This window comes from Phacochoerus africanus, chromosome 1 (assembly GCF_016906955.1).
Source record: "Phacochoerus africanus isolate WHEZ1 chromosome 1, ROS_Pafr_v1, whole genome shotgun sequence".
NCBI classification, from domain to species: domain Eukaryota; kingdom Metazoa; phylum Chordata; class Mammalia; order Artiodactyla; family Suidae; genus Phacochoerus; species Phacochoerus africanus.
In genome coordinates, this window is record NC_062544.1 from 286056160 (window position 1) to 286125460 (window position 69301).

Below are 69301 nucleotides of genomic sequence, written 5' to 3' on the forward strand. Positions count from 1 at the left end.
CTCACGGCATACGGACGTTCCCAGGCTAGGGATCCAATAGGAGCTGCAGCTGCCAGCCTACACCACAGCCGCAGCACCACCAGACCCGAGCCACATCTGTGGCCTACACCACAGCTTGCTGCAACGCCGGATCCTTAATCCACGGAGCGAGGCCAGGGATGGAACCCACATCCTCATGGATACTAGTTGGGTCCTTAATCCGCTGAGCCACAACGGGAGCTCCCACGTCCGCTTATTTTTAACGTCCTGTGGTTCCCACTGAGCCATGTACAGTGAAGGGCTTTTCAGCCACCACCCACTGGAGAAAAGTCTGCTCCCACCGGCGCTGGTGGCTTTGGGGTTTTGTTAATGTACACGGCATATGCCTCACACCACGGCTCAATAGCAGTGGGGCGCTGACCACAGGGCGCTGGGAAACCAGACCTGACCAGGCCGGGTCCCCTGGGCCCAGGGCCAGCATGGGGGGCCCCGCTACGTCGGCTCTTGGGCTCAGATGAAGCAACCTGGCAAGTTGTGGTAAATTCATCACGTGATCCTAAGTCACGGGATCCTAAGTCGGTCCCGTTTGCCGTGCGGCACAAGCCACGTGTGCCAACAAGGAGGCAGCACGGCTGTGATGGCCCCAGAACCGCGTCGCTGGGACGGTCACTGTCGTCGGAATGGTTCACACAAGGGGCAGGTGTCCTGAGAGGGGGGCCGGGACCGTCGCCTCACAGCCTGTTGGTCTCTCTGGCTGATGGTCCGTCTGAACCGGCGACTTCAGAGAAGGCTGATCCAGGAGAGGCTTGGCCAGAACCGCAGGCTTCCCACCTCGCTGGGCCCCTCACCTGCTCCCCCACCCCCCCCCGACGCCTCCCCGCCCCCGAGGGGCCGGCGAGAGGAAAGCGAAACACCCAGAGGAGGCGAGGACACAGCTTCGCCGTTTCAGTTCTTTCATTTCTTTGCTGTGGAACCGGAACCAGCAAAACAGAACATCAAAGCTCAGGCTGGTGATTTTGCGCCTCGAAATCTGGCAGATCCCTCTGCCGGCAAGGCTCTGCTTCCATTTCACGGGTGAGAAGCCAGGCTCGGGGGGAAACCTCAGCGGATTCTGATCCAGGACTTGGCCTCTGCGCACGTTCCCCCCTCGGCTCCCGTCGCTGCCCGACATCAGGTGGGCTCGTCCGGGCCTCAGTCCCACGTGTCTGCCGCCCCTTCCTAAACCAGCTCTTTCGGGGGAGGGGGTACAGAGAAAACCTTTCCAAACACAGCACGAGAGCCCAAATCATAAAAAGATGGATAAACGTGACTGCAAAAAAGCTTGTATTAAACACAGAGAATAGGAGCTCCTGCTGAGGCGGCAGGGGTAACAAGCCCGACTAGCATCCAGGACGACGCAGGTTCGATACCTGGCCTTACTCAGTGGGTTAAGGATCCAGTGTTACTGTGAGCTGTGGTGTAGGTCACAGACGTGGCTCTGATCCCGTGTGGCTGTGGCTGTGGTGCAGGCTGGCAGCTGCAGCTCTGGTTTAACCCCTAGCCTGGGAGCCTCCTTCATATGCCACAGGTACAGCCACAAAAAAAAAAGAAAAAAAGAAAAGAAAACAGAAAAAGAAAGCATCTAGAAAACCAAAAGCCAACCTGGAAAACATGCGCAGTTCACACCACGGAGGAAAGGTCACCCTCAGGCGGCCCCACAGCCCCAGGACACACCACAAGCAACGGGCCAAGGCCATCTACCCCCAGGCGGTTGTGACGGGAGGCCGCCTCCCTGGCTCAGGACAAAGGTGACTCACTGCGGGGCACAGGGAGCACGGGGCCCAGAAGCTCAACAGCACAGGTCTGAGGCTGGCACCCGCAGGGATGCTCTGGCCGCAGCGCAGGGAGGGAAGGTCGGACTCAGCCTGAGTCCCTCTCAGGATGGAAAGGAATTCGGAGGCCTGGCAGCTCGAAGCGGGGTCAGGGCCCCCTGCCCAGGGCCCCCGCCTGGACACCAACCTGTGGGTGAAACCCTGCAAGGGGAACTTTTGAAAAAGAACAAGTCCCAGCCCCGGGGCCAGCCCAGCACGGCGGGAGGGCCCTTCCTGACCACGCGGGAGGCCGGCTCGGACCCGGCCTGGCGAGCTCAGAAACGGACCCGAGAGGGTGGGGGCTTCACTGCCTGCTGGAGGGGGCGAGACCCTCTTCACAGGAAGATGCTAAAACTTCAGCGCTCAACCATGAGAACGCCACAGGATCAGGCGCCCGATAAACAACTTTCTAGACACACTCAGTAGCAGGAAAATAGGCACCACAAAGCAGAAGATGAATCGGCAGAGACCCGAAATGACAGAGGAGAGAGAATGAGCACGAAGGAAAGCAATTATGTGAAGTGGGTGCCGTGTGCTCAAGGGCATTTTGTTCAAGCTTCGTCTGATTCCTTGAATTTATCTTTACTGAAGCTGATCCGCAATGTTGTATTAATTTCTGCTGTACAGCAACGGACCTCAGTCACACGTGTGCACACACACATGTACCTGCTCTTCCGTAGGGTCTCACAGGACACTGAACAGAGTCCCCTGCGCTGTACGTACGACCTTGGTTAAGAATTGTTTAAACGGGAGTTCCCGTCGTGGCGCAGTGGTTAATGAAACCGACGAGGAACCATGAGGGTGCGGGTTCGATCCCTGCCCTTGCTCAGTGGGTTAAGGATCCGGTGTTGCTGTGAGCTGTGGTGGAGGTCGCAGACGCAGCTTGGATCCCGCGTTGCTGTGGCTCTGGTGTAGGCCGGTGGCTGCAGCTCCAATTCAACCCCTAGCCTGGGAACCTCCATATACCGCGGGAGCAGCCCTAGAAATGGCAAAAAGACATTAAAAAAAAAAAAAAAAAGAATTGTTTAAATAAGTACAACAGGAGAAATGGAAGACCTTTTTACAAAGAACAAAACTGAAATTATAAAGACAAAAAAGACAGTGTCTGATTCGGGAACTACGCAGCCTTGGAGTAAGAGCAGCTTAGATCCCACAGAAAAATGGAACAGGAAACACGAAGACATAGACATAGAATTTACCCAAGATAAAGTACAAAGAAAAAAGCCTGAGGAGGAATTCCGGAGCTTCACCGACTGCGTGTCCACATCAAACAGCCCGAGAGACAAGAACTGGGATCGCAGGAGGCAAGAAGAGCAGAGCGAAGAAAAAAACCTTTTTTGTAGAAATAACAGCTGGAAAAGTCCAAATTTGACAAAAACTATACATCCACAGGTTGTAAATCAACAAACCCTAAACAGTATATAAACACACATCACAACCAAACTACAGAGAAGCAGTGATAAGGAGGAAAAGCTTAGCAGCAGCCAGGGGAAAAACATGCATTATGCGCAGTGGGGAAAGGATGGTATCAGTCAGAGGACAGGAACCACTCCGATAATTTAAGAAGGAAAAACCTATACCGCGGGTGCAGCCCTAAAGACAAAAGTCAAAAAAAAAAAAAAAAAATCTAATATAAAGTACTATTAGGAGTTCCCGTTGCAGCTCCGTGGGTTAAGAACCCAACATAGTGTCTGTCCATGGGGACCCAGGCTCGATCGCTGGCCTCGCTCGGTGGGTTAAGGACCCAGCGTTGCCACAAGCTGTGGTGCAGGTTGCAGATGTGGCTCCAATTCGACCCCTAGCCCAGGAACTTCCACATGCATCAGATGTGGCCCTAAAAAGAAAAGAAAAACTTAAATAGCGACAGAGTCGCCCACTAAAGTGGAAAGAACGCCAAGTGTCAGAAATCTGAGGTCTGTGAGGAGCCAGCGGCTCCAGGACTGAGGCCGAGGGTCCAGGGAGGACGAGGCAGGAGAAGCGAGGCAGCTGCGGGCCTTGGAGAGGTCACAGCATCCCATCAGGCTGGGGTCGGGACCTGGACTGAAAGGTGCGGCTGGGCTGGGCTGGCTGGCGGCACTGCGGGGGTGTTTGGGGGGGGGGGGGGGCGTCCCGCAGGCCAGGGCAGCGAGCAGGAAGCCTCCTGCCAGGGTTCCAGGCAGACCCACCGGGAAGCCGCCCCCAGGGGCCCCAGGAGACCGTGTCACTGAGCACCCCGTGCTGCTGGCCGGCAGACCCCAGCCAGGAGGAGAGCAGCTGGGCCCGGAGCAGCGGCCGGTCCTCCTGCAGTGCCCCCACCCCCCAGCTTCCCGTCCCAACCACGCTTGATGTTGCGCCCACCCACAAAGCAGAGAGGCAGAGGGTCCCACTGCAAGGCCACAGACGCTGAGAAGCCCCCAGCCAGAGGGAGACAGACGCTGGGGACAGTAGGCAGGCCCGGAGACAGCAAAGGAACTTCCACAAAGAAAGAAAAATCAAAGCCTGTCAACCTGGACACTGACATCCAGTGGAAACATCGCCCACAGTGAAGGCCCCAGAAGCAAACGGACAGAGGACAGGCGGCCTTTCCTACAAAGGCTGCTGGGGCCCGCGGACCCCCAGCCAAAAGCAGAACCACCCCATGACGGACCTCGGGCCTGAATGTAAAACGCGAGATGACAAAAGCTTTAGAAATAGGACAGGAGAAAAGCGGCAGGGGCTTGGGCAGGAAGAGGGTTCCTGACACCAAAAACGCCACCATCAGAGGAAAACCCGATACCGGGGACTTGTCAATACTAAAGGTGTTTGCTTCTGCAAAAGACCCCACTGTGTGCAAAGGAGGAGAGCACGCACACACTGGGAGGGGCCGTCCACAAACCACATCTGGCAAAGAACCTGCACAAAGACCCAGAGCTCGGCGGGGAGAAGTCAAGCAGCCCAGTCGGAATCAGTGAAACATGGGCACGAGGCGCACCCGGCGCGGTGGCTTGAGAACCCGACTAGGAGCCACAAGAGTTATTTGAGCACTGCTTCCAGTGAGTGACAGACGCACACAGAAATCAGGAAGAGGATGGAGTTCCCCTCGTGGCGCCGTGGTTAACGCATCCGATGAGGAACCGTGAGGTTGCGGGTTCGGTACCTGGCCTCGCTCCGTGGGTTAAGGATCCGGCGTTGCCATGCGCTGTGGTGTAGGTTGCAGACGTGACTCGGATCCCGCGTTGCTGTGGCTCTGGCGAAGGCCAGCGGCTACAGCTCTTATTGGACCCCTAGCCTGGGAACCTCCATATGCCGCAAGGGCGGCCCAAGCAACAGGAAAAAGACAAAAAAAAAAAAAGAAATCAGGAAGAGGGTTGTGTTCCTTAAACTGGTAACACCCAGGAGCATCACCAGGCAGACCCGACTGCCATCTAGACACCAGCCAACTACAATGCGCGAAAAATCACATCGAGGAGCCTAAAACGAGGCTCAATGAACCTACAAAGAAAACATATTGAGACCACAGTGGAACTAAAGCCAGAAATCAAATTTAAAAATCTGAAGGAAAAGAAAATCAAATGTTTGGAAATGAAACCACATGTTCCAAGAGTCCATGGATCAAAAAAAAAAAAAAAAAAATCACAAGGAAAATTGGAAAGAGAAATGCACACAGGATTCAGGCAACAGGCCGCTGCAGGAAAAAGCCACAGCCTCCGACCTGCGTCTCTATTAGAAGTGCCTCCGAGGAGTTCCTGTCGTGGCGCAGTGGTTAACAAATCCGACTAGGAACCATGAGGTTGCGGGTTCAGTCCCTGCCCTTGCTCAGTGGGTTAACGATCCGGCGTGGCCGTGAGCTATGGTGTAGGATGCAGACGCGGCTCGGATCCCGTGTTGCTGTGGCCCTGGCATAGGCCGGTGGCTGCAGCTCCGATTCGACCCCTAGCCTGGGAACCTCCATATGCCGCGGGAGCGGCCCAAGAAACAGCAAAAAGACAAAAAAAAAAAAAAAAGAAGTGCCTCCAAAACAGTCGCGCCCGGCCGGTCACCCCTCCCCTCCCTGATACCTGCACCCAGGCTTCCTGCGGCCAAACTTGCCAGAGCAAAGACAGCTGATGGAGCAGGGCTCGCCCAGGCTCGGGGGGGAGGGGGGACACAGCAGCTGAGGTCACTGGCAGCAGGTCAATACAGCTTAGTCTGAGCTGCGCAGGGAGCACCGAGAAGTACCTAAGTAACTTCAGAGCTGTCCCCAGAACCCGGGGTGCGCAGGCCTCTCGCCTGGGCCCCACCCGAGCTCCTGCCAGCCGCTTGGCATCACCTGGCGGGGGGGTGTGTGTGTCAGAAGCCAGCTCACACCCCCTCGGCTCCACCCCTGCCGCCGGGCTCAGGCACCCGCCCTCGGGGTCACCACGAACAACACGAGGCGGAAGGGCACAAAAACGGGGTTTTTCCAAATACATGAAGCAGCTCAGTGAACACACTGCACAGACGGGAGAGATCCTCCTCAGGGTGACAAGCTTCTCTGGGAAGGGCCAGATGGTAAAGCTCGCGGCAGACGCAGGCCACCAGGCCACCACGCCTCCGCAGCCACCTCCCGCGCTCCGCTGCGGCAGCCCCAGGCACACGGGGACCCCCCGCCAGCAGGCGGGGCTGTGTCCACCAAAACTTTATTTACAGACACTCACATATCTTGAAATATAAGACTTTTCCCGACCATTTAAAAATGCAGAACCTATGCTTAGCTCACAGACCACGGAAAATCAGGCCACGAGGATGGCCCCGTGGCAGGATGTGGCCCTTGGGCCAGTGTGCTGACCCCTATCTGAGACCAAGACGCCAATAAGAACAAACCTAAATTTCTCCCAAAACCGAGCACTCAGGGCAGCTTATTACTGAAAACACTTCCTGTGCCCAGCGCAGCGCTAACGAGGTCAGGAGCCTCCTAGAGGAAGACCACGGCCAGGGCACCCCTCTGCCCAAGCACCCCCCTGTCCCCGGGCGCACCCCCCCTGTCCCCGGGCACCTCACTCTGCCCAGGCACCCCCCGTCCCCAGGCACACCCCCTCTGCCTGGGCACCCCCGCCCCCGGGCACCCTCTTCTGTCCCCAGGTACCCCCTCTGCTCGTGAACTACCTTTGTCTGAGGCGGCCCCTATCTGGGAGGGTCCCACAGTCCCCTTGTGGGAAGTGACTCTGAGCAACTCGCAGGCAGCACTGCCTTGAGATCAGGGCTCTCAAAGTGAAACAAGGCCCTTGGGGAAGCAGGAAGCATCCAGCTCCTGATACACAAAATCATTTGCCCCCAAGCACCGTGCCACACCCCACACCGAACCTATTCCTTCAGGTCAAAAGCTGAACATTTCAACCACAAACAATCCCCTCATCAGAAACGGGTTTTTTGCTGCATGTATTTTGCCATCAGCTCCACGTGTTGTGCTGCATTTCCAGAAGCTGCCGGCGAGCCGTCTTGCTGAGCGACGAGGCGGGTGGAGCGGGTGTTCCTGGGCCGCGGTGCGGCCAGCGCCACCCCAGAGGCTGTCCTCCCCGCGGTCCCGTCACCACCCGTGGAGGAGTGTCCGGGCCGCCTCTGTCCACGGACCCGACTCACTGGCCTCTGCAGGCGCCTCCCCGGGTTGCCCCAGCCCGAGGCGCCCCCATCCAGAAGGCGAGGGGACAGGAGCAAAGCCCAGGGTCCAGGGCCCCGGCCTGAGTCAGGGGACGCCCTTCCCTGTCGAGGGGGGGGCGCTGCGGGCCCTGCTTCCCGGGGCTGCCCACACCCCTGTGTCAGGACGAGCAGCCCCGAGGCTCTTCCCCGGCCTTCACCCTCTTGGCCGGCCCGTTGGGCCCGGGCAGCGGGTCCCGGCGCCGCTTCCTCTCCAGCTGCTGTTGCAGCCGCTCCTCCTTCCTCTTCAGGTAGGTGGTCATGTTGTCACAGGTAGCCTTGTAGAGGCTGCTAAAGCCACCGTCTGTGCCAGCAGAGCCTGCGCGGGAGGAACGAGAGGGCTGCCAGGAGGGCCTGGGAGGCCCCAGGACTCTGCCTCTAGCGGGACCTGGTGGCCGGAAGGACCTCCTGTGACAAGGAATGGACTCGGTGGCCCCCAGCCCCCAGGGGACTCGTGGCACCTTCTCCAGCACGGTGCCCACCTCCAGGCGCCACACCCAGCTGGACCAAGGACTCGACCCGACAGCACACACGAGGGCCGGGTGGTCCCTGGAGACCAGGTGCAGAGGCCAAGGCTGCGTCTCGTCAGCACCTGTGCCCCGTCCCTGGTGCTGGGGACCTCTGTGTCCTCCAGCCAGCGGGGAAGCGGGGCCCTTGTCCAGCGGCGAGCGGCAGGGACCTGTATCCCACCGACCAGCAGGAGGCCTGGATGCAGATCCTGCTGCAGGGGGACCTGAGACGAGCCCAGCAGGGAAGCTGGGCCGTGGGGCGCACAGGAACAGCGAGGTGAGCAGCCTGCAGTCTGAACCCGCTGAGCCGGGCGCCGTGCTACGCAGCCAAGGAGACGGATTCAGGCGGGGTAGAGGTCAAGGCTCCAGGGGCAGGAGGGGTCCCTGACCGCACCCCAGCTCAGCAACTGCGTGGCACCCGTCAGCAGCCCACAGGCCGTGCGCTGCACTCGTGACTTGCGCCTGCTGCACGCGTGTCCCCGTCACCTCCACCCCACCCTCTCTCCGCAAACCCTGCCCTTCCGTGATGTTCAAGGTCAGGTTCTCTTCCTGCCGGGCCCCCAGCCCCCCTCACATCTGCACTGCCAACAGGCTCCACCTGCAGAACCTCGCAGGAAGCATCAGCGAGGCCCAAGGCTGTCCCGCTCCCGCTGCAGCTCCAGCCTCACCCTGGGGAGCACGCGGCCCCACCCCCGCCCCAGGAGGAGGGAGGAAGCTGGCTGGGGACACAGAGCCCGCCGGCCACGGGAGGGACCCGTCCCGCAACCACAGAAACCAAAGCTCCATGGTCTCCGCGGAGCCCCAAAGACCCCGACGTCCACTGGGACAGTGGTTTGTCTCCATCCTGGGCAACAACCCTCAGGCGACAGCACCTGAACACTGGGCTGGGTTAGAAACATCCTCCAGACACAGCCAGAGACCCGCCTGTTGCCAGAGGCGTCTGGGCGCTTCACCTCCCACGGGACAGCGGCGCGGCTCGCCCTGGGCCCTGCAGGATCAACGTCCTCGGCTCGGCCGGCCCAGCCCCACGTGACCACCCCCACGATACCAGAGCGGCTTCCGACCGCGTGGCCACGGCCGGCGCCCTCACCTTCCAGCATGGCCCAGTTCCCACGAAGGAGAGCGGAGAGCCTCTCCACCTCGGCGCTGTCGCCGTCGGACTGCGAGACGAACAGAAACCCTTCATCAGCAGGAGGCCCCGGCGCCCCGCAGGGCGACGTCCGCTCATCACGGCGACTCTGAGGAGCCTGGACGCCACAGGCCCCCGCACGCGCCCCCGCTCACCGCTCTTTTCAGATTAAAACACCCGAAGGAGCTGTCGGGTGGCCCGAGGCCTCAGCGCTCGGCAAGGACGTGCAAGCGGCCAGGGTCCTTCGAGCTCCGTCTGCGGGCCCAGGGCGGCTCGCGGGACGCAGACGGGGGAGGTGAGGCCCAGCTGCACACACGGGCTCACCCAGACCCCCTCGGCGATCGGAGGGACCCTCCCCAGGCAGAGGCCAGGCTAGGCCTGCAGTCGTCAAGGACACGTGCCCAGCAACTGTGCGCTTTTCTCCCAGAGAGACTCATAAACGCGCCAGTCACGGGAAAAGACGCCAACGATGGCAACGTCCCTCAGGCACCATGACACCGAGGAACCCGGCCAGGGTCCCCAGCTGCCTGCACCCACGTCCCGGGCCCTGCGGCTGCCCCTCCCCGCCCCCGTGACACAGCCTCTGGCACCGACGGGATGGGGCTGAAAGGGGTCAGTGCGGTCCCCCCCCGCCCAGCAGGGGCCCAGCACGTCTCACCTGCCAGTGGCCGTCCACCGGCCTGCAGAGCACGAGGGGGGCCTCCTGGCAGTCCTGCAGGACCCAGAGCCCCCGGCTCTCCTCGAAGGCAGCGTCCCACACTCTGTGCTGGAAAGACAGTTGCTGTCTGTAGACCAACTGCCGCCGGGCGGTGTCCAGCTGGAAGAGGAAGACCACCGGGAGCCTTCCCAGAGAGGGCACAGTCACCACGGCGCCAGGGCCCCGGGCTCGCGCAGCCCCAGCCGGCCCTGCCAGCGGCTCCCCGAGCCAGAGCACCAGCTGCTGCCGCTTCCCCAAGCAAAGGACCGTCCTGGTCCCGGGGCTCCGGAGAGGCGCGCCACGCAGAAGGGACAAGAGAAAACCGCGCAGAGAGGACGGCCGTTCCGGCTGCGGGGCTGCGGACGGGACACGGGGGCCGAGGTCGGGACACTGGGGCCGAGGTCAGGACACGGCGCCCTCGGGACGCCTGCGCCCGCGTCTCTAACGTCAACCCCAGGCCTGAGGACACTGAGAACCTCGGGCGGAAGCCTGACCCCTCCCCACACCACCTGCCCGGCACCACGGCCTCAGGCCCCCGGGCCCAACCGGGCCGACGAGGCTGCGACCCCATCGCACAGAGGCGCCGCAGGAGGTCAAGGACACCATCACGCCGGCGGGTCCAGACCGGGCGTGAGAGGCGGGCAGGAAGAAAGGCACCCCCTCCCTCCCGCTCCAGTGGGGGCACACCCCGCAGGGCGAGGCTGTGCCCAGAACACTGTCCAAAGTTCCTGATTCAGGGGTCGCGACCCGTGGGGCCACAGTGACGACTCACTTGTCCCCCCCGCCCCGCCGTCCGCGCGATCCAGGAGCTCACCTGTCACACAGCAGCGCCACGCACTGCTCCCGGGGCCAGTAGGCAATCCTGGACGCAGCAAACCTCTGCAAGGAAAGGCGGCGGCTTCAGCGATGCCAGCCTCGCGAGGACCTGACACCAGGCTGCCCCGTCCAAACCGAGAGCAGCATCACAGGACAGGGGGGCCCCACGCATGGCCCATGATGGGCAAAGACGACGCCACAGAACCCTCTGGAAACCGGTGAGGGCACAGGTCACGGCGATTCCCACACGTGGGGCAGACGGCAGAGGCCGCTCCGTGGCTCTGCCCGCCCCTCCAGCCTGTGGAATGTCACCAAAGCCAACAGAACGGGTCAGAAAGCCAGGGGACCGAGGGCACACAGAAAGAAAGGGCCTGTGACCACAGCAGCCTGAGAGCCAGCGTCCACATGTCCCCCCAGAGGAAGCGCCCCTGGGCCACAAGCAGCGGAGAGGCTGCGGTGGGGGGCTGCCCCTGTGCCCCCCCCACTCCTCGCCATCTGGCAGGCACGGGTGTGAGGACAGCAGCCCGCAGCCATGGCTCTGTCTGTCGGGGCGCAGCAGGGGCAGCCAGAGCAGCAGAGTCCACGGACCTGGAAGCCCTGCAGCCACTGAGTGTGGGGCTCCGGTCCCCGCCAGGCCTGAGTCCACAGACCTGGAGGCCCTGCAGCCCCTGGGCCGGGTTGCTGTGGCCCTGGGGGGTGGGGCTCCGGTCCCCGCCAGGCCTGCCCGTGAACAACAGAAGCAAGGAGCCAGGCCAAGGGCGAGCAGGGGAGCCCTTCGGTTCACATCCAGGCCTCATCGGACACGTGGAAGCCAAACGCCACGGGCTGCCGTCCTGGTCACGGTGATGACGTCAGCCCCCGGCCGACTCTGCCACAAAGACACACAGGCCAATCCTCCCTCTGCACAGGCCCCAGTGGTCCCGGAGTCACGGGCAGGGCCGTCCATCCCCGTGTGACCCTGAACCCCAGCCACACAGGCCCCTCCCGGGAGCATCAGGGCAGGGGGCCCAGAGCCCGAAGGCCCCCTGACAGCTGGAGACCCAGGCGACCAGACCTGGGGACGCACCTGGCCAGTGCACCACCCTGGGGATGAGACCAACCCACAACGGACAGAGGGGGGCCACAGGGGGTGTGCTCAGCCCACCCAGGAGCCTGTCTCCCTTCTCCAAGCGGGACCAGAGGCCCTTCCGTAAACGCGGTTCAGAGCCGAGAGAGATCAACCATCTCCCGCTCACATGGCTGGGGGGCTCGGGCCGCTCCCAAGCTGGAGGAAATCAGCACTGACCAAGGCAACCTTTCCAACGAAAAGGACTTTTTCACAGGACCCCAGTGCCTGGAGAGGCCCCCCAGCCCCCAGCAAAGCCAAGACAAAGCGTGAGGTTACCTGGTCACTCCAGGGCTCCGCCGGCTCCTGCAGGCTGCTCAGGTGACAACAATGCAACTCCCTGCCGCTTCTGTACTCCCAGAGCCTCAGGGTGCGGTCCTGCACACACCGAGATGGTCAGCGCCGCTGGGACAGCCCCCCACCCCCCGCCCCCGGCCCCGCCATCCAGGCTTCACCGGGTCACGGGAACTTAACTCGGCGACAGCCAGGGCGCCTCTCCTACCCAAAGGCTCTTTGCGCTTAGTAACGACCGTGCAGAGAGCCACACGACTCAGCAAGAAAACACAGCGACCCCACACGGCAACTGGGCAACAAGACAACCTGTCACATGCAGGTCGAAGTCAACGCGGGCTGTGCTTGGGCCCAGAGTGCGCACGCGTGCACGCACACACGCACACACGTGGATCCATCCATGAGCACGCATCCGCACAGGGAGAAACGCGTGGGGCCGGTGAGTGTGACAACTGTCCACGTCACTGTTTCAGAACAGGGGAAAAGAGGACGCCCACTTGTCACCGTGAGAGTGTCAGCCTTACTAGGCGCCCCAGAAATAACAGCAGACACAAAGACGGGGAGTTTGTCAGGAACAAGACAAGGACGCCCACTCTCGCCACCGTCACTCAACGTGGTCCTGGTCCCGCCACCAACAAGGACAGCCCCGGACAGCGGTCTCAGCGAGGCCTTTCTGAATATGCCTCCTCACGCGGAGGGAATAAAAGCAAAACTAGACAAGTGGAACCGATACAGAAAGTGTCAACTCGAAGCTCCTGAGGAGGAAGCGGCAGATCAACAAGACAAGCGGCTGCCTGGGAGCAGAGGCCTGCAAGTCACGCATCCGACAGGCGGTTAAAACCCAAACAGACAAGGAGCTTGTGCCCCGCGGCAAGACCCCGTAAAAATGGGTGGAGGACAGGGACACTTTCCGGAAGACGACACACAGGTGCGGCCAACAGACCCACGAAACACGCTCGACAGCCCGACCGTCAGGCAAACGCGACCGAGGCCACAGCGAGGCATCACCTCACGGGCTGGGACGGCCGTCGTCCCAAGACCACAAACAGCAGCTCCCGTCGTGGCTCAGTGCAAACGAACCCGACAGGGAACCAGGAGGTTGCGGGTTCGATCCCTGGCCTCGCTCCGTGGGTCAAGGATCCGGCGTTGCCGTGAGCCGTGGTGTAGGTCGCAGATGCAGCTCGGATCCTGCATTGCTGTGGCTGTGGTGGAGGCTGGCGGCTGCAGCTCCGATTCGACCCCTAGCCTGGGAACCTCCTTATGCTGTGGGTGTGGCCCTCAAAAGACAAGAGACAAGAGACAAAAACAAACACCACAAATAACAGGTGCTGGGCAGGCTGTGGAGAAAAGGGAACCCCAGCACTGCTGGTGGGACTGTGCACCAGTGCAGCCACGACGGAGAAAAGTTTAGAGGTTCCTCAAAAAGTGAGAAATAGAACCACCCTGGGATCCAGCAATTCCACTCCTGAGAAAGGCTCAGAAGGGAAAGAGCTGCCTGTGCAGCTGGTTTTCAGGCCCCCATCCGTCCCGCGGAGCAGGGGGTGAGGCCCCCAGAGACGTGCTGAGGGCGACCAGACCCCAGAAGGACCAAGGGCCTCGGACTCTCCAGAGTGAAAGAGGGGAGACCCAAGGAGACCAGGGACGGAGAGACACACCTGCCTCCCCGCGCTCAGTCTGCAGGGAAGCCCGACCACGACTCACGTGCCCCCTGAGCGCCCGCGCCTCCCGGCACCCAGCCCCGCACCCTCAGAAAGCTGCCCCACGGGTGCGGCCCAGGCCAGGTGGGCGCCTGCTGCTCAGGAGGCGTCAGGCCCCAGCCCAGGCCAGGCCCCCGAGCCGCACGGGACCGTGGGAAGATGAGGGCAGGTGGCAGAGCGTCTGGCAGAGGGCAGGATCAGACGCTGTTAGTCGCTCAGACGCTGCACCGCAGCAAGAGGGCCGCCGGACGCCCCTCTAAAGACGACGCTTCAGAGAAAGGCGCTTCTAGCTGCAGAGCTCCTGGTGCACGGCAGCTGCACTTACGCTTAAAGCCCCACCAAGGCCGAGGCCCTGGGCCCTGCGCCCCCTTCTCCCAGGCGGGCGGGACGGGGAGAGGAGCCACGGGTGGCAGCACCAGGTCCTCCGTGACGCAGAAGGGGTGTCCACCAGCTGCTAAACACGGTCACAGTGCTGTCAGCTGCGCGCCCAGTCCAGCTGGGCACTCGCACACATGCACACACACTCGCACTGGCACAGCCCTGAGCAGGGAGCAAGCACGGGCAGCTCCATGCTGGGCCACGAGCACCACCTAGTGGGCAGCCAGGGGCAAGGACACGCTGACCTCCAACCACAACTGGCAGTCGGCAGGCCCTCCCCCAGGGTGGCTCCGGCCTGGCCGTGTCCCACCGAGGACCCGAGAGGACCCGTGTGCCCATACGGGAGGAGCACTTACCCCGGAGGAAGACAGCAGCAGCTCTGGGTGATCGGGCACCACGAAGATACGGCTGACAAACCTACAGATGGAGGGAGAGGGGGTGGCTGGCCTGCACCCCGACACCCACGGAAGCCCAGAGGAGCAGGCTGCTGGGGGAGGGGGGCTGCACCCCGACACCCCCGGAGGAGCAGGGCTCAGCGGGGAGCCCTGCTCAGGGGCTGCCCCGCACACGCACTTCGAGGGCATCCGCCACACCGGGGTGCCCTGAGAGCAGAGCAGGGGTAGGGGAGAGGGGGGAGCACCACTGCCCTCACCCTCAGGAGCCCTGCTGCCCCAGAAACCAGTCTCAGGCTACTGTTCCCCCCCCCCCCCTCCCCCCCCCACCCCCCACCCCCCGTCTCCTGCGCACCTCAGAAGGCCCCCGTGGCGCCCTGGCCTCAGGCAGTGCCAGCCCCGCCCCAACAGCCTTGAACAAAAGTGCTCGGAAAGGAACAGGGACACCGAGCAGGATAAAGAGCCTGTGTCCACCACGAGGACGCAGCGCAGGCAGGAGCCATCTCAATGTCCCAACAAGGAAGGGGCGGAGACCAGTGTCCACGGCCTTCACCAAGACCCTTGCAGAAAGCAATTACTGGTCGTTTATTCCCTCAGCGAAGTATCTCCTGAGCACCTACTGTGTGCCAGGCGCTGTGCGGCGCAGAGGGCTGCAGATAGCAATGCAGACACCCGACAAAGAGCCTCTGTTTGGGGTGGGGGAGGATAAGGAGACCCTGGGTGTCAGCGGAGGCTCCAACAGCCTGGCTGCAGAAACACAACTGGAGCCACAACGTGAGCCGCCCAGGTCACTCTATCCTCACGAGTAACCGCGTTACACAGGGAACCGGACCCGGGAGAGAGCAACTTTAACACTACGTTCCGACTTAACTCCGTCACCCAAAGCGTCATGTCATTTCCACCTGCAATCAACGTGACAGAGTAACGAAGAGCTGTTTTACTGCTACTTTCACACTGGCTCCGGGGCTGGGCGTTTACACCAAAAGCACCTCTCACTGAAGATTTGGTGGCTCACGGCTCTAACCACACGACCCAGGCTAAGACGAAAGCATCGCGGGAAGCGGTGGGGAGCAGAGGGGAGGAAGGGGGTGGCGGGGGCACAGGTCCCAAGAGGGCGGCTGCGCAGAGCAAAGAGCTGAGGACGAGCACGGTGAAAACAGCACGTGCAAAGGCCCCGAGGCAGAGGGGGAGCAGCCAAGACCCCACAGGAGACGGTGAGTTGGTGATGGGACAGGGGCCAGAGGGTCTGCCGGTCACGAGAACTCCAGACACTAGAGGGCCAGACAACCAAGTAAAAGCCAAAATACAGGCGTTCCCACTAGGGCACAGCAGGGTCCGTGCACCTCTGCAGCAAGAGGACACAGGTTCGATCCCAGGCCCACCGGCACAGTGGGTTAAAGGGCCCGATGCTGTTGCAGCTGAAGCATCGGTCACAGCTGTGACTCGGATCTGACCCCTGGCCTGGGAACTCCGCATGCCATGGGGCAGCCGGAAGGAAAGAAAGGAAGGAAAACAGCAAAGCACGCGGTCACGAGATGCAAAGAGCAGCCACCCGCCCCGAAGGCCCATGTTTACTCACACTGAAAATCAAGGAACCAGGAGCTACCTGAGAACTGAGTAAAATCCATCTAATTCTTCCACTGCCTCAAATAACACAGTTAAAACATTTCAGTCAGTTAAACCAAGTGCGCTTCCTCCGTGCAAACTCTAACTAGCCTTCTGCCTGAGGAGCGCGAGTCTCCAGAAATCCTCGGGTAACGTTAAAATCCACTCACTGAGCAACCTCACCTTCCCGCGGACAGACGACTCGGCAACGACCCCCGCCTGGGCCCCTGAGAGCCTTGGAACTCCTGGCTGCTCCCCGGCCCCCGACACACACCCCTGCGCACCCCTGCCTGCTGACCACTGCTGGGCGCCGAGCGTCTACACGGGGAAAGCAGGCACTTTCTTCCCTGAAACAAGGCCTCGGCCGCGTGGAACCACCGGTGACAGTCACGACCAGAGTGACCGTCGGGGGGTAGGGGCCGCCCGCTGTGCATCCCTCGGGCTCCCGCCGGCAGCAGGGCCAGCCCGCCTGCAGTGACCACAACCTGGGGACCAAGACCTCAGCGCCACCAAGAAAACCCTGGAAAGGGGTTCTGAAGGTTCCAAAGGCCCAGGGACCAGGAGGAGAGCTGGCAGGGGCCTCCGAGCTGTGGGCGCTCACCGGGCTGCCCAGGCCAATCCTTCTCCCAGGAGACGCCTCCCGCCTCACCACCTGCTTCCAGCCAGAGGCTCCCCCTGCGTTTCGAACCTGGGCCTCCCTCTGTGTGGGGGGTGGGGGCAGGGGGACACTCACTCGGTGTGGCCCAGGCAGAAGGACTCGATGCTGTGCGGAGCCGCGGCCCAGCTGACCCGGATCTTCTCGTCCCGGTCGGCGGTGAGGACAAAGCGGTCGTCAGGACTCACGGCCTGTGCCCGAGGGTCAGAAGGGGCAGACCTGCTGTCAGGACAGCCGGCTCCCCTGCTCCCACCCCGCATCTCCACCCCGGCCTCGGCCCCGGCCAGGTGCTCCGAAGGCCACCGCTGCCTCCGGTCGCCGGACACAGCTGCCACTCCACCCCTCCGCCCCACCGGGCACACACCCAGGTCACCTTCCACTCCTTCTTACCCATGTCCCCAGGTCCTGGTGACCTGCCCTTCACCACCCCTAACTCCTGCATGTCCCCGCAGGGTCCCACCTCCTGGCTGCAGCCCGGGCCTCTAGGCAGGGCTGGCACCCAGGGAGGGGGCCGGGAGGATGGCCCGCCAGCTCCCCTCCCCAGCCTGGGCGTCCCTCCCGTGTTGACCAGCCAGCCCCCCAAGTGACCCGTCTTCTTCCACCCTGTTGGCAGCTTCGCCTCCAGAGTCCCGCCCTCCGGCCCGTGCCCACAGCTCTGCCGGGCTGTCCTGCCACAGCAGAACCCAAACCCGCCCGCCTGGCACACAGGCCCGCCTCGCCCTCCTCGTCCCACCTGAGCCGCATCACAGCAGAACCAGGGCAGCACGTCACCCACGTACCACGTCCAGCAGCATCGACAGGTGTCCGAGTTCAAGCTTGCCGCCCCCGTGCGGCTCCGGCACCGAGAAGGAATAAACATCCCCGGACTTGTCCGCCACCAAAACCTTCTCCTCGGAGGCCGTGAAGCTCAGGGCCGTGCACCTCCTCACCACGGTCCTGGAAGGCCAGAGACGCCACGGTCGGCAGACGGGGCTCAGGGCCGGGCCGCCCGCTGACCTGCAAGCCACCTGTCGGCTGCCCGCCCTGTGGCGGTCACCGAAGATGGTGCCCCCAAAAAGGCAATTGTGAGCATGGAAACAGCCAATGCCCCGGACAGAGGTTACTTTATAATTTTCTCCTTCTAAAAACGTGCTCATGGCAGGATCTGGGTGGTGGGGAGCTAAGCCTCCAACACAGAAGCCTCTGGACTGCGCTGTGCTTGCAGCCTGCCATAGCAGGATGCCTGGGGCACTTCTGGAAGGAGACCACGGCCAGCTCCCTAAACACCAAACTGTGGCTTCCGGGGCACCTGGCCGGGCACCTCCCGGATGCAATCAAAACTGCGCCGGACCCGCCTGCCCTGCGCTTCCCACCCAGGCCCACACTCCAACCCCAAGGCCTGCGCCCACCCACTGCTGGCATGGCCACCTGGAGCAGGAGCCCACCCATGCCACTCATGCGAGACACATGAAAACGAAAGCCCATGATGCCCGATGCCAGGCGGACATGCCACGGGCAGCGAGACGGCACCACACCCTCCGCTGGGCAGCCCCGAGGGCACGGCACCAACTCAGACCCCTGATCTAGAGCCACAGCATCTGTCACAGCTGAGAGCTGGTTCAATGATGAGCTGGTCAGGGACAAAATGACACACAGGGACACGGGCCCCACAGCCCGCCTGCGCACCCCAGGGTCCGGGGCTAGGCTAGTTCCCCCTGACTCCGTCTCTCACTATTCCTACCACGCCTCTCCACGAGCAGGTGTCTGTAGGTCTATTTTACATTGGACACGAGCCCTGACACTGCTTTACAGACGAGGCCTTACGTTCATCCGCACATGGCCTCGTCACAATGCCAGTCCCAGCTTGCTCGTCACCCGAGGGCTGGACGGGGACCCACTGTCCCCGTAGAGAGCTAACACCCTGCAGAAGGTGCCTGGCTCATGGCAGCCGGACTCCAGATGTTGGCCTGATGAAGCTTCAAGGAATCGCCTCCCCAGCACAAGGGCCAAGGGACCCTGCCCTCCCCGCAGGAGGGACAGGAGGACAGAGAAGCAAGCAAGTGGGGCCACACCGGGCTCCAGGCGCTGGGCTCCCAGGCGCAGCCGGAGCACCCCCAGGGCACGGGCAGCCTCAGCGAGGAGGAGAAAGGTGATAAATAGGGGGAAACAATGACACGCTCCAGGACGTGATTAATCCAAATTCTCCCAGTGCCGGTAATTTAAACAAAGTCCACAAAGTCCGGGCTGCACCAGCAAAGCAGCAGCCTGTCCTAAAGGGCAAATCAGGCAGCTGCCCGGAGCACAGCCACAGCCTTAGCCTTCTGGGGGCGGGGCCAGGGCCTCTGGGGGCGGGGCCACAACCTTGTGGCACAGGTCTCGGGCCTTCCTGAGGGACTAAGGGGCTTGGATTCCAGTGAACTAGGCCCACCTCCCACTGCATCCCCTCCCACCAGCCGGGCACAGACATGGCACTCTGGATCCTGCCCCTCAGTGCTCTGCCGGCTGAGGGCTTTCAGCTGCTCAGGCTGAATCCATCCTGGCAACAACTGAAGCACATGGCTCTGCTGCAAGGAGTAGGTCTGGGTCGGAGGGCACCGGGTGGCAGGTGGGGGGCAGGTCATCAGCGGTAGGCGGGCCATATGGTGACCGCGAAAGGAGGCCAGGCACCCGCCTTCAGCCTCCGCAGGGCCTGAGGTCTCAGCACCTTCCCTGCCTCCACGGCATCCTGATCCCTGGCCCAGGTCCCCCAGGGTGGTGTGGCCCATCCCCTCTGCCAGAGACAGAGGAAGTGCCCGCTGGGGCAAGCTCGGAGCTGGAAGCGAGGCCGGGCGAGTATGAACGCACTGGACGTCAGCGGCACCAAGGGTCAGGGCCTATCGACCCGAAGGGGGGCCTGTGTCCCCAAAGCAGACGGCTGCCAGGTCCGACGAGTGCTGTGCCGGCCAGAGTGACGTCTGCCAGCCCAGCGGGGTGGGGCGAGGGGAGCACAAGCCGCACCCACCTCCCTCTGTGCTCCCCCAGAAGCTCAATCAGAGAAGGGAGGCGAGCTCGGGGAACCTACAGGACAAGGCGGGGGAGGGGGGTGGAGGAGCGGCCGCCTGAGGCTGGCCCTGGCCCCGCCATCGCCATCACCTTCGGGAGGCTGCCCTGCACCAGGGCGGGCGGGGCCCTGGCGCCTCAAGGTCAGCAGTCACCTCTCCCACTCCGGTACCACCTAAGGCAGGCATCTACACAACGTTACTGCGTTGATGCCAACTTAAACACCCGCGTATACAGCAGAAAAGACCCCATCAACCACATGCAGGTTTCAACTGACCTCGAAGCCTCACTACCTTTATGCTCTATCCGTGACAACCTGGAGAAGCAACTACTCGTTCCTGCAACACAGTTGGAGACCAAATAAGAAAGACTTAAGAGGACGCTGTTACATCACAAGACACAGAACATGTATAAACGAAAACTTAGGAGTTCCCGTCGTGGCGCAGCGGAAACAAACCCAATTAGGAACCATGAGGTTTCGAGTTCGATCCCTGGCCTTGCTCAGTGGGTTAGGGATCTGGTGTTGCCGTGAGCTGTGGTGTAGGTCGCAGATGCAGCTTACATCCCTTGTTGCTGTGGCTCTGGCGGAGGCCGGCGGCTACAGCTCTGATTCTACCCCTAGCCTGGGAACCTCCATATGCTGCAAGTGTAGCTCTAAAAAACAAAAACAAAAAAAAAAAGGCCGATGGTTCATTTTTGTTCCCGCTCTGTACTTCCCTGAGGCTTCTAAATTTTACGTGAACCACAAACTTAAAGGGAGAGAATTTTCATTCTCGTTTTTTCAAATGACCGTCCCGGGACACCACACTGTGCTCCAGGGACCAGGGAGGGCCCCGAAGAAGCTGCCCTCACTCATCCTCCCTCCCGCAGTCAGGCTCCTGCCCGCAGCAGGGCCAGCCGACGGAGACGAGGCCACCAGGACGGCTCAACCACAGCCTGGTGCTCCTGCAGCGATGCCACCGAACGGGCAGGGGAACGTGTGGACGCTCCGGATGGACACACATGGAAAAAACCCAAGTTCCCCAACAGGATCGGCCCAGGGGGAAAGCAGAGGCCATGAGAAACAGCTCAAAGATGCAAGTCTCTGGATAAAAAGCCGCTCTCCTCACTGCCACAAGGAGAGCACCCAGGGCCCCCTCCTTCTACCGCACGGCCCCAAGGCCAAGGCTGGATGTTCCTCAGTGCTGCCCGGGGGCGAGGGCAGAGGGAAAACCTCGTGGGAAGGGAATCTGTGGCCGTCGTCTCCCCAGCCGACGGTACACGGCCTCGGAATGGGCCGTTCATTCCTGGCAACAGATAAAAAATTACACTCGCACGTAATAAATCACTGAAACATGTTCTGAAAGAGCAAAACAAGTGAAATGCAACTGAGAAACGTCCATCTAGGAGTTCCCAGCCTGGCTTGGTGGTAATGAGCCCGACGAGTACCCATGAGGTTGGGGGTTCGATCCCTGGACTCGCTCAGTGGGTTAAGGATCCGGCATTGCCATGAGCTGTGGTGTAGGTCACAGACACGGCTCAGATCTGGCGTGGCTGTGGTGTAGGCCAGCGGCTACAGCTCTGATTTGACCCTCAGCCTGGGAACCTCCATATGCCGAAAGTGCAGCCCTAGGAAGACTAAAATAAAAGAAAGAAACATCCTTCAAGAGAGGTCAAGAAAAGGCCTGTGATCCCCATGAGGGGCCTGCCCGGGGTCCCTCCGCTTCACGCCACACGGAGCAGCGGGGTCATCTCTCCCACGGGCTCCGGGCCGCCTCCCACACCCCCTTCAGCCCCGGGAGACCCCAGGTCTCCTCTGACCAGGCCTGACCCCCAGTCCCCTCGCCAACCTCGAGGGTCAGATGCAGATTAACGACGTCCCCGGAGAGCCACCAGAGCTGTGACTTGACGCCACAGAGAACCAGTCTGCGTGCCCTCAAAGTACCCTGGTAGTTCTACAAGGTTGCAGAAGCAAAGCCAGACAGACAGCCCGCTTTGGCAAAAGAATTCCCACCCGGTTGCTTTAGAGGGTTCGATTCCCACCTTTGAGGGCAAAGCCCCCTTGGAGAATGCGAGGTCAGGTACAGAAACACCCCAGAAAAACTCGGCCCGGGTCAGGAGCGGGGATTCATGGCTGTCCTAGGCTGAAACAGGTCCCCTAAATTCACAAGCTGGAGCCCGGCACCGCGCCCAGGCCACTCGGCCCAGAACGTGACGGTGCAGGAGACAGCGGCCAGCAGGTGCCACCGCCGCCGCCCCGCAGTCAAGCAGCTCCACAGCTCCAAGGCCAAGTTCCCACTCCCCAGACCAGGTCCTCCATCCCAACACGTTCTTTCAGATGCAGCCCCCCCCGTCCCCCATCTGCCCCAAATAAAGCTCTTTGGGGGGGGGAAATCTCACCTGTTGCGATCTGAACACCACCCCCCCCCGACCCCAGGACCTCAGAATGCGGTTCTATTTGGAAAAAGAGCCTTTACAGGTGACTAAGGTGCAGTGTGGCAGTTTGGGTGGGTCCTGACCCACTATGATGGGTGCCCTTCCAAGAGGAGACCTGGGCACACAAAGAGACAACGAGGAGGTGACACCCTGAGGGACAACCGTGTGAAGGGGTAGCAAGGTGGCAGCCCCTAAAGCCACATCCAGGAGAAAACCAGTCCCGCTGCCTCCTCGCTCCTGGACTTCCCGCCTCCAGACCAGCGAGGAACAAATACCTACGGTTTAAGCCACAGGGTTACAGCAGCCCTGCTGACCAGTCAGCTGCCACCTGCTGTCACCCCTGTCACGGTTCACCCTCCCCCGTCCCTACAGGCTGTGGAGGCCAAACCAAGGCCAAGGGCAAGGGCCACGGGCAGGGGCTCAGGGTCAGAGACCTCCAGGCTCCTTGGAGGCCTTTACCTTGAATCTGGTAAAAACGAAGCGATGCCATCGAATGCGATGTTTAACTGGAGTGGAATCGAGGCCGGAGTGGGTATTCTTTGCTTCTGGTGCCACCTGGAACGTGGCTTTCTAGTCCTCTCTTAGACGGTAAGACGAAATAAAGTTCCAGCAGTGTGGCTTCCCCAGCACAGGCCTGCATCGGCTGCAAGGGGAAACCTCTCGACCGAGGCCCTTCGGTCGTTCAGACACTGGAACTACGCAGGTTCAGTTCTGATCACCAAGGGAGAGCTAAACTACGCAGCCCCCCCGCCGGAGGGGGGGCCTCTGCTCCACATGGCTGCTTCCATCAGCTTCACAGAACAACCGGAACAAAGCCCGCCTGCCCCTCTAAAGGGAACAGGGAGCCGTGTACCAGGAGGCGGTCACAGCCAAAGCAACGCGTATAGCCTCGCACCTCCTGTGAGCTAAGACGGGGAAGCTCTCAGGAAGTCAGGGCTCAGGACTGCAGCACCAGCCCTGGGGGGCGGCGGAGAGCTTCAGAGAGGACTAAAGGGCACGTGCTCTTGGCTGGGTGAGCGCACACGCCGAGGCCTGGGGACATCCCTGTTGGAGCTGAGTTACTGGCATCCTGTCCCATCAGCACTCAGCTCCCAATTGTTCTTCAGATAAATAACGCACCAGCTTCAAACTCGCCAGGTTGCAACTGTGGCCCAGGTACCTGAACTTACACAAAACCCCGCCACTCTCGGGGACACGCTGCTGCGCTCTATGTCTGCCACCACAAGGCTGGCGGACACCATGTGGAAAGCAGGATGGCAGTGCGGCCAGGGGCACAGCCGGTCGCCAGAGGAAGCAGGGCAGGACCCAGCTCTGAGCTGAGGGACTCCGACTGCCGTCCAGGCTCCTGGCCAGGGGGTGCGGCTGAGCACAGCGCCCCCCACCCCACTCAGCCCCGACCTAAGAATGCAACCAGGTAACACACGTCAAGCACCGGGAGCCGCCCGGCTACGTGTTAGTCGCCTGCGTCGCAGGTCCTGTCGCTACGGTTACTGGCATGCAAGGCTAAGGTGTGCGTTCAACCGCGAAAGCGTTCAACGTTAGCATCTCATACCTGACACTCAGACATTGCCATGGTTTTGTACGGAAAAGAATCAGACGCTTACTGTCATCGGTCAAGGCAAAATAGCTGCCAGACTTGGAGAAGGTGGACGCCAGGATCGTGTCACTCCCTTTATCCCCGGGCTGTCCGTCCTCCCTGAAAAACAGCATCGGAGAGTCAGGCCCTCCGGAGAGGGAGGCGCACCCCGGGGCTAGCCGTGCGCGTGTGTAAAGACAGCACGGGTACAACGGGTGAGGAGGTTCGCGTGGCCAGAAGGTGAAACATGTCCAGGGGACACGGAGAGGTTAAAGACCACGCGACTCTTTAAGAGCCAAAGCTGGAGTTCCCGTCGTGGCGCAGTGGTTAACGAATCCGACTAGGAACCATGAGGTTGCGGGTTCGGTCCCTGCCCTTGCTCAGTGGGTTAACGATCCGGCGTGGCCGTGAGCTGTGGTGTAGGTTGCAGACGCGGCTCGGATCCCGCGTTGCTGTGGCTCTGGTGTAGGCCGGTGGCTACAGCTCCGATTCGACCCCTAGCCTGGGAACCTCCATATGCCGTGGGAGCGGCCCAAGAAATAGCAACAACAACAACAACAACAAAAAAAAAAAAAGAGCCAAAGCTAATTTTTTGGCCCACAGCATATGGAAGTTCCCCAGGCCAGGGTTCAAACCCACGCCACAGCAACAACCCAGGCCGCGGCAGTAATGACACTAGACCCTTAACCTGCAGAGCCACCAGGGCTCCATAAAGTATTTTAAAAAATGCTAACATTCTTGGGAGTTCCTGTTGTGGCTCAGTGGGTTAAGAGCCCAACACCATGTCCATAAGGATGCAGGTTCAAGGCCTGGCCTTGCTCAGCGGGTTAAGGATCTGGCATTGCTGTGAGCTGCAGCTTAGGTCACAGACGTGGCTCCGATCCAGCGGTGCCGTAGCTGTGGCGTAGTCCCACGTCTGCAGTGCCAATTTGACCCCTGGCCCAGGAACTTTCATATGCTGCAGGGGCAGCCCTAAAAAGACACAAACAAATGAGAAGAGCTAACGAAGTTGAAAGTTAGTTCCACATCTCGCTCCTGAGTTGGTACCTAGTTTAGGCACAACCAGAAAACAGAAGTGAAGAAGAATTCAGCCAACGAGACAACGATTTAACTTCTTAGACTGTACAGTCCCATCATGCAAACCATGAACTGGCCCCGAAGAGGCTGCCCCATCATCTCACCCTTTTTGCTCCTGTTCTTGTGTCTTCTTTTGTGCAGTACTGCAGTCATACGTGAAAAGGCTGTCACCATCACTAAGGAAAAATAACAGACATATTTTAAAAGAAGCACTTGGTTAACAAAAGTGCTCATTCCTGGAGATCCCATCATGGCGCAGATAAAATGAATCCAACTAGGAACCATGAGGTTGCAGGTTTGATCCCTGGCCTTGCTCAGTGGGTTAAGGATCCAGTGTTGCCATGAGCTGTGGTGTAGGTTGCAGACGTGGCTCAGATCTGGCATTGCTGTGGCTGTGGTGTAGGCCGGCAGCTACAGCTCCAATTAGACCCCTAGCCTGGGACCCTCCATATGCCGAGGGTGAAGCCCTAAAGAGACGACAAAAAAAAAAAAAATGCTCATTCCTTTTTTTTTTGGCGGGGGGGGGGGGGGGGGGGGGCGGATCAAAACAATATCTGCACATTCACTCAGGGCCTTATCCTCAAGAAATTGTCTCTGCATGTTTCAGGAAACAGTTAAGGAGTTTTATTTGCTTAACCTGCTATGTTTCTATTTGCCACACAGAACTAGCATGCTCCATCCATACAAATCAGTTAAGTATCATCAATGAGGACAAAAACCCAACAGGAAATAGTATCATGTACTAGAAAAATCAGTACAAGGTGGAATGTGAAGAGAAATAATGTTCTGATGTCACTGAATTTTCAGTAGATCTTCTGCACCCAAGTTTAAAACTGCCATTATTTGTATGGGAAAAAAATACCTCGGAAAAGCTTCCATGGTTGCCAAGCAACCACTCATAAACGCTACCCGTGTTCCCTAATGGACCCTGAGCTCCCCCTCCAGGGCCTGGCACGGAGAAGACGTCCTGCACCAATGTATAGCCATTAAAGTGGTTGCGGCCAAACTGTTTTCACGTGGAACACTGTGGTGCAGGAAGAGAAGCAGGAACTCTGCCAGCCGCCTGCCACCACATCTCCTCAAGAGGTATGGACGGAAACAAGCAGACTGAGTCTACTTGATCCACACCTCTGTGTGGCAGGTGTTAGATACCACGAGGCTCTGAAACAAAAAAACCTGAGACAAACAACAGGTTTGCGAATAAATTTGTGAAATGTGAACTTAACATCGAATTGCTCTAAAACCAAACGTTGAGCAACGAACACAGAGGGTACATTTACATTTGACAGACACCTCGTCTGTTTCAAGTTTGAGAGACTCGAAACTACAGGGGAAAGAAAGAAAGGAACCGAAAGGGACCACTATTAATAAAAATGAGGCTCCTAAGTCAGGACTCTTCGATCAACAAACGTACTGACTAAAAAATTCCGAGGACAATAAAAAAGCTCCGTGAAATGAGAAAAGCAGAAGGAGGACTTTGTGCAGAGCCACTCAAGGGTGGCGTAGGGCGGGGTCCATGGATGTGGGCCGGGATGAGGGAACAGGGAGGACCGCAAGGAGATGGAGGCTAGAAAGGAGTGCGCCCAACACGTTGCCGGAAAGCAAACCCTTCTCCCTAAGGGCGGCCAAGGGCTGCCTTCCTCCCCACCAGCCAGAGATGATCTGACCAGCGTCCTCCGGGTCCCTCACTGGCCCAGCCCCGGCCGCGTCGCCCCCACGTGATCCGTGCCCGCGGAGCCCGGAAGTGTCCGGCGCTGACCGGGCAAAGAGCTGCGCAGAACCACCACTGAGACGGCAAGGGGCGCCCTGCGCGGGTCGTGCGAGAAGGGTGCGGAGAGCTCGCAGGCAGCGGCGGGGCTCCGCCGAGTCACCCCAAGGCGGCGCGGGAGAGCCGGGACCTCAAGGCCCCAACGCGCGACCGCAGCCTGGGCTTCTGCTCCAGGCCTCGACCCCCTCACCTGCTCGAAGTGGAGGTGGCCAGCAACCGGCTGCCGCCTCTCACCACCAGCGCTTCCCCGCACAGCGCCAGCCCTACGGAACTCGCCATTTCTCTGGCCTCTCCGCCACCCACGTGCGCGCCCGGAGCCTCTTTCCGGCCGGCGCTTGGGAGTGACGTCACGCGCAGCCGCCGCGCGGTGACGCGGTGGGACGCACCGCCTCCGGGCATGCGCAGACAGGCTCTCTTGCCCTTCGAATTCTAAGGGGGCGTCCCTCGCGTCTTTGGGGGGGTTTTTGTTCGAATTTGTCCGGGTGAAGTGCACCTGCTTGTTTAGTTTCCGCTCTTCCTCCGGCTTGGGTGGGGCCAGGTCTGGATCTTTCTTGAGCTGGTTGACTTGACCGGCCTCGTACCTACTTGGTTCTTAATAAATACTCCTCCAAGAAACGGGAGGGTCTGAGCTCGTGTCCAGGTCCAGCATGGAGGGGTCTGAGAAGGACTCTGTCCACGAAGAAAGTCCACAACCTCAAAGTTGAGAAAGAAGTTTTTTGGGTTTGGGGTTTTGTTTTGTTTTTTCTGTTAGGGCCACACCCACGGCATATGGAGGTTCCCAGGCCAGGGGTTGAAGCGGAGTTGAAGCTGCTGGCCTCCACCACAGCCGCAGGATCTGAGCTGCCTGCTGGATCCTTAACCCACAGAGTGAGGACCCAAGTCCTTATGGATGCTAGTCCAGTTCATTAACCACTGAGCCGCAACGGAAACTCCTGAGAATTAAGTTTTTAATTGGGGGAAAATTAGGACTTAAGCATGAGAGACAGCATCTCGGGTAGCCCTGAGAACCAGCTCAGGGGAGGTTTAAGCAAAGAGCTGGAAGTCGGAACAAAAGAGGCCTGGGCTCACTGAAATCCTTCCTTTGATATGCACCTCCGCTTGGAATCCTCCACCTCCGCTCTTGGAATCCTGTGGATTCCTGGCTCTCACACTTGGAGGTGACTGCATTCACAGAGGACCTTGAATACTTGGGTGGTATTCAGACTGGGCTGAGAGACCACCCAAGGAGGAAGGGGGGGGGGGGACAGCAGGAGGTGATAAAGTGAGGGAGAGGTGCATGCAGCACACACATCTTAAATGGCTGATCTCCTGAAGGTCACTACCAGTCACCAGGAACAGACATCACCATGAAAGATTTTCTTGTTTTTCTGATGGGGGAGATGCAAGAATTGGGCACGTAAAATCGTCTCCTAAAGATACCTGACTATTTGAAAGCCTGTCCTTCCAGTTTTCCCAGAGAACAGGGGGCCTCACTCCTCTGTCGACCCTGAGCTCTGCTCGGGGTGTTGTGGGCCGACAGCTGCAGTGGTTCATTTAACCCAAGTAGAGTCTGATGGCAAGTGCCAGACTCCACTTCATAGCTCAAAGCAGAGGTCCCTGGAAGGCGATAAGCCAAACATGCCTTAAACACAAAGGTGGAGTTAGGAGTTCCTGTTGTGGCATGGCGGCAACGAATCTGACTAGGAATCATGAGGCTGGGGGTTCGATCCCAGGCCTTGCTCAGTGGGTTAAGGATCCGGCAATCGTGAGCTGTGGTGTAGGTCGCAGAGGCAGCTCGGATCTGGTGTTGCTACGGCTGTGGTGTATGCTGGCAGCAACAGCTCCGATTGACCCAGAGCCTGGGAACCTCCGTATGCCACAGATGCGGCCCTAAAAAGATAAAAGACCAAAAAAAAAAAAAAAAACCCACAAAGGCTATGAACTGCCATTTTTCAACCCAAGATGGGGCTCTTTCCCAGTGTTCTTGTGCTCAGGGAGTGCATCACCCGGTCCCAGTTGGGGGGAATCTCTCAGGATTCACAGCCCCCTCATCCCACATTGTTCTTCTAACCACTTAAATCCTTCTGGAAGCCCCTTCATCTCCATGGCTTCTGTGGCCACAGCAATCCTGCCACTTGCTGGTCTCACATCTGCCCCTGTGTCCCCCTCAGATCCGTTTTGCACACTAAAGCCCAAGAGGTATTTTCAGGACATGGTTCTAGTCATTTCATTCCCCTGCTTAGCATGAACAAAAGCTTCTCATTGTTGTCCGTCCAGAGACCAAATCCTGGTCTTCCACTCTGAGACTACATGTGGTCTGACTCCTATCGATTCCACAGCCTCATTCCCTCCCAGGCGAGGTCCATTCTCATGACCACCCTTCCAAGTCACTGCACCGTGTTCCTACTAACCACAGGACCTTACCACATGCTGTTCTTTCTGCTTGAAATGTTCTCCCCACACCTTATCTCTTTACTGTCCCTGGTTTATTCCAGTCACCCAGCGTCCTCCCAGCAGAGTCACTGAGGAAGCCTCCACTGACTCTCCGTTGTTTGCATCCACAGCACCGTGATAATTTGTTTAATGTCTGTCTCCGGGCTGCAAATGCCACGAAGGCAGGAACTGATGCCTAAGTTGGCCGGTCACCAACAGCCCAGATTGCAGCACAAAACCTGGCATGAAGTCAGTGTTCGATCAATATTTGCCAAGTAAATAAATGGAGCAACTAATGGACTGTTGTGAAGAATTAGTTATTTTTGCTTAAGAGTAAAGGAATTGCGATGGGTTTGAGGCTTGGGAAACCAGAAGGCTGCGGACCCAGACTCCACCTCTGCTTTGATTCACGGATGAATTTACACGCAAACTTGAAAGGTGGCTGCTGCTGACAAAGCAGAATGCTTGGGGAAAGCTAGGCCACGAGGTAAAAGGGGCTTTCATAGAGGCAGAAGATGGATGAGAGTCCGTGATTCACAGAACAGAGAACACAGAGGTGGGGTGGGGGGGGGGGGCAGGGCAGGAAGCAAAGCAGGAGAGTCACACGGAGGTCCCTGCCCAGCAGCTTCAAGGAGGGCTTGATGCTGGGCAGCAACCAGAGGCAGCAGGAAATAAGTCTGCTCCAAACATCATTTCTTATTCAGCTAAGCTGGCGGGCACAGTGAAAGGCCACTCTCATGCTCTAGGGCACTTTTCAGGCATGCGGGTGAATTGGCATTTTCTGTGCTGGGTGGGATAACAATACCAAGACCCCAGAGCTCCTACAAAGGGGCAGCCAGGCACTGCCAGGCTTGAAAGCAAATTAAGCTTCCCTTCTAATCAGGGCTTACATCTCATAAAATGTTCTGTGACGCATTTTCATGCTGTAGAATTCCCAGAGAGCACCTCGGAGGATCCTTGAGGAAGAGGGACGTCAGCCTTATGCCGCCGGCGGGTCCCCGGGGAACCACTTCCCAAGCATGGACCCCAAACAGAAAGGGGGAGGTGCATTCCCAGTGCTTGCTTACGCGTCCAACATGCTACATTAACCTTTGGGTACATGCAGGATACAGAAGGAGGTCTAGCTGTGCGGGATGTCTTATGTTGTTACTTTCGTGACTCACCTTTCATGAATAGCCAGTACAATCGCGCTATTTTTTTAATATCTCCAGAACAATGGGGGCCCGGAGTTTCTCAAGTCCTAATGACTTTGTTTTTCTCAGAGCCTCACATGGGTCACCTTAAGTTCACCAAGATGGCTTCGCTCCTGTCAAGCTCCCTGTTCCCTCGTCCACACCCCTGCACTTCGAGAAACCATCACCGGTGATATGCGTGTGTAAACGGAGTGCGAAGCCTCACTACCTTTATGTTGTACACATGACAACCTTGAGAAGTAACTACTTGTTCTGGCAACATAGTTGGAGACCAAGTAATAAAAACTTAAGAGGAATCCCGTTATATCACAAGACACAGAACATGTACAGATGAAAACTTAAAGATTGGTTTGACCATCGGATGCAAACACAATGTACCATTTTGAGCTTTTGCCAGTGAGAAATCACTTGCCTCACACTCTGAAGTCTGACGGTAGCTGTGCCAACAAGATGTATCTTTCCCAAGATCTTTTTCCATCACATTTCATGATAACCTTTACCTTGTCTTCTAAATTTTAATCAGGTCTAAGTTGAAATGGTTTTCAGCTCATTTTCAGTTTCACAGTCTTCCCTTTGTGTCTCTTGTGGTGCCAATTAGATGGATTTTGTTGCAAGCTCTCCGATGGTGGTGTATTTCTGTCACATGACTGAGCGGCTTTTGTTGTCCTTACGGTTATATATCAGTAAACCATAATTTTCAGCACTAATGTAATACCTTGACTTTCTTTCTCTTTTTATGCCCACACCTGCAGCGTATGGAAGTCCCTGGGCCAGGGGTTGAATCTGAGTCACATCTGTGACTTACTTTGGCTGCAGCAGTGGGTCCTTAACCTGCTGAGCCACAACGGGAACTCCAGTGCCTTTTTCCTGTCTAATTTGTTTAGCATACTCCCCAAGATTCAGTACTCGAGTTTCAGTTCTATATAAATTGGATGTTTTTTTTAAATTTCTCAATGTAAATAGCTAAATCATAACCAAATTTTCATCTCTCTGAAACTTACAAAACTGTAAGGGCACATTCATCATTTACAGCTTGGATAAAAAGGGAGAGCCATTGGGTTTTCGACCACCTCTTGGGGTAATTCTCTCCAAGGGTGAGCAGTGTAATTGGTAACAGTAGCCCTATCTCTTGGCATCCTAATGGGTAACAGCAACAGGAAGTGGGGGCCTAAAACAAGAAGCACTTACTTAGCTCATGACTCTGGGTTGGCTGCTTGGGCTGGTCTTAGTTGAGTGGTCCTTCTGGTGCTGAGACCTTTGCTCTCATGACTGGGGCCCGCTGCCTGGGTGGAAGAGAATTAGCTGGCCTAGGATGGCCTGGGTGGCTCAGCTCTACTCCATTGGGCCCTTCGTCCCCCAGAAGGGTACAAAGGTATGGCCACATGGCAGGCACAACCAAGAAAAACCCTACACGGAGTTCCTGTCGTGGCGCAGTGGTTAACGAATCCGACTAGGAACCATGAGGTTGTGGGTTCGATCCCTGGCCTTGCTCAGTGAGTTAAAGGATCTGGCGTTGCCATGAGCTGTGGTGTAGGTCACAGATGGCTCAGATCCCGCGTTGCTATGGCTGTGGTGTAGGCCGGCGGCTACAGCTCCGATTGGACCCCTAGCCTAGGAACCTCCATATGCCACGGGAGCGGCCCTAGAAAAGGCAAAAAGACAAAAAAGAAAAAAGAAAAACCCTACAGGGTTCCCGTTGTGGCTCAGTCAGTAAACTGGGTAAACATAGTGCCCATGAGGATGTGGGTTCAATCCCTGGCCTTGATCAGTGGGTTGAGGATCCAGCGTTGCCACAAGCTGTGGTGGAGGTCACAGATGCGGCTTGGATCCTGTGTGGCCGTGGCTGTGGCTGCGGCTTCCGCTGCAGCTCCAAATCGACCCCTGGCCTGGGAACTTCTGTGTGGCACAGGTGTGGCCCTAAAACAAAAAAAGCCCACAAAACCCCATGAGGTCCAAGGAGGAGCCGGGCAGTTTTACTTCCGATGTCCCATTGGCCAAGGCAAATCACCAGGGCAACAAGATCCCAGGGATGGGAACACAGGTGTCCCCCCCTATGAGAGAGGCTACAGAGTTGCATCCCAGAGGGCCTGGGTAAAGGCAGAACTGAGGCCAGTTTTGAGTCAAACCTACCACAGTCCATCTTTGGCCTCCTCACCCGCATCTCCCCATCCACACTCCTCCCAGCTCCCCGAAGCCCATCCGAGCCCAGCCTCTGGCTCAAAGCCCAGGGCCGCGTGATCTGAACGGGGTTGGATGTTGGTCCTGGGGTGCAGCTCCCCTTGGCCCAGAGACCCACAAACCCAAACCCTAGCTGTCTGCCCCCCACGGCCAACATGCTGTGGCGAGAGCAGGGAGGATAAACAGGAGAAAAGCTTCCCTTTGAGGGGGAAGAGCGGAAGGCAGGAGAGCGCCTGCCGACCCAGCGCCATCCTGGAGCCCCCGGGAGAAGGCGACAGGCCCGCAGCCATAGGACGTGTTCCTTGATTGGGCGAGTTCCAGTTGCTGGGCCGAACCCCAACCTGACTCTCGCAGCTGGCCTGTGGGCATCCCTCCTTTTCTGGCATCTTCTTGGTCACTTGGGAACATGTGCCCTTTTGAGCATCTTTCTTAAACTCCGCCTGCTGTCAGAGAGGTGGGGGTCCAGAGGCCTTTCTTCTCTTTAAACTGCCCAGTGCCCTGAGGCCAGTAGGTGCTACCCTCTTCCACACAACACCCAGAAAAACTTCCTGGGGATGTCAGCATCGTGCCTGAGCAAAGTAGTCCTTTGCTGCATCGTTCGGCCCCCTCACACACACGCAACAGCAAACGTGGCATCCGTCCAGACAAAAAAAAAATGGGATGCAGCAGTCGTAGAAACGGGGATTGAGCATCATGTACCAAGGAACCCACACAAGTCTTGTCCACACCTGTCTCAGGTAACAGGCATAGAGACCTCGGTCCCGGCTGTGGAGCCTGCCACTATGGCCTGGGAGCCCCATGAACAAGTGCTTTTGTGGGAGTCCAGGTGTGCAGTGGAAGAGTTCCAGCATCTACTTAGAGCGCGCGTGCGTGCACGCGCGCGCGCGCACACACACACACACACACACGGATCTGGGCGCAAGGCATGCGGAGCAGGCAGAGCCCTGGAAGGTCTGAGAAAGCCTCAGAATCCCAGCAGGGTCGACGAAAGGTCTCTCTCTCCCAAAGGCAGTTAGTAAAGGCTGGAGAAGGTGGCCGCTTCCTCAAATGCAAAGACAGCTCAAAACTTGAGGGAACATGAAAAAATCAAGGAGACAGGACCATCAGAGCATCACAACAACCTTCCATCCCAGACACGGGCATCTGTGATTCACTTGATAAAGAATTCAAAATAGCTGTTTTAAGGAAAGTCAACGTGGAGCTCCCGCTGTGGCTCAGTGATAAGGAACCCAACTCGTATCCATGAGGATGTGGGTTCAATGCCTGGCCTCGCTCAGTGGGTTAAGGATCCAGCACTGCCGTGAGCTGTGACATAGGTCACAGACACTGCTCAGATCCCAAGTTGTTGTGGCTGTGGCAGACCAACAGCTGTAGCTCCAAATTGACTCCTGGCCTGGGAACTTCCATATGCTGTGGATGCAGCCCTAAAAAAAAGCAAAAGAAACAAACAGCTGAGACCTTCCCAAATCAGGTGAGAGATTTGGGCATCTAGGTTCCTGAAGCTCGCAGGTCACCAAACAAACTCAACTTAAAGACACCTTCTCCAAGACACCTTATAATAAAACTGTCAAAAGTCAAAGACAAAGAGGGAATCTTAAAAGCATGAAGAGAAAGGAAACTTGTAACTTATAAGATATCCCCATAAAGCAATCAGTAGATTTGTCAGCAGGAACCTTACAGATCAGGAGAGAGTAGGGAAAAATCATTCAAGGTGCTGAAAGAGGAGTTCTCTTGTGGTTCAGCAGGTTAAGGATCCGGCATTGGAGTTCCGTCGTGGCGCAGTGGTTAACGAATCTGACTAGGAACCATGAGGTTTCGGGTTCAGTCCCTGCCCTTGCTCAGTGGGTTGATGATCTGGCGTTGCCGTGAGCTGTGGTGTAGATCACAGACCCGGCTGGGATCCGCGTTGCTGTGGCTCTGGCGTAGGCTGGTGGCTACGGCTCCGATGAGACCCCTAGCCTGGGAACCTCCATATGCCGCGGGAGCGGCCCAAAAAAATGGCAAAAAGACAAAAAAAAAAAAAAGGATCCGGCATTGTCACTGCTGTGGCTCAGGTCACTGCTGTGGCATGGGTTCAATCCTTGGCTCAGGATTTTTCACATGACACAACTGTGGCAAACAAACAAACAGCAGAAAAAACACAAGGTGCTGAAAGAAAAATCCACCAACCGAGAATACTCTGAGAATTTTACCATATGACCCAGCAATCCCACTCCTGGGAATATGTCCAGACAAAGCTGTAATTCAAAAGGTCCATGCAGCCCATGCATAGCAGCACTAGTCACAATAGCCAAGACACGGAAACAACCTAAAGTCCATCGACAGCTGAATGGAGTAAGAATGTGTGGTATATACACACAGTGGAATACTACTCAGCCATAAAAAAGAATAAAGTCATGCCATTTGCAGCAACATGGATGGACCTAAAGATTCTCATACTAAATGAAGTAAGTCAGAAGGAGAAAGACAAATACCATACTGTATCACTTATATGTGGAATCTAAAATATGGCTCAAATCAATCAAAACAGAAACAGACTCAGAGACACAGAGAACAGACTTGCGGTTGCCAAGGGGGAGGAGGGAGGGAGTGGGATGGACGGGGAGTTTGGGGTTCGTAGATGCAAACTATTCCATTTAGAATGGATAAGCAATGAGGTCCTATGGTACAGCACAGGGAATCACATCCAATCTCCTGGGATAGACCATGATGGAAAAGTATAAAAAAGAATATATATATATATATATATATATATATATATATATATATATATATATGTATGACTGATCCATTTTGCTGTACACCTGAAACTAATACAACATTGTAAGTCCCCTATACTCCAATAATTTTTTTTGTCTTTTTAGAGCTGTACCCACGGCATATGGAATTTCCCAGGCTAGGAGTCCAGTTGGAGCTGCAGCTGCTGATCTACACCACAGCCACAGCCATGCTATATCCGAGCCACATCTGTGACCTATATCACAGCCCATGGCAACACTGGATCCTTAACCCGCTGAGCAGGACCAGAGATCAAACCCACATCCTCATGGATTCTCGTTGGATTTGTTACCAGAGAGTCACAGAGGGAACTCCTACTCCACTAAAATTTTTTTAAAAAGAAATTCCATGCAAGCAGAAACCAAAAGAGAGCAAGGATAGCCATACTTATATCAGCCGAGATAGACTTTAAGACAAGAACTGTAACAAGATACAAAGAAGAGCACTGGTAATGATGAAGAGGTCACTTCATCAGGAAGACATAACACGTGGATTTTGCAAATGAGAGAGACAGCCGTCCAGCCTGGAGCATGTAAGTACATGAAGCAAATACTAACAGATCTGACGGGAGAAATGGACAATCGTGCAAAAGATATAATAACAGGGGACATCGGTACTCCACTTTCAGCAACAGACAAGAAAATGAGTAAGAGAATGTCCGTCTTGAACTGTCCTTTAGGCAAACGGACCTAATACACGCACACAGAACATTCTATCCAAGAGCAGCCGCATACACATTCTTCTCAAGTACACATGAAACATTCTCCAGAATAATCACGTGGCAGGTCACAAAAAAATCTTAGCAAATTGGAGAAGACCAAAATCATACCAAGTGTCTTTTCCAACCACACTGGTGTGAAACTAGAAATGAAATAAAACAGGAAAAAAGCAGTAAACGTCACAGACATGTGGCAATTAAACGACAGCCTCCTGACACATCAATCGGTCCAGTAAGAGATCAAAAGGGAGGAGTTCCCCGGTGGCCTAGTGATTCAGGATCCAGCATTGGAGGTACTGTCGTGGCGCAGTGGCTAACGAATCCGCTAGGAACCATGAGGTTGCGGGTTCGATCCCTGGCCTTGCTCAGTGGGTTAAGGATCCGGTGTTGCCGTGAGCCATGGTGTGGGTTGCAGACGTGGCTCAGATCCCGCCTTGCTGTGGCTCTGGTGTAGGCCGGTGGCTACAGCTCCGATTAGACCCCTAGCCGGGGAACCTCCATATGCCGCAGGCAGGGCCGTAGAAAAGCCAAAAAAAAAAAAAAAAATCCGGTATTGTCACTGCTGTGGCTCTTGGGTCACAGCCACAGTGGTGTAGCCACTGTGGGAAAAAATACGGCGGTTCCTCAAAAAATAAAAAAAAAAAAAGAACTGTCGTATAACTCAGCAATCCCGCTTCTGCATATGAATCTGAAGGAAAAGAAATCACGATTCAGAAAAGCTCTCTGCGCCTCACGCTGACTGCAGCACATGCCTTACAAGGTCCAGGACACGGAGTGGCTCTTCTCCATCGACAGGTGAAGGAAGAGCGTGTGGCACAGGCAGGAATGGGGATGGACCCTGAGGATGTCACGCCAAGGGAAAGATCCGAGAAACACAAACACTGTGTGGTCTCACGCGCACACGGAGACTTCAAACCCAAACAAAGAGAACAAACTCACGGATGCAGAGAAGAGACTGGTGGTTGCCAGAGCGGGGAGTTGGGGGGCGGGTGAGTCAAGTGGGTGAAGCGGGTCAAAACGGAAGCTCCCATCGGGGTGCAGTGGAAACGAATCCGACTAGGAACCATGAGGTTGTGGGTTTGATCCCTGGTCTCGGGGGGAGTCGGGAGGAAATGGGAGAAGGCGCTGAAGACTACACACCTCGGGTAACAAGATAAGTTCTGGGTGTGTGGTGCTGGGCACGGTGACCAGAGTTGGCAATATTGGGGTGCATACTGGCCAGTTCATCATGTTAGAAGTTCTCACCATAATTTCTTTAAACATTGTCCTTAAGGGAGGTGAGAGAAGTTACCTTAACACGTTCGCCGTGTATACACCTGATCCTTGAACAACTCAGGGATCAGGGGTGCCATCCCCCAGTGCCATCCAACTGCACGTACTGGAGGTCCTGCCGTGCATGGCTCAGCAGTCACGAATGCAGCTAGTATCCATGAGGACGAGGGTTCGATCCCTGGCCTTGCCCAGTGGGTTAAGGATCTGGTGTTGCCATGAGCTGTGGTGTAGGTCGCAGATGCCGCTTGGATCCTGTGTTGCTGTGGCTGTGGTGTAGGCCGGCAGCTGTAGCTCTGATTCGACCCCTAGCCTGGGAACCTCCATATGGCTACAGGTGTAGCCCAAAAAAGACAAAAAATAAAATAAAAAATAAAACGCTTGTATTGCTGTCTTGGTACCTCCCCCAAGAGCAGGAAGCCAGCACGGTTTGCACAGAATCAGGACGAAAACCCTGGTTCTTTGGCTCCGTATCGTGAATGTTATTCAGACACAAACTTTTCCCTACACTTCGCGAATAAAAAGGTGTGTAACTGGAAAACACAGATGTGATAGTTATTGCAAAACAAGGACGCGTGCATGGGCTCAGGCACATCAAACCCCGTTGCTCGAGGGTCAGCCGTACACGTCAAACCCTCACACTATGTGCCTTAGACTTACACAGTGTTTTGTCAAGTATATCTCAATAAAGCTCAACCTTTTTTTTTGTTTGTTTGTTTGTTTGTCTTTTCAGGGCCAAACCCACGGCATATGGAGGTTCCCAGGCCGGGGGTAGAATCAGAGCTACAGCTGCTGTGTCTGCGACCTACACCACAGCTCACGGCCATGCCGGATCCTTAGCCCACTGAGCAAGGCCAGGGATCAAACCCGCAACCTCAGGGTTCCTAGTCGGATTCATTTCCACTGCGCCACGACGGGAACTCTCCAAAAAGGAGAATTTAAATGGACATTAACAATGTTTCCTCAGGAGTTAACGGATTTCCCAGTTTGTGGCTTGTCATTTCACCTTTTACAGTGCCTGTGGCTAGAGAGAAATTTTCATTTTTACACAGTTAAATAGCTTGGAACGTCCTGGGGCCAGGGAAAGGGGGCATGGTTTGGTTTGGTTTTATTTTGGTTTTTTTGTTTTTGTTTGTTTGGTTTGGTTTTTTTTTAGGGCCACACCTGTGGGATGTGGAGGTTCCCAGGCTAGGGGTTGAATCGGAGCTGCAGCTGCCAGCCCACACCATGGCCAAGCAATGCAGGATCCTTAACCCACAGAGCCAGGCCAGGGATCGAACCTTTGTCCTCAAAATACTGGCGGGGTTGACCATGCAAACTCCTGGGTGTGTTTTAACTCCAGGCTCCAGAGAAAAGAGGCCTTGAGACATTTTCCCCTGTGTGGGACCCCCTCCCTGTGGCTTTCCTTGCTAGGTGCCTTTGCTGGCGGGTGGCCTTGCCCAGGTTCCCCGTCATCAGTTCGGGGCAGCTCCTCCGCAGGCCTGCCTCCCGTGCTCTCCAGCCTCACCTGAGGGTTCACGGGGCCCAAGTCCCGTCTCCTCCCCCGCTGGTGTCAGCAACACCCAGGCTTTGCTTACTGAGATCAGCAAATGCTCCCAGCGCTCTCGTGGTTTCTTGCTCCTCCGGTTTTTGGCCCCTGGGGACACAGACTTCCTGTGGTCCAGGACATTCCAAACTGTGAGAAAAATGGTCATGCCAGACCAAGATAAGCAGCACTCAGCAGAGTCCGGCAGACAAAGCCCAGAGCCACTCTGCAGAAATGCACTCTCAATCCAGGACTTGGGAATTCCCACAAAGAAGAGCCCAGAAACACGAGCTTCTAGGACTTCACCTCGCAGCAATCACGAACAGGAGCCAGCAGCGGCACGGGGAACAGAACCAGTGATTTGAAATTATGCCTGTAACATTACACCCACCATGGCTAACCACACCCAGCATTGCTAATCGGAGGTTTCTAACCTGAGGGTTTTTCATCACATCTAAGGCCAAATACTGCCAGAAATAGAAGTCATTACATACATTTTAAAACACAGTTTTAGGGGAGTTCCCATGGTGGCTCAGCAGTAACAAATGCGACTGGTATCCATGAGGATGGGGGTTCAATCCTTGGCCCTGTTCAATGGGTTAAGGATCCAGCGTTGCTGTGAGCTGCGGTGTAGGTCGCAGATGTGGCTCAGATCGCAAGTTGCTCTGGCTGTGGTGTAGGCTGGCAGCTACTGCTCCGATTGAACCCCTAGCCTGGGAACTTCCCTATGCTGAAGGTAAGGCCCTAAAAATATAAACAAATAAAACACAGTGTTGGGAGTTCCTGTAGTGGCACAACAGGATTGCTGGTGTCTCTGCAGCACCGGGATGCAGGTTCCTTCCCCAGCCTGGCACAGTGGATTAAAGGATCTGGCGTTGCTGCAGCCGTGGCTTGGATCTGATCGGATCCCTGGCCCAGAAACTCCTTAGGCAGGGTGGCCAAAAAGAAAAAAAAAAAACACAGTTTATGTACATCCAACATAACTTCAACTTTCCTTAGGTCCTTATTTTCCTTTATATAAGCACTTTAAATTTACTTTTCCTGTTTGCTGAGCAACCTCTTGTTTCTATCCTTTTGTAAAAAAAACTTGTCTTACTAACCTAGTAAAGTATACTATACATGGTCATTCTAAACAATATTTGAAAACGACACCATTACTGAAAGCTTTGAAAAAATTGTCAAGACCCATAATTCAACTGTATTCATTTACATAGGCTACTACCATAATGCATTTCCTTTGAGGCTTACAAAGAATGCGCGTGTTAGCTCAGCATGCACAGTGAGGGCGTGTGTATGGAAGGTGCGATAGCGGAGTATTTTTTTTTTCCTCTTGTGCCTGAACACGCTGAGTTCAGGACCCATCACTGCGTCCACATGATGCTCCAGGAATCTAGTTACCTTTTTGGTAACAGCAGCGCCACAGCAGTGACAACACCAGCTCCTGAACTGGTAGGGAACGCCTGGTTATCTTTAAAAGAAGCTTAATTCATGCTTGGCGGGAGACGGGGGATTTCTAGCAATTTAAATGTTGTGTGATGAATTAAGGAACTTAGACAAACGTTTTGGAAGGCGAGGGGCTTGAGATATCTATGTGATAAGGAGGCAGGTGGCCTTAGGTGTGGGGAAGGGAGAGTGGAGGTGGGGACAGGTGAGGCACAGGTGTCACTTGTAACCTGAGTTACAAGACTTCACGGGAGCCACGTTAAAAAATGCAGGCACTACGGGAACCGAGGCTGCAAATGCAGTATTCCTAGAGCTGCAGGCAGAGGGGACGGGAGCCTGCCTGCAGAAAGCCTCTGGGCAGAGAACTAACAGCCAGGGAAGGACCCCCACTGTTAGCAAAATCTAGAGTTTTCTGACGACGAGGATAATGACATAACCCCTCTGTACAATTACTTGTGAAACCACCGGCCCTGCCTCTGGCCGCTGTTTGATTTTTCTCTTTTCTATTTGCCTCTTGGTCCTGTCACTTCTGTTCCCTTTGGCCAAAGGCAGCATAAACCTGCACCAGCTTCCCCACCTGCCTCAGCAGCTGCCAAGCGGGACCTGCTCCCGCCAGGCCTACGCCAACTAAAAGCTGGCATCTGCCACCTGCCTCTACAAAGACAAAGTCACGAGCCACTGTGGCCACTGACCTTCCAGCCCCTGAGACGAGTTCAGGGCAGAGATCAGGCGTGAGGCGCTCTGGGAAAAACTGGCAGAACAGGTCTTCAGAGAGTTAGATGTTTTCAGGAGACCTGATGAGCTCAATTTCTTGCATCTTCTCGTATCTAGAAAAGACGTCTGCTCCTCGTGACCAGCAGGAACCTTCAGGAGACGAGCAGAGACCTTCTGCCAAAATGTGTGCCTGACCGCACGTTACCCCTTCTCCGCCACTAAAATCATAAATACACTGACCTTCCCCACCTCTTCAGAGCAGGTCCTCAGAGCTGAGACGCCGTCTCCAGGGCTATAGTCCTCATTTTGTCCCAAATAGAACTTAACCCACAGCACCTACCTTGTGCCCCCCCCCATACTGTTGCCATGGTTACCCTCACACCCACAATCACGTTGCTTTTTTTGGAAGCCATCAAGATGCCCTCCACCCACCCCACAGGGAGCTTCCCCCCAGGGCTGCCTCAACCATGTGCCCCTCCCCAGGTCACGCTGGCTGCTGACCCTGCCTCGTGGACTGGTGGTCTTTTCACTTTGTCCCTGAGCCTTAGGTCGACCCTTAGGTGATACCAAGGCTGGTAGAGGCAACTGGGGTCTCTGGATCCCGTGAAGGGGGAGGAGGTGGACTTCCCAATTCCAGATCAGCATCCCCAAGTGGCAGCTGTGGCGGGCCGCACCCGAGGCACATGGAGGCTCCCAGGCTAGGGGTCTAACCAGAGGAGCAGCTGCCAGCCTACAACACAGCTACAGCAACGCCAGATCCAAGCCGCATCTGTGACTTACACTACAGCTCACGGCAATGCCAGATCCTTAACCCACTGAGTGAGGCCAGGGATCAAACCCACAACCTCATAGATGCTAGTCAGGTTCTTTAACTGCTGAGCCATGAAGGGAACTCCCAACCTTCAATATTATTATTATTTTTTTTTTGGTCTTTTTGCCTTTTTCTAGGGCTGCTCCCATGGCATATGGAGGTTCCCAGGCTAGGGGTCTGATTGCAGCTGTAGCCGCTGGCCTACGTCGGAGCCACAGCAGCGTGGGATCTGAGCTGCGTTTGCAATCTACACCACAGCTCAGGGCAACACCAGATCCTTAACCCACTGAGTGAGGCCAGGGATCAAACCCGCGACCTCACGGTTCCCAGTTGGATTCGTTAACTGCTGATCCTGGACGGGAACTCTAACCTTCAATGTTCTTAATCACCTGTAACGTAAGCACAGTTCACGAAGACACGTGTCAACTTTCCCCTGGAGGCGACTGAGTTAATTCGGTTTGAGCAAAGGAAGATGCTTCTATCAGCATGTTTTCTTCCTTCACTCTACAGGGACAGACTCCTTTCTCAATACCACTCTAGGGCTTGAGTTGTTGTCCTTGCTTCCCAGGATGGATGGTGGCAGGTCCCATTGCCTCTGCTTGACTCCAGAAGCCCCCTCGACAAGGGTCTGGGTGTTACTGAACTAGGCTCACCTGCCCAACGTGCAGCAAACCAAACGCTGAGACGTTGAGGTGTGCATCAGAGGGAGGGTTTATTCGCAAGGCAGTCCATTGAGGAGATGGGAGAACAAATCCGAAATCCACCTCCCCAAAGGCGACGGGCTTGCGATGACGATGGGACGAGGAAGCAGGTGGTCTTAGGTGCAGGGAAAGGAGATTGCAGGCAGGGAAAGGCTGAGTCACACGACTCCTCGTGGGAGCCACATCACAAATGGAAGCCCTTAGCATGATCTGAGTTTGGAGTCTTCAGCCCTCTTAGCTCCAAGGACAAATGGCACAGGCCCGGTTGCGGTCTTGGTGATTCCAACCAGTCTGAGCTGGCTTGAACCTGACAGAAGCCCACTCCCAACTCTGGGAAAACCACTAAAGCCTCTGTCACTATAGGTCACAGGGTTATCTATGGGGGGAGGTGTGTTAAGGGGTCCAAAGTAATTAAGTTGAGTTTGGTCAGTGAAGGCAGGTTAAAAGCCGGTTAGTTTCTGGCCAGCTGTTCCCTCAGCTGCTGTTTTATTAGGCAAGCTCAATAATTTCTGTTAGTCACCTAACAGAAGCTTCTGTTAATCTTATATGACTTTTTTTTTTTTTTAAATCCTTTGGGGCACAATTTCATGGGGGAATCTGTTTTGCCCATTTATCTTGTGACCAGAATGAATCTCCAGCCTTAGCCAAGGTGGAGGGACTCTCCTGGATGGAGTTGAGGTGTGGACAGGCTCCTCCGAACCCAGCAGCGGCCATGGTGAGAAGGCAGGATCAATAGAGTTAGAGGGGGAGTTACCGCTGGGGCACAGTGGGTTAAGGGTCCCCTGTAGCGGCTGGGGTCGCTGCATGGTGCAGGGTGGATCCTCTGCCAGGAGCAGTGGGTTAAAGATCCGGCATTGCTACCGCTGCGGCTGGGATTCAATCCCCGGCCTGGGGAACTTCCATATGCCGAAGGGGTGGCCATAAATATATATATATAAATATGGAGAAGAAAGGCTAACCACACCTACGCCATGTTTATATCTAACTTGGGGGGAGTCATTGCACTGCAAGCAATAAACCTTCAGGTAAAATAAAGCTTGCATTTCTGAACTGCCCAGATAAGGGACTAGCGTGGTCCACGGCGCCACCTGCCCTGCTGGATGGCCACAGGGAACCATGCGGTCGGAGAGCGACAATGGCACCCGCCACATCCACCTCGGCGTCCCCGCGCCCAGGCCCAAGGGTCTCCCGGGTCAGAAAGAACAACCCGCCTGCGCCTGGCGGCTCTTCCCGGGGGCGTGGCTTCGAGGCGCGGCGCGGGGAGGCGGCCCGGTTGCGCGCGCAGGACCTCGGATGTGTGCGCGCGCAGCGGCCGCTGCCCCGCCCCTCCCCGTCCCTGCTTGTGATTGGCCTCCTCCTTCAAGGGGGCGGGCCTCCACGCGTCAGTCCGAGGCGACCTCCGCCCTCCCGGCGCAGCTCCCGGCGGGCGCGTAGGAGTCACAGCCATGGCGGCCTCGCTTCTGCTGCGGCAAGGACGGGCCAGGGCGCTGAAGGTAAAGAGGTGCCGAGCCGGCGGCCGGGAGCCCGTGGAGCGCCGGGGCGAGCCTGCGGCCCTGACGGTCACTCCAGCCGTCCCGGGACGCCCTGACCTTGCTTCCCTGGCCGAGGAGAGGGCGCTGGGTGCGGGGAATGGGGGGCCGGGCCCGGGGCGTGGCCTGGGTCATTGGAGCCTCCGGTGTGCTGTCCAGGCCACGGACAGGTGTGGGGCTGCAGAGGTCCCGCCCCGATCAGCGTTAGAACCGTTGAGGACAGTGTCTTTATTGCTTATTTAACTCGAGAGGAAATGAGGGAATTTTCAGGCGCTTGGTTGACCGGGTAGCTTACTTGGCAGCCACAAGAGGGACTAGGCTGGTCCTTTTTTTTTGGTATTTTTAGGGCCAATCCCGCGGCATATGGAGGTTCCCAGGCTAGGGGTCCAGTCGGAGCTGTAGCCGCCGGCCTACGCCAGAGCCACAGCAACGCGGGATCTGAGCCGCGTCTGCGACCTACACCTCAGCTCAGGGCCACGCCGGATCCTTAGCCCACTGAGCGAGGCCAGGGATGGAACCTGCATCCTCATGGATACCAGTGAGATTCGTTTCCACTGCGGCAGGACAGGAACTCTAGGCTGGTCTTTGGAAAAAGAAAGGCTTCCTTTCTCCATGTAGAAAAAGCCAAGTCCCCTTCACTCTGTTTAAAATTAGAAGGGGCTCTTGTTACAAAAGCAAAAGCTAATGGTTGCAAAATCAAGTGCAAAAGGTGGACGACATCTCTTGTCCGAGAGTCCACTACTTACCCTACTCACTTAGTTTTTTTAGCTGTCATGTAAACATATACACACATGCTTCTGTCATAAGCATAAGAAGCAAATGTTTCACCTTCACCTGTGTGCTGTAAGCGCCTCTGCTCTGTGTCCAGCAGTGGAACAGGACCCAGCACACAGAAGGCCTTGGTAAATATGTGCTGAGTGAGTTAATGTGCTATGCAATGTTTTCCACTTACCATAGATGGTAGACAGTGTTGAAACCACTGCTATTCATCTACCTTGTTTTTAATGGGTAGATAGTGCTTCTATTTAAGCACAGGAAAACATTTTACAAAATGAATCGGTATTTTGTAGGTCGGTAGTTATTTGGAGATTACAAAAAAGTGTGCTCAGGTAAAAGTCTGGTTGGAAAAATACCCAGCTGTTAGCAGCGACAGTCCTTGAACTCCGGTGTTTTTTTTCTTGCAGCCTTTTTTTGTGTTTTCCGAAATTTCCATAATGCACATAGATTATGAAAATTGTAATAACCATTAGAAATACGCCCTATGAATGCAAGGCACGTATATGTTGTCGTAATATAGTGTTCGTGTTGTAATAACGGTTGGCATATTTCTCAAGTGTCTGTGTGCGTTCCATCGTTTTGACAGACGGTGCTCCTAGAAGGAGGAGTATTTCGCGGACTCGCTCCTGCAGTTTCTCTCTCTGCAGAATCAGGAAGGAATGAAAAGGAACGGCCACCGAATCCCAAGAAGCAAAGTCCACCAAAAAGTAAGATTCTGATGGTCGTCATAAGGGAGAGAGAATGCAGAGTAAAGAATCAGCTTCCCAAGCATGAAAAGGAGTTTTACTTGCTACCTAATTTGACTCTTCATTCCCAGCAGGGTCCAGATTATAACCAGACCTAAGATCTGCAATAGATTTTAGACCCAACACAGCAGTAACGTAACCGTAACCATCTTTGATGCATCATGTAGCCCTGTTTTGGTTCTGTCTGTGTTTTCTTTTTTCTTTTTAACTTTTCTTTTTTGTCTTTTTAGGGCTGCACCCACGGCATATGGAGGTTCCCAGGCTAGGGGTCTAATCGGAGTTGTAGCCTACGCCACAGCCACAGCAACGCCAGATCCTTAACCCATGGAGCGAGGCCAGGCATTGAACCTGCAGCCTCATGGTTCCTAGCCAGATTCGTTTCTGCTGCGCCACGTCGGGAACTCCTCTGTCCGTATTTTCTAAGTGCCAAACTCCAGTGTAGCAACGGGAGGCAGGGTATAAAGCCTCTGGCATTTGGTGGCCCTGACCTGGTCCCATCCTGGCCTGAGGGAGCCGTGACCCCCCTTGTTTTTCTTCCCTGCTTGTGACTTTGGTCGGTGTCAGGCTCAGCTGTGGTCTCCCAGGCTTTGCTTGGCCCCAGTCCACGATCGCGGGGGGCCTTTGTGGCTGCAGGCTCCGGTCCAGAGCAGAGGCCCCCCCACCGTGACGCACTTTGATGAAGCCTGTTCCAACCAGTTTCCAGCTCTTCCCACAGTCACATTGACTTTTATCCCTAGTTTTTGACGTTTTATCCTGAATCCTCGTGGAAGGAAAACAGGAAACGCAACAGTCCATTTTAGCTACTTCTGGGCCTTTTCTCCTCGCTGCTCGGTACCAGTAGCTGATGGTGCTGCAGGTCCATTGCCTTTAGTCCTAATTGCGAAAGCTCAGTCACCTCTTAAGGTACGTACGTAACACGTACAGTCTCTGCAAATCTTTGACCAGCTGGGGTTTAGAAGGGTAACTTGAGTTTGTCTTATTTTCATCAAAATGTCATTTCCTCAATTTGATCATTTGCAAGGGTGTGGATGCTTTTCGTCTCTCCAGCTGCACACGAAGAGTGGGTAGGTTATGAAATACTGCTGCGTTGTTGAGTGAGCCGGCCTCCGACTGCCTCTCACATCCCCTCAGCCTTGGCTGAGGAAACGCACCCTCCCCGTGGTGTCTGTGTGTCCATCCACCAGAGGCCTGAATTTAACAGCAGCATTGTCGTATTCTCTCCTGTGCTTGCTGCATTTTTTTTTTTTTTTTTGTCTTTTGGCCATTTCCTGGGCTGCTCCCGTGGCACATGGAGGTTCCCAGGCTAGGGGTCCAATCGGAGCTGTAGCCGCCGGCCTGCACCAGAGCCACAGCAACGCGGGATCCCAGCTGTGTCTGCAACCTACACCACAGCTCACGGCAACGCCAGATCCTTAGCCCACTGAGTGAGGCCAGGGATCGAACCCGCAACCTCATGGTTCCTAGTCGGATTCGTTAACCACTGCACCACGACGGGAACTCCTGAATCACCCTTTTAGAAACGTGCTATATATGAGGAGAAATGGAGCACTTAGCCTCTGATGGTGTGAACGCAACACTGAGCGAGGAACTGGCCTTGGGCTCACACAGCCGCTCCCTCTGGACTCGGCTGGGCCCTGCCGGCCTCTGAGCCCCTTCGTGCTGAGTGGGGTCAGCCTGCCAGTCTTGCTGGGTGGGTGTGAGATGCGGCACCTGGGCTGCTGTCTGCGTGTGCTGTCAGGTGGGCGGCACTACACTGTCTGTAATGCACATGACATTTGTGTCTCATAATTTAAAAGAGAATTCTAACCCCTGCATGAAGAGAAAGGAATAGTGCCTCTGAGTCCCTGTGTGTGGGTCTGGGTGTTTCCCCCCAAGTGTCAGCGATCAGGGAGCAAGGCACAGAAGCTGGGGGCCTGCCAGGGGCACATTAGCACATGAAACCCCTGGTGCCCTCCTGCGCAGCCGCCTGGCTCGCCTGCATTGATGGTCCAGTGAATTCAGTCACGAGGCTGAGTTTTACAACAATCAGTAATAACTGAATAACTGCTGTGTCACTGTTTTTTCTGTCTTTTTAGGGCTGCACCCATGACACATGGAGGTTCCCAGGCTAGGGGTCAGATTGGAGCTGCAGCTGCTGTCCTACACCACAGCCACAGCAGCACAGGATCCGAGCCTCGTCTGACCTCCACCACAGCTCACAGCAACGCCGGGTCCTTAAGCCGCTGAGCGAGGCCGGGGATCGGACCCTTGTCCTCCCAGGTGTCAGCTGGGTTCATTACCACTAAGCCGTGACAGGAGCTTCCTGTGTCACTTTTTACAGAATCTGTTGGGAAGCCGAAATTCATCAAGTCCCCACTTCAGTAAGTGAGGAATCTCCGGAAATAGGTATTCAATGTATTTAATTCTAACTGGCATTTCTCAGGCCTGTTTTCCGTACTCCTTGTTATGTCATCTGGGTCTGGTCCCCGCAACCCCATCGGTGGGGACAGTGAGTATCCCTGAGTCATAGATAAGAAAGTGGGGGAGGGGGAGCTCTTGAGCGGCCCCGGGTCACGCAGATGTGGTTGCTGGAGTCTGGACTTGAACCCAGGCAGCAAGGCCCCACAGTCCATACTTACAGTCAATATACTGTCTTGCTCCTGGGAAAAAAAATCTCAATTCTCGTGTGTTCATTAAAACAAAAATAAAACCCAAATACTAATAGTCAGGCTCACCTTAAAAGAGTCTTCGTGACCATGTGACCAGCGTCTCTTCCTTCACGTCTTTTTGAAACACGCCTTTCTGAATGTGCTTTGCCTGAAGCTAGTCTTGTGGCTCAAGGCCGAGGTGTGGGAGGAGGGCTGCCGCCCTGTTCAAACCCAAGGTCAGGCTGCTTTCAGCAGGGCTACTGGGACGTTGACGGTTCAACAGGCAGAAAAGAAGGTCAGGAAACTTAAGGGTTTTTGTCTTTTTGGCCGCATCTGCACCCACCCCCGAGGCACGTGGACGTTCCCAGGCCAGGGGATCCGTCTGCAGCAGTGGCCGCTGTGCCACGGCGGGAACTCCTTGAAGTTCTATTTTCGGAGGAGGTAGAGAAGCAGTAGAGACCTCTGCTGTCAGTAGTGTTGATGGACCTTTATTTCTGTGGGTCGCGAGTGCTTCTCTGAGGGTTAGAAGCAGCTCTGAGAGCCCCCATCCTGTGCTGGGAGGTGCGTTCCCCTGGCTCGTCCTGTTGAGGTAGCTTCCTGGTTTCATACATGTGTCTTTCAAGGACAGTCTGTCCACACGGAGTGTACAGGCCTCCGTCCTAGGCAGACCCAGGAGGCTTCCTGGAGAGAAACCGGTGACGTCCCACCTGGATTCACAGTGAGGGCCGTTGTCCCTCTGCGCGGTGGCCTGTCTCCGGGTGACACTGTCCTGCACTGTTGAATGCAGATGGGGACCCACACTGGCACGTTGGCCCAGGGTTGCTGGTGGCAGCTGCAGATCATCGTGGGCAAAGCTTCCCTCTGAGTCCCAGGACGCCACGCCTGTGCTGAGTGGGTCAGAGGGTGGCCCTGGATAAAAAACGTTCCTGTAGTTTATTTTAATAACCTTTCCGTGGGATTCCCCCAATAACTAAGCCTGAATAAAAGATACTTGAAAGCATTTTTACTTCATGTGGTAGATAAGACTATTCTTTTCAAACACAATTTCATTTGAAATTTTCAATAGGTGATAAATCAACATATATATATATATATTTTTTTGGGGGGGGGGTCTTTTTAGGGCCGTACCTGCAGCATATGGAAGTTCCCAGGCTATGGGTTGACTCGGAGCCGCAGCTGCTGGCCTACACCACAGCCACAGCAGCAGCAACACCAGATCGGAGCCACATCTGTGACCTCATAGCAATGCCAGATCCTTAAGCCTCTGAGCAAGGCCACGGATCGAACCCGAGTCCTCATGGCTCCTAGTTGGGTTCTTATCACTGAACCACAGTGGGAACTCCAACCCATATAATTTTTTTTTCCCAACCTATAATATTTTTATAACTTATTTAAAATGTAAAAACCTCCATAAGAGTTCCCACTCTGACACAGTGAGTTAAGAATCAAGGGAGTTCCCGTCGTAGTGCAGTGGTTAACGAATCTGACTAGGAACCATGAGGTTGAGGGTTCGGTCCCTGCCCTTGCTCAGTGGGTTAAGGATCCGGCGTTGCCGTGAGCTGTGGTGTAGGTTGCAGACGCGGCTCGGATCCCGCGTTGCTGTGGCTCTGGTGTAGGCCGGTGGCTACAGCTCCAATTGGACCCCTAGCCTGGGAACCTCCATATGCCGCGGGAGCGGCCCAAGAAATGGCAAAAAGACAAAAAAAAAAAAAAAAGAATCCAGCTGCAGCCGCTCAGATCACAGCAGAGGTGCAGGTTTGACCCTGGATCCAGTGCAGTTCGTTAAAGGATTTGGCATTGCCACAGTCTTGGTGTAGTTTACAGCTGTGGCTTGGATTCACTTCCTGGCCCGGGGACCTTCCATGTGCTGTGGGGGTTGGGCATTAAAAAGTAAAAATCTCCACAGTAAATTTTAGAACATTGAGGTGTTATAATTTTTTCTCTTTAAAGCCGTCTGTCTAAATAAGCCTTTGTTTTAAGTTAATTTTTCACCTTGGAAAACTCATGCTCAGTACAGAAGCGGATTAATGAGACAGGTGAGCGGGCCAGCAGGGTTTGGAGGCCAGCACGTCTTGTACATTGTGTATAAGAATTTCTGAGCCGTATCCAATGTGTTTAGAAGGACAGAGAGAGGGAGAGTTCCAGTGCCTATGCATGCCTTGTGTTTCACATGATGCTGGAGCTGCGAGCTGCTTCTGCCGTCAGAATGCAGATTCTGGGATGGCACACAGCCGCAGAATCAGACAGGGAGTGGAGGTGACAGAGGAGGTGGTGAGGACGGGCCGATGGTTTTACAGTCACCCACTGCTTTAGCTGTCCAGTCGTATCCTCTTACACTGCCCAGTAACCTCTCTCTGGCCCGTTTCTCTTTTTTAAACCTTTTTTTGTTGGGGGGCGGGCACACCCAAGGCAAGTGGAAGTTCCTGGGCCAGGGGTCAAACCCAAGCCATGGATGCCACCTGTACCACAGCTGTGGCAATGCCAGATCCTTAACCCATTGCACCACAAGAGAACTCCCTCTCTGGCCCATTTCTAATTTGGGGTTATTCCTTAGTTTCCTTTGATCATTTTCTATCATTCTGTTGTAGATCTATAAGCTCCCTATGCTCAGAAAACAAAATTTTTTTTGGATGCCAATAATGTTATAAAGTTAGGCATACATTTTTTTTTCCACTTTAAAGAAGTCATTTACATTTTAGTGTAAAATAGACTCCTAGACATGAAAATAAAGACTCTAGCTTTAGAATTTGCTCATCTGTAATGTATTTCTTAAAGTTTTGCTTTTAGATTTGAAAAGTAATTTTATTTTATAAAAACCCCTCCTGGGAGCTCCCGCTGTGGCTCAGTGGGATTGGTGGCATCTTGGGAGCGCTGGGATGTGGGTTGGATCCCCAGCCTGACAGTGGGTTAAGGATCCGCAGTGCTGAAGCTGCAGCATAGTTCACAGCTGCGGCTCAGATCTGATCCCTGGCCCGGGAACTCCATATGCCTTGGGGTGGCTAAAAAAATAAATTAAATTCTTACATTAAAACAAACAAAAAACCCATCCTATGTTTTTCTTCTAATCTGCATGGTTAAAAAAGGTGTACCACCTGAGAAAACGGAGTGAAATTAGCTCTAATGCGTGTACTGTGGGATTTCATTCTTTTTTGTAACTAACCCGACAAAATCTAAGTCTTCTGTTAGCACTTTCCTAGAATGCTTTAAAACTCCTCGTGTCCAGTGGTGTGTATATGATAGCAAACTACTTTAGACTTTTTGGTCTTGTCATGCTTTCTCATGGCAGAAAAAAAATCCCCAAATGACATGATTTTGAAGGATTTTCTTCCTTTCAGGGCGGCCTGTCTGAACCACGTCATCCTCCACCTCGTCCCGTCCCCCCCCCCCCCCGCTCTAAGGCTCGTGTGTATTTTCCCCGCGTCACACCACAATCTCGTCTGTACCTTTGCTTTGCTCGTTTGTTCAGAGAGTTCAGGTTCATCCGGTGGGGGTACCTTTTAAGTATTTGAGATATACCAGTATGTTTAGGGATTTAAGAACGTACACATTTCTGGAGTTCCCATTGTGGCTCAGCGGAAATGAATCTGACTAGTATCCATGAGGACGCAGGTTCGATCCCTGGCCTCAGTGGGTTAAGGGTCCGGGTTGCCGTGAGCTGTGGGGTAGGTCGCAGGTGTGTCTCAGGTCTGGCGTTGCTGGGGCTGTGGTGTAGGACGGTGGCCACAGCAACCGATTCGACCCCTGGCCTGGGAGCCTCCATGTCGTGAATGTGGCCCTGCATTCTTTGTAAAGTGTCTTTACAAAAAAACGGAAAGCATACATTTCTAAACCTTCATCGTTGGAAAATGTCTTTATATTGTAGTCTACTTTAAATTTAGATGGAATAGTAGTTTAAAAATAACTGTCAGGTGCTCCATCATGACTCAGCAGTCACAAACCCAACTAGTATCCATGAGGACGTAGGTTCGATCCCTGGCCTTGCTTAGTGGGTCGGGGAGCTGGCTTTGCTGTGAGCTGTGGGGTAGGTGGCAGACTCAGCTCGGATCTGGCGTTGCTGTGGCTGTGCTGCAGGCTGGCACCTGCAGCTCTGATTCGATCCCTAGCCTGGAAGCTTCCATATGCCATGGATGTGGCCCTAAAAGACCAAAATAATAATAATAATAATTATCAAGAAACCCTCACTGTGAAGGATGGCGACAAGGTTGTTACTTCTGTTGGTAAAAATCTCGTTTAAAAAACTTCTCAGCTACCAAGGAAGCCACGGACGTCTCTTCACTGTTCTTCTCTCGCTGGGCTGGCTCTCACTCGGGCGTGGGTGTCCGCGGAGCGGTTCCTGACTTGATTGTGTCCAAGGTGTTATCAGCAACAAGCTGATACGTAACGAGGTGTCTGTGACCTTGATGCACTTACACTGTTTTTCTGACTATTAAAAATGATATTCCTCTTTATGCCGTTTCCTAGATGTAGTGGCGGCACAGGAGGGGGGCACGCCGCTGGCCACCCCGGCAGCCCCTGAACTGTCCCAGCTGCTGTCCTCACCCACGTCCCCCCCAGCGGCTGCGAGGCCAGGTGGGACGCTCGCTCCCCCCAACCCCAGTGACAGCACACTGTTCACGGACCGAGGGCGTCCCAGGTTCCCGTCGAGAAAGACTTTGGTAGAGTTTCCTCGGAAAGTCGTGTCTCCGTTCAGCCAGCAGGGCTCGGATTCAGCAACCACGCAGGCGAGCAGGGGCCGGGCAGGGGACGCGACCTCTTCCTCCTCGTCCTCCAGCTCCTCGGACTCCGAGTCCGACGACGAGGAGGGTGACGGCTCGGAAGCTGTTCGTCCAGTTAAGAGCACAAGCCCGGGAGGGTCTCCCAAAGCAGAGGCCCCCCGCTCCTCGGCAGGGGGAGCCCCCCAAACAGGCGTCCCAGCAGAAGCGAGGCCAGGCCCCCAGCAGCCACATCCAGACCTCGCCGCTGCAGAGAGGCCCCGCCAGGCCAAGGGGAAGGGGGGCTCTGGAGCACCGGAGGACAGAAGGGCCCCCAAACCCACAGCACCCGGGTCACGAGGAGGCCCAGGGGCCGCCAGGCAAAGTGAGAAGCCATCGCAGAAAATACCCAGATCAGAGGAAGCAGATGCCAAAAGCCAGAAGCCACCTGAAGTTAAAACAAGCTTACCTGACCCCACAAAATCAGGATTATCCACAGCCCCCAGGGGCGGCCCAGCATCCGCGGAGCCGGCAGCAACCCTGGCGGGGGCCCGGCTGCCGGCCACTCCTCTCGAGACTGGAGAGGGCCCTCTTGGGGAGCGGGTCCCGGAGCCTGGCGGGCAGGTGGCCTCTCCCCTCTTCAGCAGAGCGCCCTTGGGAAGGCAGGCGGCAGAGGGCGTCGCGGAGGCCAAGGGAGAGCTTCTGGAAGGTCGGCCTCTTGTACAGGGTCCGAAGGCCGTCCCTGACGGGCAGGACGAGGGCGCTGAGAAGAGGGCGCTGAGGCCCGAGGAGGAGGCTGGCATCACTGGAGACGCAGCACCCGGGACGGCAGGCCGGGACGCCACACAGGGTACATGGACGTGCGCGCGAGACCCTCTCGTCCTAGGGGGTTGGGCTCAGGAGCCGCGGGGCAGAGGGACGTGCTGGGGTCCTGTGACGGCTGCAGGCCCGCCGCCCTCAGAGGGCGGAGGGTGTCTCTTACCAGTGTACACACCGCCACCCCAAATCCCGAGACGGGGACGGCGAGTTTCTCGTGGGAGCGCGTGCCCCTGGCTCTCCCGACTCTGCCCCGCCCGGTGCGGTGTTGGAAAACTGGCAGCTTAGCATCGCCATCCTTCGCTTTGGAGGGTGTCCGTTTTCTTTCTTTCTTTCTTTCTTTCTCTCTTTCTTTTTTTTGTCTTTTTAGGGCCGCACCCGCGGCATATGGAGGCTACAGCTGCCGGCCTGTGTCACAGCCACAGCCACGCAGGATCTGAGCTGTGCCTGCAACCTACACCGCAGCTCACGGCAACGCCGGATCCTTAACCCACCGAGCGAGGCCAGGGATCGAACCTATGTCCTCACGGATGCCAGTCGGGTTCGTTACTGCTGGGCCACGACGGGAACTCCCGAGGGTGTCTTAAGTGCTCGTTTTTGAACCTGCAGCGCATCTTACTGAGTCGGGGGGCTGCTGCTGGCTCCCCCAGCTGAGGAGCGGTGCTCCCAGCCGCCGTGGTGGCCCTCCGCGAGCTAGCTGGGCATCTCCGTCTTTCCTGAGGGGCGGCTGTGTGTTAGGGGTTCAAGCCTCCACCTGCCTGGGTCTGATTTACCTGAGGGGCGCAGCCGCTGCTTGCGTTTCCTGCACAGAATTTTGATGAAGGGCTTTTTATGCTGCCGTAAATTTTTAAAGGGAAACTGGTTCTTCCTGTTGCTACCATTTCCTTCCACGTTGACTTTTTGTATAAAATCGAGCGCCCTTCAGGTGGATCCTGGCAGAGCAGTGAGAGGCCTGCAGCGGTAGGACCTGTGGCTCTGGAAGCGCTTCGGCAGCGAGCCGCGCTCCCGCCTGTGTGCGCCTCCTGCCTGTCTGGGGCCCCTCACCTGCGCTGCGTTGCCTGTAGTTACTGTCAGTGGTCTCGGGACGCTGACGGGACTTGGGCGTCTTCTTCCCTTCCATCCTCTCCCCCTTTCATAAATATGCAAAGTGCCAGCGCCTGCCAGCCTTCTTGGGACACCAGGACCTGCTCTCTTGATGCACCTGTTGTAGTCCGTCGGCTGTAAATTTGAGAGTGATGCCAGAACCTTCAGGATGCTACCACAGCGGGGGTAGAGTTTTCAGGTCACTCTACTTTTTGAAAACAACCCAACTCTCATTTTTCATGGTTGGGTTATTTTTCCAAAATTCTTCTTGCTTAAGAGGCTAAAGATCCTGCCCCGAGCGTGGCGCACTTGCAGGGGCGGTGTCTGCGGGTGGGTGGACGCCAGCTCCCCCCACCAGCCGCCCAGCCCTGCCTTCCGAGGGATTGGCTCTTGCTGAGTGTTTTCTAAACCCTCGTCTTCCTGCTTCAGTCTCCACCCTCCCCACACCCACTGTAGGGCGTCTGCTTTGGCGTCTTCCTCTGCTCCGTTGAGACTGGGGAGATGTCGCTTTGTTCAATGAGACGTCACGTGGTTGCATACCACTAAAAAAGTGAAAAATGAAGCTTTCGGTGCGTTCAGATCATGGGCAACTGCATTGTGAGTGAGGGGAGGGAGTCCCCGTGGCCGAAGGTGGGGTCTGCGTGCCCCTCCCGCCTCCACCCAGCCCGCCCCCGTCCCGTGGGCTTGCTCAGGCCACGCTGCAGGGGAGCTGGGAGCTTCTGCCCCGTCCACACACGGAGTTTGAAGGTTACCAATTGTGCATGTGTGACCGCAAAATTATAAATTGAGAGGAGTTCCCCTCGTGGCTCAGCGGAAACAAATCCGACTAGTATCCGTGAGGCCAGAGGTTCAATTCCTGGCCTCACTCAGTGGGTTAAGGATCCGGTATTGCTGTGGCTGTGGTGTAGGCCGGTAGCTGTAGCTCTGATTTGACCCCTAGCCTGGGAACCTCCATACGCTGTGGGTATGGCCCTAAAAAGTAAAAAAAAACTTACAAATTAAGTGTAGTTGTTGCTGTAATTGTTTCCTAATTAAAATTATGTTAAGCTACAGGAAAAAAAATTGCCAATTGTGTAGGTGTGTGGATTTTAATTTTTTCCGCTTAGAGAAATAAGACTAAGTTAGAATTTCTTAGTCTATGAATCTAGTCTACCAACAACTTCTTCAGAAGAAGTTCAACAACAAAAACTACACCTGTCATTTCCAGCTGCCCTTCACGTGGCGTCGCTCTCACCGACACCGCTGGGCTTTGCCCACTTCTCTTGGCTTTAGAGACTTGGGTGCTCCGTTAGTTTCCCTTTTTAAGTTTTTCTCCTGTAAATGGTTGAGAAGCAGATTTTTCATAGACCTGCTTTTTTCCTCCACCTGCAGATGACCTGAAAGCCCCTCCACAACGGTTCTGGGCATTTTCAAAATCCTGGGCGGCTGTAGGTGTTAGGGCGCCTTGTGGGAAGTCTCCCGTTTCTTCTGTCCTCAGGGCTGATGTGCGTTTTAGTATCAATTCTCTGCTGATTTGTTTGCCTTCTCAGACTGCTATTGCTTCATGGGCTTTTCTGAGTAGACAGTGTATTCATTCCAAGTGGGGCTTATGAAGAACTGTGCTGGGGGGGGTGTGTGTGTGCTGTGAGCGCGCGCGCGTGCGTGAAGACTTAACCAGAAGCGCCCTCCTTGGGGGTCCTCACGGCCTTGTGTCCCCCGCAGAGCCCACGCCAGCTGCCGTGGCCGCCGAGCCATTCGACAACAGCACGTACAGGAACCTGCAGCATCATGAGTACAGCACGTACACCTTCCTTGACCTGAACGTGGAGCTCTCCAAGTTCCGCATGCCTCAGCCCTCCTCGGGACGGCAGTCCCCCCGCCACTGAGCACCCGGCCTAGGGTCTCCTCTCCTGCCGTCCAGCATCCTTGCCTGGGACAATAAAATCTGCACAGCAGTCACGGCCTGTGTCCTTGTGTCCCTTCCACACCGAGTGCAGGGAGCGGTGAGCTAGCCACGCTCCTGCTGGGCCCTTAGGTGTGTGGGGAAACGTTTGCGCACAGGGAGCCCTTCTTTGGTCACAGAGCAGGACTCAGTGGGCAGGCCCACAAAATCAGGCTCGCGGGTGCTTCCCGAGGTGGGATTCCTGCTGCTGAGAGCGCCCTGCGGGTGTCGGTCTGCTTTACCGGCAGGTGCTCGTGCGCGGTGCTCGCTTGTGACTTGTAGACCTAGTGCTTGATCCATTGGACATGGGGGTTTAACCACCGCGTTGCAAAGAAATGAGCTCAGAGCCTCTTGGAATCAGCAAAGGCATCTGTTGTGGCCTTGGGGTGGGGCTGCGGGAGCAGCCGCTGGGTCCCTGTGGCTGACGGGCGGCCCGTGTCAGCCGGGTGGGTTCGCATCCCTCGGGTGAGGACGTGACTCCAGCCCGGGCGGGTGCGGTGTGAGCGGGCTCCCATGTGTCGCCCGGGGTCTGTGCGCCAGGCCCACGTGTCGAAGAGGTGACCGTCCACTGTGGGGAAGGAGCACACCCAGGGCACGGCACCCCTCGCCTGGGGCCGCACGGTCCCCTAGAAGGCCCTCCGCAGCCGCGGGCTCTCGCGGCCTGCCTGTGGATGGTCCCTGACATGCAGAGCTTCCTTCACTGCCCGCGCTTGGCCTCTCTTCAGTTTACGGGAAACGGAACAGGGCGTTGTACCGAGGCCTCGCGCCTCCGGAAGCCTGCGCTTCTTAGAAGGCGTCCAGGTACGGGCCCCGAGGCAGAAAGCGAGCTGCGATCATCTGCCCAGGTCCTGCCACCGCCTAGGAGCCTCGCAGGTACGTTTCATCCGTCACAGCACAAAGCCCCCGTCACCAAAACGGGAAAGAGCAAGACGACTCAGACGCACTCTGCCAACCCAGCCACGGTCCACGCCGAGCGCGTCTCCCTGGCGGTGGCGGCTTTGGCTCGATGTGACCATGTGACGTACATCGAGCTTTGTCCTGCCAGGGTTTTTCATCTGGTAGCGGGCTTCCCAGCCTGGGACCCACTGCACCCATGGCGTGTGGGGTGCGTGGAGGACGATGGAGTGAAACCACAGGCGGCTTTCCCTGTGCTCTTGGTGCCATGGAGAGTTGTTCTTTTTACATACAAGTAAGCCCAGGTGTGTTTTCTTTCTGCTGCACCCGAGGTGTATGTAAGTTCCTGGGCGAGGGGTTGAATCCGAGCCGCCCCTGTGGTGGTGCGGGATTCTTAACCCACTTTGCTGGGCTGGGGATTGAACCTGTACTGCCCCAGAGACAGTAGAGGGTCCCCAGCCTGCCCTGCCACAGCGGGAACTCCGAGTCTGAGTGTATTTCAGTTTGAGTGAAGTTGTCCTGTGGAACCAGGGCCACTGGTGCCCCTTGCGGCCTCCCTGCGGGGTGGGTGACCCCCCTGCCCGCCCCCCCAGAGTCCACAATGCACAGCACCAGGCCTGGCTCCGACCTGGACCCGTCCTGGCGAGTGGCTCCCCGGTTCTCTGTCTGGTGGCAACACACCGTTACCGGCCCAGCGCAGCTTTGGGGACTTGGGTGATCTCCCACGTTCTCTTTGCAAGGGCGCTGCCGGAAACGTGCATGACTGGAGGTCAGTGTGCGGTGTGTGTTGATTGCTTAAGCTGCGTGTCTAGAAGCCGGGCCGAGGCATCGCATGTGAGTCATGAACATACCTCGTGCGCCAGATTTTAAACCAGCTGAATGTGTGCGTGTTAAGGTAATTACCTCCTTTTTAACCTTTCCCATCAGGCCACCTGAGCTCCGGCCTCTCCCAGACCTGGTCCTCTCACACCCGATACGGCAAAGGCCCGTGGCTGCAGGGCTGTGCGGGGCCCCAGGCTCAGCCTGGCAGTGAGTCTCACCTTGAGAGTCTCACGGGCAGCCGCTTTTAGTAACTGGGAATCAGCACATTATCCTGTGGCTTTTCCAGCTCTGCGTCCAAGCCGGCACTTGGTTTTTGGTGGCTTCCATCCTGCCTGTCTCCCAGGGGCTCCACAGCCTCTCCCCGCCCCCCATCGCTGTCTCCCCCGCCTTGTCCCCCTCCCCCGTGTAGGAAGCACTCAAAGGTTTGTAAGATGAGTCAGCCGATCCCACGGGCACGCCACCTGCGGGAGGCTGTGGGAGGCTGCGGGAGGCGGGACCCCTGCAGACCCTTCCGTCCCGTGAGAGCAGGGTGGCTGGGGTGGCACGCTTTTCCCCAGGTGGCCGAGGGTAGATATGTTTGCCTTTGCCACGTACAGCCTGTGTGGCTCACTCGTTCTTTGGTTTCAACCCTTTAGAATGTTTACAGAACCAGCCTTGCTGTGGGCTTTTACCAAAAGAGGCAGAGAGCAGGGCTTGTCTGAGGCCCCGCATTATGCAGCCACCCCCGGTGTTAGGGCACCACCGCTGCCACCGAATTCAGCGAAAGGCTGGCCAGGTGGTGCCCTTCGGGGCTCAGCACCCCGTCCCCCGCCTTCTCGCCCTGCCCTCCTTCCCCTCGCCTCCTCCAGCCTGGGTTCCAGAAGGATCGAGAAGAAGGCTGGAGTCACAGTTCACAGCCGAAGGGGTGCGCTGTTGCCGGGTCTCCTGCTGCCAGGCCTGCTGGCAGCATCGGTCTGCACGTCCGCTCTCTGCCGGCCTGGCCGGGGCCTTGGGTTCAAAGGCGGTTAAGGCTGCGGGCCTCTCCTGGGTTCGTGGCCTGGGAAAGGAGGCGCGGGGGCGGGGGTGCAGGTCACATGGGGCCTCAGAACAGGAGCAGAGGTGGGAAGAGGGGAGGCTGGGTGTCCGTCGGAGCAGCCTTGGGGGCAGCGCCTCTCCCGAATGATGGAGGCGCCCAGGGATTCAGCCCTGCAGGTGGAGCTGCGGAGGGAGCCCTGGGGGGCCCGAGGCCCCAGGGTGGGTACGTAACAAGACATGGGCGCTGAGGCAGCACTCGGCTTGGCGTTGCCAGCGGGAAGGACTGGGGGCTGAATCGTGAAGACAAGCTCTGTGTGGGTCACCTCCACCTGCCACAGCAAAATAGAGCAGCCCGAATGGCCAAACCGCAGGCAAGACTCCTGGCAGTTCTGGGGCTGGGCGTGCAGGGTCGAGGTACTGGCTGAGCCTTCGTGCACTGGGAGCCCCTTCCTGGCTCGAACACGCCTGCCCTCCCTGTGTCCTTGTATGGCGAGGAGTGTCTCTTCTGATATGGACACGAATCCCATCTTGGGGGTCCCCCCACGTGGCCCCTCAACCCTCATTTCCTCCCATAGGCTCCACCTCCAGAGCCATTGTGTGGTGGGTTAGGGCCTCACCCTGCACGCCTGGAAGGCTCCGAGACGGACCACAGCACGCTCTGCCCTCGAGGAAAATTTAACCCTCTGGTTTTATAAAAAACAAAAAAAACCCCAAATGAAAAAAGCTGGTAATTTATTTCAAATATTCTGACAAAAAGTGAGGAAAGGGGTAGACTGCACAGATGATGAAAAAAGAACGGGAAAATGCTGCTAATTGCTGATGTGGTGCCGGGCCTGTGGAAGCTCATGATTTTCGTCTCTCACTCATCAAGGCCTTGGGAAGATTCATCATAAAAAGACTTCCTTGTTCTCGCTGTGGCGCAACAGGTTACGGATTAGGCGTTGTCTGTCCTGAGGCTTGAAAACCAGTGTCTTCTGGAAAAAGCATATTTTTCTGAAGTTTAGCCACAACTTTTTTTCAGTTCAATATCTTTTCATCTGTTAGCATTTAATAATTGAATGCCTTTTATTTTTGAAAGCATCAGATGAGTTCTTTTGTGTCGAACAGTTTCTTGTACAGAAAAGACTTTTAAAATTAATATTAAATTTTTATTTTTTATTTTATTTTATTGCTTTTTTAGGGCCACACCCATGGCACATTGAAGTTCCCAGGCTGGGGGTCTGATCAGAGCTGCAGCTGCCGGCCTACACCACAGCCACAGCCGCAGACACGCCAGATCCTTAACCCACTGAGCGAGGCCAGGGATCAAACTCAACCTCATGGTTCCTAGTTGCCGAGACCAGCTCAGCAGGTTGGGGCTGAAGAACGGGGGCTGTGAAACTTACGGAAGAAAGTTAACTTAAAACAAGACACAGAGACACTTCTCTTAAGCAAAGGTGGCAGCCGGGGGACTCAAGGTCTCAGGGACCCAGAGCGCCGCCTCAAGAAACCACACTGCTTTTGTCGTGGTCTTGAGGATGACGTCATGTGAGGAGGGGGTTGCAGGTGCAGGAGAGAGGGGGTTTTAAGTCATTTTAACAGTCCCATGGCCGGGTGCTGATGAAGCTTTCACTCTGACCTTTAGGCATGGAGCAGTCGTTAGCATTTGAGGAAGCTTGGCCTCAGCTCTCTCAGCGCAGCATCTAGAGAATCACCACTGTGCTTCTGCAGTCCGCCTGCCTGTTTGCAGCAACCCGGCGCGCCTAGCTTTGCACCTGGGTTCTTCCCTGCTAACGCATATGCAGCTAAGGACCCCTCATAAACTCCTTGGGGCCATGGGGCTCCTCTTTTAGTCTTAAGAGGACGCATCACGCTGTGCAGACGGCGGCGTGCCCATCTGCACAGGTCCGGCCTGCCCAGGCCAGCGCGTCAAGTCCTCATTCAGCCGACCCCGTGAATAACGGGTGCCTTCAGGTCTTTGTGCCCAAGCAGAAGTCCTTCACCAGCACTGCGACTGTCTTCCAGCAGGAAGATGGGGCAAAGGAAAGCAGGACAGGATGGCGTTTCCAGCAAAGAGGCTGAGAAAAGAGGGTAGAGACACGTCTCGCGACACCTAGTCAGATTCATTTCCCACGACGGGAACTCACAAAATTAATATTAAATTTTTAAAAAATTATCTTAAATTTAAACAAACATTGTGTTTTTTGAAAAAAATTAAAGCTTTTTAAAAATAGTGTTCTGGGAGTTCTTGTCGTGGCTCAGGGGTCATGAACCCGACTGGCATCCGTGAGGACACAGGTTCGACCCCTGGCCTCGCTCAGAGGTGTTGCCGTGAACTGTGGTGTAGTTCACATATGTGGCTCAGATTTTGCCTTGTTGTGGTGCAGACCGGCAGTTACAGCTTCAATTCTACCCCTCGCCTAGGAACATCCATATGCCATGGGTGCAGCCCTGAAAAGACAGTAATAATAATAATAGTAAGAATATTCTGGAGTTCCCACGTGGCTCAGTGCGTAAAGAATCCGACTAGTATTCATGAGGTTGCGGGTTCAATCCGCGGCCTTGCTCAGTAGGTTAAGGATCCCACATTGCCGTGGCTGTGGTGTAGGCTGGCAGCTGCAGCTCCAGTTTGACCCCTGGCCCAGAAAATTCCATATGCTGCAGGTGCAGCCCTAAAAAGAAAAAAAAAGCATTCAGTTGAAATTGGCACAATATTGTAAATCAACTATTCTTTAACAAAAAATAAATAATTAAGAAAATAACATTCAGGAGTTCCTGCCATTAGTCAGTGGGTGAAGAATCTGACTGCAGTGGCTCAGGTCATGCAGAGATATGGGTTCGATCACTGGCCTGGTGCAGGGGGTTGAAGGACCTGGCGTTGCCGCAGCTTCAGGGTTGCTTACAGCTGTGGCTCCGAGTCAGTTCCTGGCCCAGGAACTTCCATATGCCATGGGTGCAGCCATAAAACTTAAAAAATAAAATAAAAATAATATGCAATGTTAATATGAATCTAACTTTTCTTAAAGCATTTTTTATAAGTGTTACTAACCTACTTATAAAGTACAATTTTAACAAATACATCTGAACTGGAGTTCTCATTGTGGCACAGCGGAAACAAATCCAACTAGGAACCATGAAGTTTCAGGTTCCATCCTTAGCCTCGATAAGTGGGTTAAGGATCTGGCATTGCCATGAGCTGTGGTGTAGGTTGCAGACGCGGCTCAGATCTGGCGTTGCTGTGGCTGTGGCGGAGGCCGGCAGCTGTAGCTCCGATTGGACCCGTAGCCTGGGATCCTCCATGTGCTGTGGGTGTGGCCCTAAAAGGACAAAAAGACCAAAAAAAAAAGTCTAAAGTTATAAAGTTAAATTTTACTGAATATGCCTTTCTTAAAGAGATGTATTAAAACTTTTTTATTAGTTTCTATATCCAAGAATGACTCTTACTTAAGATTAGAGGAGGTTCAATGAAAATTAACCCCCCTCCAAAAGAGAGAGACAAAGCATAAACCACTCTTGAGGGTGGATTCGGGTTTGTGGGACCTGAAGCTTAGAAAAACTGGAGAGCTTTCAAAATAAGAATAATGCAGAGTTATGAATTCAAAATTAGGTATGGGAGTTCCTGTCGTGGCTCAGTGGTTAATGAATCCAACTGGGAACCATGAGGTTCCGGGTTCGATCCCTGGCCTTGCTCAGTGGGTTAAGGATCCAGTGTTGCCGTGAGCTGTGGTGTGGGTCGCAGATGTGGCTTGGATCCCACGTTGCTGTGGCTGTGGCGTAGGCCTGTGGCGACGGCTCCGATTTGACCCTGAGCCTGGGAACCTCCACATGCCGCATGTGCAGACCTAAAAAGACAAAAGGCAAAAAAAGAAAAAAAAATTAGGTATGAACGTGAATACGATTTAAAATGAGAAAAAATAGCTTATAAAATTTAAAATTTGTAAGATACCGTACACCTCACAAAATGCAGAAAAATACCACGGTATATTGATTAACTGCTTGGCACACCTCTGTGCTGCAGGTAGTTAAGAAAAAAATAATTTTTGGTTCCATCCATTTGATTGTTTCTTCGCACGGCAATTTCACAGCACTCTTTTGAAGGAATGTGAAGATAATTCGGTCTTTCCTCCTGCGGGTTGATCAAAATGTTTTTGCTTGTTTGGATACATAAAAAATGTGACCGCACACGGATAGCCTTGCTGCTTACAGTTGGGTTTAAGGTTAGGGTGCGCTCTGCTTCAGCACAGGTGTCGCGAGACGTGTCTCTACCCTCTTTTCTCAGCCTCTTTGCTGGAAACGCCATCCTGTCCTGCTTTCCTTTGCCCCATCTTCCTGCTGGAAGACAGTCGCAGTGCTGGTGAAGGACTTCTGCTTGGGCACAAAGACCTGAAGGCACCCGTTATTCACGGGGTCGGCTGAATGAGGACTTGACGCGCTGGCCTGGGCAGGCCGGACCTGTGCAGATGGGCACGCCGCCGTCTGCACAGCGTGATGCGTCCTCTTAAGACTAAAAGAGGAGCCCCATGGCCCCAAGGGGTTTATGAGGGGTCCTTAGCTGCATATGCGTTAGCAGGGAAGAACCCAGGTGCAAAGCTAGGCGCGCCGGGTTGCTGCAAACAGGCAGGCGGACTGCAGAAGCACAGTGGTGATTCTCTAGATGCTGCGCTGAGAGAGCTGAGGCCAAGCTTCCTCAAATGCTAACGACTGCTCCATGCCTAAAGGTCAGAGTGAAAGCTTCATCAGCACCCGGCCATGGGACTGTTAAAATGACTTAAAAACCCCTCTCTCCTGCACCTGCAACCCCCTCCTCACATGACATCATCCTCAAGACCACGACAAAAGCAGTGTGGTTTCTTGAGGCGGCGCTCTGGGTCCCTGAGACCTTGAGTCCCCCGGCTGCCACCTTTGCTTAAGAGAAGTGTCTCTGTGTCTTGTTTTAAGTTAACTTTCTTCCGTAAGTTTCACAGCCCCCGTTCTTCAGCCCCAACCTGCTGAGCTGGTCTTGGTACACAGGAATTCTGACAATTTAATTTCACATGATTCCCATCAGAAAAGAGAAGGTAGGCAGAGATCCCACTGTGGTGCAGCCAGTTAAAGATCTGGTGTCGGAGTTCCCATCGTGGCTCAGTGGAAACGAGTCCGACTAGGAACCATGAGGTTGCAGGTTCGATCCCAGGTCTCGCTCAGTGGGTTTAGGATCTGGTGTTGCAGCTGTGGTGTAGGTGGCAGGTGCGGCTCAGATTCAACCCCCAGCCTGGGAACTTCCATATGCCATGGGGGGGGCGGGGGGCTGAGAAAAGAAACAAAAAAAGAAAGTGAGAGAAACACGAGCTTGTGCTTGCCTGTGCTGTGTCCCCAAGCCCTTTGTCCCGGGTCAGTTCGCAGGGGAACCAAATCCTCTGATAGGATTTCTCATGTAAGACCTGCCACCGTCAGCTTCCCCTCCCTGCACGCCTCCTCCCTCACCTACCTCTGCTGCCAGCCTCCCTGGACGTGGTCAGGGCTCAAGGGCATTTGTGGTCACCGGTCACCGCGTGTTTGCGGCCACGTGGTAGGTTCTCATGTTCACGTCGTGTCTGAAGTCATGCAACAGGTTCAAGGGCAGGTCCCTGGTCCTGTGACGGCCCGTGTCCATGAGGCCTCCCCATCAGCCGCCTGGCGGGTCCTGCCCAGGAGCCCAGCCCACCGCGCCCGGGAGCTCGGCGGCTCGGGACTCAGTGTGAGCCCACAGACAGGTCTCAGTTCCCCAGCCTGAGTGTGCCCGCCACCACTCTGAGCCACCGGGAGGGCACTGGAGGGCAGCGAGGCTGTGTCTTGGGTGTTTGTGGCCAAACACCTTCCTTTTGCATCTCTGACCCCACCTGACCCCATGAAGCCCCGGCTGCCCCCCCGGGGGGGGGGGGCCTGAGGCCTGTCCCCTTGGCGACAGGGTACAGCCGCTTCTGGGGCTGGGGAGCGTCCAGTGTGCGTCGTGCCTTGATGGTGACCAAATACGTCTTCACGCTGAAAGCCAGCGCCCCTGTCATCAAGCCGATCCAAGCATGATGCGTACCTGGGGGCGGGGACGGGCTGCAGCAGGCGAGGCTGCCCCACATTAAAAAAAAAGGACTATGAATTTATGGTTTCCAATGAACTTTGGGCAAAAACCAACACCTGGAGTTCCCGTCGTGGCTCAGTGGAAACAAATCTGACTAGTCACCATGAGGACACAGGTTCGATCCCTGGCCTCACTCAGTGGGTTAAGGATCCAATGCTGCCGTGAGCTGTGGTTGTAGGTCAGTGAAGCAGCTCGGATGTGGCGTTGCTGTGAGCTGTGGTGTAGGTCACAGATACGTCTTGCATCTCACGTGGCTGTGGCTGTGGTGCAGGCCTGCAGCTGCAGCTCCAATTCGACCCCTAACCTGAGAACCTCCATATGCTGTGGGGGCAGCCCCCCCACCAAAAAAAAAGAGAAAGACAAAAAAAAAGACTGTTTTCTCCAAAAGTCTGGAGAACCCAGGAAACATTCACTGTCTGTTTTTTTGTTTTGTTTTTGTTTTTTTACTTGAGAAGCTGCCCTGAGCTGTCCCAAGTCGTGTACACTTTTCCCTGAATGTCCTTGAAATCATGAAAACCACACAGTAGCGACAGTGCTTGGTGCAGGCTTCCTCTCGGTGAGAAGGGCAGCAGGGGCCCGGGGCAGGCAGTGCCAGTGAGCTTTCTGCAGCCGTTGTGTCCCAGCTCCGCGATGGGGACATGGCCAGGTGAGGACTCGGACCTGCCCAAGGTTGTCCGTCGCCGGGATGAAAATGGGCTGCACCTCGGGGGTCTTGCTCTGAGGCTGCTCTGCGGTCTGCGGACCCCCGTCCTTCTTCCCCAGTTGGAGGTGGAAGGGGCACAGCCACAGCCGACCACTGCTCTCCTGCCCCCTTCCCCAAACACCCAACATCCTGACACGGGCCAAAACGTCTGTGTCTTTCCACAGCCAAGATATGGTAACGACCTACGTGTCCATGGACAGAGGAGTGGCTGGAGGAGAGGCGGGGCACAGACACAGTGGAATATTCCTCGGCCGTGCAAAGAGTGAAATAATGCCTTTGCATCAACATGGATGGACCTAGAGGTATCCTACTAGGTGCAGTTAGAAAGATGAGTATCGCATGATAGCACCTTTGTGTGCAATTGAATGATACAAATGAACTCACAAAACAGGGAATGACTCAAACTGTGAAAGCCAGCTTCCGGTTACCAAAGGGGCCAGATGGGGGAGAAGGCAGGACCGGGGGTTTGGGGTGGGCGTAGGCACACCAGTGTGTTGGGAATGGACGGTCAGCAGGGACCTGCTGTACAGCACACGAGCTCCGCGATGAGCTGCATGGGAGACCTGGGCCACGGAACAGCAGGAATTAACGCCACGTCGTAAATCACCTTTACTTTGGTGAAATTCAAACCCCAAACGCCCAACAAAACATGTGTCCAATGCTGCATTTTTTTCGTAACAGAAAATCCCATCTGAGACAGGGAGGGTGGGGTCCCAGCGTGGGGTCCCAGGGCCTTGATAAGCGGGGGTCTCCTCTGACACGGCGCGTTTCTCTGCGGGGCGCCCCGGAGGACTTTTTACACCCCTGGGTCGATGCATCTGAACGGGCTTCCACAGGTGAGCAGGCAGCCTTTCTTCCGTGGGGGTCAGGATGCTGGGGAGACGGGCGTGCCCCAGGGCGGCACTCCTGTGGGCTTGCCCAGACCTCGGGGCGCAGGAGGAGCCAGGGGAGGCTGAGGGGGGCAGCCTCCAACCCCCAAAGCCTGGCACCCTGTGCCCGGAGCAGTCCCAGCCGCCCTCTCCCACATTAAGAGACCTGTCACCTGTACCGTGTCTGACACCCACAAATCCATGACTACCTTACCTAACGTTGGGAAGGAAACAGTAACAGTATCAGTGCCTCGGCCACGGCGGCCGGGCGGCGGGCGACGACGAGACGGGTATCCCAGAAAGGGGGCTGTTGGGATCTGGGGAAGCGAAATCCGCCCTCACTCAAGGACAAGGGATTCCACACATGTGTGGCTACTAGAGCAGCAGAAGTTACTGGGGCCATGTTCGAATCACGCCTAGGACAGCTGGGGACACAGGTGGGAGCACGAATTGTGTGCTGTGTGTGTTCTTTTATCCATCTTGATCTTTGAAGTATGTGAATTTATTACTCAAAAGTAGAGTCAAATTTTAAATCATTTAAAAAAGAGAAAGAAGCAACTCTTCTTACCCAACAATGTTGAAGATGTCTCTTCTGGAGTGGCCTGGTGGCCCAGGGGTTAAGGATCCAGTGTTGTCACTACTGCGGCCCAGGTTCGATTCCTGGCCTGGGAACTTCCGCAGGCTGCAGATGCGGATCAAAAAAATAAAACTAATTTTTATAGTTTTATTTGGTTGACCCCATCAGCTGAATTCCCAGCCAAGCAGGATGTAGCAAGTGGGACAATCAGGGGACAGATGGTGGCCAGGGACAGCATGTGCCAGCCTGACGCCTGCAACAGGCAACCAGGCGAGTGCATTCCAGGGGATCGGGAAGCCTGGGGAGCAGTGTCTTTGGCTTTCTTAGGTGGTCAGGGCTGGACTGACCACCTGGATCCCATGACGAGAGCAGCCTCCTGGGGGACATGCTCTGTCTGGGGATGCCAGCCCTGCCCGGGCAGTGGCTCAGCCTTCGAAGGATGGAGTCCCCCTGTCACCTTGGCCCCTGACTCCTTCCCTTTCTTTTTTTTTAAGCACTGGCTTTAGATCTAATCCAAACTAATCAGAGCCAGATTACAAGTTTATCGTGATTTTTTTTTGGCGGGGGGGGGGCCTTTTTTTTTTTTTCTAGTGCTACACCTGCGGCATATGGAGGTTCCCAGGCTAGGGGGCGAATTGGAGCTGCAGCTGCCGGCCTCCACCACAGCCACAGCCACGCCAGATCCAAGCCACCTCTGCGACCTACACCACAGTTCACGGCCACACCGGCTCCTTAACCCATTGAGCAAGGCCAGGGATTGAACCTGCGTCCTCATGGCTTGTTACCGCTGAGCCACAGCAGGACCTTCCTACAAGTCTATTGTGATGTTTTTAGTTCATCAGAAGCTGTGCCAAGGTTTTCAGAGTGTGGGGCTTAAAATATATCCTCCTCCACTCTGAGCCAGCTGGTGGAGTCAAAGAAAACGCGGTCTGCTTCGGGACACACGGCCTGTCACGGCGGCGGGAACGAGGGAGAAATCGGAACAGAAGGATGTTCTGGCATGGAATAAAAAGGAAGCTTTATTGCATGGAAAGAGACAAAGTGTCACGCCACCAAAAGCTGTTTTCAGAAAGACCTGATTCTGTTTTTTGGGGGTTTTTTGGCCGTGCCCACAACATGCGGAAGTTCCCGGGCCCGGGATCAAACCTGTGCTGGATCCTAAACCCACTGAGCCACCAGGGAGCTCCATGTTTTCAGAGAAAATTGTCTTCTTTTGTTCCGCTTTGGTTTTTTGTTTTGTTTTTTAGAGAGCTGAAGGTGTGGCACATGGACATTCCCAGGTTGGGGGTCGCATCCGATCCTTAACCCGCTGAGCAGGGCCTTAACCCGCTGATCAAACCCGCATCCTCGAGGATACTAGTCAGGTTCTTAACCTGCTCAGCCACAACAGGAACTCCTCTCGGAGAGAATTATTAAATGGCAGAGTTGGTGAAAAATAGGGTCAAAGGCACTTCTAAAAACTGACCTGGGTGCCGAGGACCCAACCGTCCCAGCTGAGACGCCGTTGGGAGAGGGGGAGGGCCTGAGACGTGCTCGGGACAGAGTTGACAAGGACACGCTGCCAGGTGACGTTCGTAGGCGGGACAGGCCTCCGGGTCCTTCAAGCGGGTCCTTTTCCTGCTGGGGGCTCTCAGCGCCTACCTTCCCCCTTCTCACTGCCCCCTGGTCCTTTATTTTTATTTTGATTAAAAAAATTTTTTTAAAGGAAGAAGCCTGGCAAGATATGACAGGTTGGGAGCTGAGGGGGGTTATTTTATTTATTTATTTATTTATTTATTTATTTTTATTTCCTCTTTTGTCTTTTTTTTTTTGAGGGCCACATCCTCGACATGCGGAGGTTCCCAGGCTAG

At 55.6% G+C, this 69301-nt stretch overlaps 2 protein-coding genes across 8 annotated transcripts; one reads left to right on the plus strand and one right to left on the minus strand.

Annotated features, from left to right (window-relative positions):
- Positions 1-7165: 7165 nt before the first annotated feature.
- Positions 7166-26907, minus strand: WDR4 (WD repeat domain 4). Of its 6 annotated transcripts, none has more exons than XM_047797338.1 (12): positions 26758-26907; positions 24904-24975; positions 23751-23842; positions 20009-20069; positions 17493-17649; positions 16792-16904; positions 14418-14478; positions 11975-12073; positions 10589-10653; positions 9736-9843; positions 9039-9108; positions 7166-7758 (listed from the first exon to the last, which is right to left on the minus strand). In XM_047797338.1, the coding sequence occupies exons 1-12, from the start codon at positions 26844-26846 to the stop codon at positions 7699-7701; spliced, it is 1047 nt and encodes a 348-aa protein (XP_047653294.1). In that variant the 5' UTR covers positions 26847-26907; the 3' UTR covers positions 7166-7698. The 6 variants fall into 6 exon arrangements, with proteins under 6 accessions (XP_047653294.1, XP_047653277.1, XP_047653285.1 ...); XM_047797321.1 differs by having other exon boundaries at positions 9736-9919; XM_047797329.1 differs by lacking the exon at positions 20009-20069 and having other exon boundaries at positions 9736-9919; positions 23699-23842.
- Positions 26908-43685: 16778 nt separating this feature from the next.
- On the plus strand, positions 43686-56516 carry NDUFV3 (NADH:ubiquinone oxidoreductase subunit V3). 2 transcript variants are annotated; one of them, XM_047797363.1, is made up of 4 exons: positions 43686-43802; positions 45202-45322; positions 52450-53529; positions 56280-56516. In XM_047797363.1, the coding sequence occupies exons 1-4, from the start codon at positions 43755-43757 to the stop codon at positions 56441-56443; spliced, it is 1413 nt and encodes a 470-aa protein (XP_047653319.1). In that variant the 5' UTR covers positions 43686-43754; the 3' UTR covers positions 56444-56516. The 2 variants fall into 2 exon arrangements, with proteins under 2 accessions (XP_047653319.1, XP_047653329.1); XM_047797373.1 differs by lacking the exon at positions 52450-53529.
- The last annotated feature ends 12785 nt before the right edge of the window (positions 56517-69301 follow it).

Bases quoted from the DNA above. Each gene is read 5' to 3' on its own strand.
- WDR4 (XM_047797321.1), bottom strand. From the start codon at position 26,846: ATGGCGAGTTCCGTAGGGCTGGCGCTGTGCGGGGAAGCGCTGGTGGTG. The intron at 14,479-16,791 runs GTGAGTGTCCCC...CTCCATCTGTAG, and splicing joins TTCTGCCTGGGCCACACCGA to GTTTGTCAGCCGTATCTTCG. The intron at 7,759-9,038 runs GTGAGGGCGCCG...CCTCCCGCGCAG, and splicing joins GAACTGGGCCATGCTGGAAG to GCTCTGCTGGCACAGACGGT.
- NDUFV3 (XM_047797363.1), top strand. From the start codon at position 43,755: ATGGCGGCCTCGCTTCTGCTGCGGCAAGGACGGGCCAGGGCGCTGAAG. The intron at 43,803-45,201 runs GTAAAGAGGTGC...TCGTTTTGACAG, and splicing joins GACGGGCCAGGGCGCTGAAG to ACGGTGCTCCTAGAAGGAGG. The intron at 53,530-56,279 runs GTACATGGACGT...TGTCCCCCGCAG, and splicing joins AGGCCGGGACGCCACACAGG to AGCCCACGCCAGCTGCCGTG.